Source organism: Oryx dammah, unplaced genomic scaffold (assembly GCF_014754425.2).
Source record: "Oryx dammah isolate SB20612 unplaced genomic scaffold, SCBI_Odam_1.1 HiC_scaffold_4, whole genome shotgun sequence".
In the NCBI taxonomy this organism is placed as follows: Eukaryota; Metazoa; Chordata; class Mammalia; order Artiodactyla; family Bovidae; genus Oryx; species Oryx dammah.
Genome location: NW_024070188.1, coordinates 70058003 through 70130091, shown reverse-complemented (window position 1 = coordinate 70130091; position 72089 = coordinate 70058003). Strand labels below are relative to the sequence as shown.

General features: G+C 38.9%; 1 protein-coding gene and 1 non-coding gene across 2 annotated transcripts; one reads left to right on the top strand and one right to left on the bottom strand.

Annotated features, from left to right (window-relative positions):
• Nucleotides 1-26623: 26623 nt before the first annotated feature.
• Nucleotides 26624-48465, top strand: FBXO30 (F-box protein 30). The gene is made up of 3 exons (XM_040238634.1): nt 26624-26798; nt 35403-37452; nt 40803-48465. The coding sequence occupies exons 2-3, from the start codon at nt 35419-35421 to the stop codon at nt 41004-41006; spliced, it is 2238 nt and encodes a 745-aa protein (XP_040094568.1). The 5' UTR covers nt 26624-26798; nt 35403-35418; the 3' UTR covers nt 41007-48465.
• A 12568-nt stretch (nt 48466-61033) lies between these two features.
• TRNAG-CCC lies at nt 61034-61106 on the bottom strand. The gene has a single exon. It is a non-coding gene; the product is annotated as a tRNA-Gly (tRNA).
• Between the last annotated feature and the right edge of the window lie 10983 nt (nt 61107-72089).

Here is a 72089-nt window from a genome sequence, read left to right as displayed (position 1 = left end):
GAGGAGGAAACTACTCCTGGTGAAGATGCTGAGAAGATCGTTGAAATGACAACAAAGGATTTAAAATATTACATGAAATCAGTTGACAAAGGAGCATGGGGTTTGAGTGTGTGTGTGCTAAGTTGCTTCAGTTGTGTCTGATTCTTTGTGACCCTATGGACTGTAGCCCCACCAGGCTCCTCTGTCCATGGGATTCTCCAGGCAAGAATACTGGAGAGGGTAGCCATTCCCTTCTCCAGGGGATCTTCCCAACCAAGGGATTGAAGCTGCATCTCTCCTGTCTCCTGCATTAGCAGGTAGGTTCTTGGAGAGGATTGAGTAATTATGAAAGAAACTCCACTATGGGAAAATGGTATCAAAGAACATTACCTTCTACAGAGAAATCGTTCATGAAAGCAGGAGTCAATGTAACCAACTTCATTTTTTTTCTTATTTTAAGAAATTCACATAGTCACTCCATGCTTCAACAACCACCGCCCTGATCAGAGGCCATCAACACGGAGGTGAGATTTTCCAACAGTGAAAAGAATACAACCCACCAAAGGCACAGATGATGGTTAGCAATAAAGTATTTTTAAGTTAAAGTATGTATATTGTATTTTTAGACATAATGCTATTGCACACTTAACAGTATAGTGTAAACATGACTTTTGTATACACTGGGAAACCAAAACATTCTTGTGACTCACTTCATTGCAATATTCAATTAATGGTCTGGAACCAAACCTGCAATATCTCTGGGGTGTGCCTGTTAGTGATCCATTATCTTGTTCAGTTCTAGATTTTCCACTGAACCTGCCTGTCAGTCCTGCTGAGCCCTGAACAATAGACAGTGAGCACACAGGTACGCAAAGAAGACAGGGCTGTCTGGGAAGCAGGGGAAAGGCTTGCACCAACCAGGGGCACTGGGAGAATATGAGCCCTGGGAAGGAACTCACATGTTTTTAAACATGGAAGTCATTACAAAATGATGAGTCTGGAGGGGAGGGAAGGGGTAATAGGAAATCATATGTTGCCTCTGCCTGGTTCTGCTCCTGTCTGTTTTATCTCAACTTGTGGCAAGAGGTGAGGAAGTTTAAAAAAAACACGCTTATATTAAGTTAAAAGTGCTTGTATTGCCACCATCAAGTTTAGAATATACTCTGCCCAACATCACACCAACTGTCCAGGATGAACTGCCCCTCATGGCCACCCCCCCATCCTCCCTGCATTTGTTTACTTCCAACTGTAAAAGGGAAGTTACGGTGCAAGCATGAAGAGGACAACCACTTGGGAAACAAGTTCCTGGTAGAAGGATGGCATCGTCAGTGGGTCTGTTCTATTATCTAAACTGCAGTTGGGACACTCATAGTTGCAACTCAAACTGCGAGAACGTTTACAACCATAATCATCGCTGGAACTGCAGGGAGGAAAGAAAAACTGCAGTGAATAAACACTAGTCAACTTAAAGAAAAGAATATTGGTCAGTATATGCGCAAATACTTGCTCCACAGCAGAAATGCCTAATTTTTAAATAAATAAATTGAAATTTATTCCTGGTTTTAAACAAACGGTTTCCCCTGGTGTTTGATATATTGTAGCACATTATGAAAACAGATCAGCAAAGCAAAGATGTCTGCTTTGCATTACTCCTTGAGACTATCCAGTTTTCACTGATGAAATAGGGGAAAGAGTCACTTGTATTAGGACTCTCCAGAGAAATCAAACCAATAAGAGATATATTAAAATTTTTGTATAAAAATATATTAAAAGTTTATCTAATATAGATCATTATGTATATAATTTACCATACAAATTAGATCTATATGTATATAGATATTTACACTATATATATTACCTCTTCTGTTTTTTATCTCTTCTGATCTATATAAGAGAACAAGAGAGAGAGATTCATTTAAAGGAATTGCCTCATGCTGTTGTGGAGGCTGGCAAGTCCAAAATCTGCAATGTAGGCCAGAAAATGCAGACCTAGGCAGGAACTGCAATTCAAGGCCACTGGCTCTCTGCTGGCTGAATTGCCTTTCTTCCTAAGACTTCATTCAGTCTTTTTCGATTAAAGCCTTCAACTTGTTGGATGAGGCCTACTTACATTAAAGAGAGTAATCTGCTTTACCCGAAGTCTACTGATTTAAATGTTATTCTCACTTAAAAAAAACACTCACAGAAATGTCTAGAATAATGTTTGACCAAGTGTCAGGATAGCGTATCCTCACCAAATGGATACATGAAATTAACCATCACAATCAGTGTCCCCAGTGTGATGCTACCTTAGTCTTGGTCACACCTTCAAAGCCCACTTAATAGTCAAAGGGATTATATTTGTAACATAAATAAAAATAAGACACCTAATAGAAAATTATTTGCAATTAGTAACATGGAGCAGAGTTCTTTCCTAATTTAGTACAAAATACAATAAAGAAATTAATTTCCTTGATTTTGTCCAGGTTTCCTGAACTATATTGTGAAGGATACCACCTCCAGGAAAATGATCATGCCGATTCAGTCTTTGCAACTGAGAAACACAATAATAAGATGTAGATAAATACAGAAGGTTACATTGATTCATTCAGACTTGCTGCTTCTGACCTAAATAAAAGAATATGCAGTTGATTTATCTTAGAACATTGTCAGGAAACTGTGTTTTTAACTTGGAAATGCAAAAGGTTTTTTTTAATAAAGCATACTTGAAATGATATGGAAATGTGTTTCACCACCAGAACAGCCCTTCTATTTTTAATCAAGGATAGTTTCTTAGTGTGTAGTAGTTACTCTGCACAGCCCCTAGGACAGTCTTGGAGTGGAATGGTGACCCAGCAGTGACTGTCCCAAGAGGTTCTCTAGATGCTGGAATACCTGAACCCCAAACAGAGGCCCCTGGGCTGACATGTGGGGCTGTCAATAGCACAGATACTTTAAATAGAAACTTGAAACCTACTGTCCCAGAAAACCATCCCAGTGTTTATTTTTCTTTCAGAGAAAAGTAGGCTGTGAAAGATATTTTTCAAAAATAGACTAAGACACTTACATAGTGAACTTAATATAAGTTATCTCCCCATAAATGTAAGACATCACCCTGAGATGAACTGTTCTTTATAAAAGAAGTAGCATTGACTCCTGGAAATGAGAACAAAATATTGTTTGTAGAGAATGATTTCTACTTGTGTTTTATCCCTGGTAGTAAATAATTATTTTTACCACTTAAGATTTAGGTCAATGAAAAGTGTGAAATATTCAATGATCTTTTCATCCTGTTATACTCTCTTGTTATAGAGAATATTCTCTATAAAGATAATTGTTCATTCATTTTGCTTCTTCAACATATTTTGAAAGCTGTGTGCTGGCATTGTGAGATATGCCGGAGATCAGTCAAGGAGTAAGACTCAGCTTGTAACCTCAAAGAACTCCAGTGCTAGCAGGCTAGGGGGAGCAGGCAGGTAAGCACCAAGGGTATGTGTCATGAAAATAGAGGAACAAAGACACAGGGGAGGAGGGATGAGCCTTATTCAGAGAGAAGAGGTTATGACAATGTCAGCCAATAAGAAATATGTAAATTCTCTAAATGTGTGCTGTGTGCCGAGCACTAGATGTCGTTACCTTCTTTTGCCTGGTGTTAATCCCTCAGCAATGGAGACCCTGAACCAAGTTAAAGATGTGTTGACCTCATGGCTCTTCAAGTGGGCCTCATGGAACATGGGATCTGAAAGAGGGCACTTCTCACAAAGCTTGATTACAAGTCAGAACCGAAGCTTCAATGAGAAGCTGCTGACTGAAGCACAATCTTTAGGAAACTCAGAGCACATCTTCCAACATCTGTCAAACATGAGGGCTATTACCCCCATTCTCCTGTCTCAACCATCCTCCATTTGAGAGGTGTGAAATAGTCTGTGTGCATTTACTTATCAACATTTATTGTTCATACTCTGCTGCCTACTTCCAGAAAGAATTTGGGTACACTTCCTTTTCATAAAGATATCCATATGATATGGTCATTGAAAAAATAATACATGTTAAGTAATTGAGGAGGTAGTGAGTATTTTAACCTAGTTTGCTGCAAGTGAGCATTAAATTTACCTCTATTCGTACACTGATAGTCAAGGGGGGAAAAGGAAAGAAAAAAAGAAGATGGGAAAGGGTGAGCAAGATGGCACTCACATTACTTTTATCATTAGATAGAAAAGAAAGTTAGCAATTCAGAAATGTCTTTACTCTTCCTCTAGGGCAGAATCCCTAAGAGAGGAATAGTGTAAAAATGTCTCTACAAAGGGAATTATGTAAGCAATATTTATGCAAAGGATGAGGATATATGCTCTGTGTATGTATGTGTATGTATGGTGTGTGTGTGTGTGTGTGTGTGTGTGTGTGTGTGGTATGGGTGTGGTATGGGTGTGTGTGTGTGTGTGTGTGTGTTATGAAAGCTAAAAGCAAATTGTGAAAGCTTCCAAAAGGTCCTTCCATAGGGAGCCAACATAATGATAATATCTCCCATTTATTATATGTTGATACTGTACTAGGGCTTTATGTGTATTTTCTCTGATAATGTTGTAAGATAGATGCTATTTCTCTGATAATGATATGAAATAGATGTTCTTCCACAAGTTACTTAGAAAGGAACTTAGAGACCAAGGAATTTGGCTAAGTTGTAAAGCTAAGATATGGATCTGTGTCTGCCTGATCTAAAGTCTATGTTCTTTCCCCTCTACCCACCAAAGCATGTAGAATTCTGTTGATTTGATGAGACAGAAGTAGAACAACCTGGAAAGTGCTAATCATCATGTCCTTATATCTCCAATAACTGTTGTCTAAATCCACTTTGACACAGTCAGAAGAGCAAACCATCTGAGTTTAAGATTGCTGACAAAAATCTGTAAAGCGGATATTTTGCAAAAGAAAATTTAAATGTTTTATACACTGGGTCTCTAAGAAGCATAGCAAAATTTCTTTTAAATGAAGGTTTAGCCAGGTATACACTTTTCAAGGTGAGGACTAAATCCTATCTTCCTGCAAGGCTAGACTGTGGGGCTGATTATGGTTAGGGCCAAAGCTTTTCTTCCTAAGCAGGTTAGCGCACCAGATTCTACACAATAAAGCTTAAAAGCAACATACATCAGTAAAGACTCTCACTTGAAAGTGACAGAAATCCAATTTAAATCAATATAGAAAAAGGATTAGTGATCTTACAAAATCAAGGGAAGGGTGAACATCCAAACCACCTGAAAGGTAGAGACTGTGCCCCATGAGTCAAAAGAATTTCCCACCAGATCTCTTTTCTCTCTCTCATTTGCTGTCTCTTTCTCTGTGCCAAGTTCTTGCACTGAGTTAGGCTTTCTCCATGTGGCAGGAAATATGATCACACACAGTTCCCGAGTTTTACATCTCAATTCCATCATAGGGTAGGGCTGTCTCATACAAACTACTTCTCCCTCCCCAAGAAACAAACAACCCAAGTAGAACATCTTGGTTTGGTTGCCCAACTGTGGAGTACTCAACACTTTCAGGAAGCAGAGTTGCTTAGAGAACTGCATGATTGTAGTAGAAAGAAGAGCAATTTCCAGAAGAGTTGCTTTTCCAGAAGTCAGAAGGTGATTGGTAAAACAAACAGTAAGTATATTCCATAAGATTGTCTTGTGTCAGTGACTTTTAAAAACAGAGATTAGCAACAGTGAAATATTTCTGTATAATAAAATAATAGTTTTTTAACTGATGGATTAAAAATTTCATTTGTTAATACTCTTATTGCAAAAGACATTCAAGATCGTTTATAAAATAAACCAGTTACCAATAATATATGACAGTAAGTCATAAGCTACAAATTATATGAGAGTCAAAAAGTTAAAACAAACATGGAGGCAAAAGTAGAAGTAGAAATTAATTAGTTGAAAAGTGCAATCATACTGTTTATTTTGAGCTACAAATTTTGCTCTATAAAAGGGAATGATAAGACAATTCATGGTACCCATAAAATAAAAACAAGTCTATTTCTCAAAATGACCAGGACTAGTCCTTATGGTAGGTCCAAAAAAGATATGTTCCTGAGCTGCTTCATAAAGTAGAGAAAGTGTATTCCAAGAACACAAGGTCCATAAGAGAATTAATAGAAAAACTCTCAATACAAACCCAGGGCTCCATACCTAGTACAATTCAAGAACAACAATTCTGCAGGGGATATAACAGTCTGTTCTAGATAGATTTCATGCATTTACTCAGTGAACAAGTATTGTGTACCTACTAATTGCCAAACATGGATGTTGGAAATATAATGGGAACAAAATATGAAGGAACAAATGGAATGTGCATCTTTCCTAAATCATTCTTGGACATTGCTTCTCTTGGTTGAGCTTTTAATAACAACAACAAAAAATAACATGAATAACAAAGAGTTAAAAAATATACTCTCAGACTTCCTGGGGTGGCACAGTGGATGAGAACCCATCTGCCAGCACACGGGACAGGGGTTCAATTCCTGGTCCAGGAAGATTTCACATTCTAGGGAGCAACAAAGCCCATGTACAGCAACTACTGAAGCCTGAGTGCCTAGAGCCTGCAATAAGAGAAGACGCCGGAGAGAGAGAAGCCATCCACCTCAGCTAGAGGGCAGGTCTCACTTGTAGCAACTAGAGAAAGCAGGCGCATAGCAACGAAGTTCCCTGCAACCAAAAATTAATAAATAAATAAAATTTTTTTAAAAAATGTAATCTCTGCCAAGTGGCTAGCAACATTCTATTTTGCCAATTAAGGACACAATCATATGGCTCCTGCAGGGAAGAGTTAGGATTAGAATAGATAACTTGTGAAGAACAAAGAATTTACCAAAGACATTTTCCCTGAAGCCATTCCACTTCCTCCTGGAGGTGAGGGAATTTTTGTAGGCAGAGCCAAGATCTTTCTTAGAAAATGATGACTGTTATAAAGGCTCCAACTTTCTCCACCAGATAATTTGACAATTATTTTAAAAAGTTGACCAAAAAAAAAAATTGTAAGGCAGTATAAGTATATTTGAACGCCAATCTCAACATACTAAGGTCCCTATAAAACACTCAAGAGCACCAAGTTTTTAACTACTCTCTGACACCTAGCCTCCAAGAGGGAATATTTGTCAAATATACATCCAGATAAACAGACAAGACATTGAATATTAATAATGAAGACTGAGAGTTAGCCACCAAAGAATAATTTTGAAGTTCTACTTTGGGGGGCTCCCCTCGTATCTCAGCTGATAAGGAATCCATCTGCAACGCAGGAGACCCCAGTTCAATTTCTAGGTTGAGAATATCCACTGGAGAAGGGAATGGCTACCCATTCCAATATTCAAGCCTGGTCCCAAAGAGTTAGAAACGACTGAACGACTTTTACTTTCACTTTATTTTTTTGGAAGGGAGGCAATAATTAAGTCAATTGCCTGTTAAAGGTCCTACATTATGTTTACAAAATTGTACCAGATATGTCTATAAAAGTACTTTCCAGAAATCTGTAGTACAGACTTGTGGACTAGCTCTCCCTTGTTAAAACTGAAGTATAGTTGATTAACAATATTGTGTTAGTTTCAGGTGTACAGCATAGTGATTCAATTAACAGATACAAATTACTATCCATAGGATAGATGTGCAACAAAGATTTACTGGACTAGCTCTTTTTTGAGCAGACTGTATCTAGATAGACCTGCCTGGTATCCACAAAACAGGTATCCCAGAGAACTCTCTATGTTGCTAATGTTAAATCATTCCTCAAAACAGAGTTCAATAGCACTGACTATATATTATTATTACTCTTATTACTATAATTTTAGCACTACCAGTCAATAGGTTAAGCTGATTTATGAAACTACTTGTAATTCTATAAGGGTATAACTCTTTTTACTTGACTTGTTGAGAGAGCATGCATCTAATTAATACAAGCATTGAGCCTATTTACTGGCTCTGTTTATGAATGAAATTAACCTACCAGTTCTTATCTACTCTTATTTTTACAGGTAGTCTTGTGGTAAAGTGTCTAAATCTACATTGAAAGTCTGTTATTTATATTGAAATGATCAAGCTTGGCCTGTGGATCTCTGTTAAATCAAAAGAAGACAATAAATGATACACAGGTCTGATTTTTCAAAAGACACAGTCAAAGACATTTAAATAATAAGGAGGCTACATTTTCTGATACAAAGGACATCATTTCCTGGCTACATACAATTTCTGAAGCATTTAGTCACTTAATATCTCAGAATGCCAGTTACCTCATGTGAAAAACAGATATAAGGATAATGCCTCCCAAATAAGTTGTCGGGAGAGTCCATCTAAAGGCGCTACTGAAAGTGTTCCTTGAACAGTAGGGCATTGTGATAAGTTTTCATGGTCAAGTTATAGTAACACATGAATAAAATTCTCAAGAACAAACTTGATATTTGATTGCAACTTCTGTTGCTTGATAAAAATATTAATAGCCACAATTCTCAGGGGTTGCTAATATTTTCCAAAGTCAGATTGCATATATTATGTGCCTTCTGGTCACAGTATACTTATTCTTGGCAAGTATTCTTGCCAAAAAATAGAACTTGACTCTCATCAAGTGTCTAGATATAGTGACTGATGTACAGGAAATATTTACAAAGCTGGAGGGCCATCAGTAAATTCTAGACTAAGGGAAACCCTCTAGGACAAATGACCTCATTTCTTTAATAAAGAAACTTCAAGGAATAAAATAAAGAGAGGGAAAAAAGATGGAGGAGGAAACTGGAGGTTTAAAGCAATTTAAGAGGTACACAAATCAATTGCAAATGTATGGCATAGACCCAGTTTATTCAATAAATCCTTTTTAGGAGTTAAAAAGAGACAGGGAGAGCCCAGCATTTACAATATTTGTTACTTAAAAGACATCTTAAGGGAAGGAAAAGACATCCGCAAAACACATGTAATAAAGGACTTTTATCTAGAATATAAAATGAATTCTCAACACTTAAGAAAGGAAATTAATTTGAAGGTGCCAGTTTAAAAAATGGACAAATGAACAGATACTTCATCAAAACGACATGGGTGGCAAATAAGCAGATGAAAAATGCTCAACATCCTAACTCACTAGGGAAATGTGAATTAGGACCTACGATTAGAATGGCTAAAACTAAAGGAGAAAAAAAAACCTGACAATATCAAATACTGGGGCAGATGCAAAGCAATTGAAACTCATACACTGCTGCTGAGCTTGCAAAATGGTTATCCTAGAAAATAGTTTGGCAGTTCCTTGCAAAGTTAAACTACACTTGTGAGTCAGCAGTCATACTCTTAGGTATTTAGCTAAATTTACTTAGAAATGTGTGTTCACACAAAAATCTATATGTGAATGCTTATAGAGGCTTTAATCATAATATATCAGAACTGAAAAAACCCACATATGGATGATTAAACAAACTGTGGTATATCCATACAATGGAATGCTGCTGCTGCTGCTAGGTCACTTCAGTTGTGTCTGACTCTGTGCAACCCCATAGACAGCAGTCCACCAAGGCTCCTCTGTCCACGGGATTCTCCAGGCAAGAATACTGGAGTAGGTTGCCATTTCCTTCTTCCATACAAGGGAATAGTACTCAGCAAAAAAAAGGGAGAAATTACTAATTACATAATCAACATAAATGAATCTCTCTACTTTAAATGTGTTTGCAATTTTCTCTAATACAGCATTTATTTATCTTTTTTTATCATGAAGCTTGTTTTATTATAGCAACTAACCTAATAATAATTCTTAATAGTGCAACACACTGTATATTGTTTAACATAAGTAAACATACTTATTTAAACACACTTTGGCCACCTGATGTGAAGAACGGACTCATTGGAAAAGACCCTGATGCTGGGAAAGATTGAAGGCTGGAGAAGAAGGGGACAACAGAGGTGGTTGGATGGCATCACCTATGAGATGGACATGAGTTTGAACAGGCTTTGGGAGCTGGTGATGGACAGGTAACCCTGGCATGCTGCAGTCCCTGGTGTCGCAGAGTTAGACATGACTGACTGACTGGACTGAACCAAACTGAAGTTGCACTACTTTTTGTAATGAAAAATTTTTACTAAATATTGAGTAACAATTTAATCCACCATCTTTATAGTTCTTACTATGGTCTTTTGGCCCAAACTCTGAGTACTGCTCCCTAAAGTGAGAAGATTTAAAAAATAAAAATTGTGTAATCTTTTACATGTAGAGCAGATTTCTAGAATTTATTCCTCCAGTATAACTGAAGCTTTATACATGGTAAATAACAGTACCCAATTCCCCCTCCCCCGACCCTGGCAGCCACTTCTGGGTTTACATATTATACATTCAAAATAGTTAGAATCAGGATATTAAAGAGATATCAACATTCCCATGTTCATTATTACATTATTCATAATAGCCAAGATCTGGAAACAACCTAATGTCCATTGACAGATGATTAGATTAAAAATGTGGTAGATATATACAATGGAATAATTTTCAGCTTTACAAAGAAGGAATTGTTGCCATGTGCAGCAACATGAATGACCCCAGAGGACATTATTTAAGTGAAATGAGCCTATTTCAGAGCAAGTACTGCACAATTTCACTTATATGAGATATCCAGTGACACTTTTAAAAGAATGGACAATAATTTAAAAAATAGGACTCTTCACTCTATAAATTTTTTTTAAATATATATATAGAGAGAAAAATAAATCTCTGCCAGGAAAGCCAAGGCAAATATAGAAATTTAAAGTGTGAGTTGCTTTTTAAATTCCCAGATGGTACCAATCTCCACTGGAAATCCATCATGCCTGGCATCAGTTCTTATTTCCAGATACTTACTCCACCTCTAAGCTAGTTCTAGTTTGATCCTAAGATATGTCTGCCTGCAATGTGGGAGACCTGGGTTCGATCCCTGGGTCGGGCAGATCCACTTGAGAAGGAAATAGCAATCCACTCCAGTATTCTTGCCTGGAGAATCCCATGGATGGAAGAGCTTGGTGGGCTACAGTCCCCAGGTCGCAAAGATTCGGACACGACTGAGCGACTTCACTTTCACTTTCACTTTCATGAAGTCCTGAGCTTCTGAGACATTATTATCACAGATTTGTCTTACATTAACCTAAAATATTTTAGTGTTCAGTACAAACCGTAGACCTCTGTATATTTCTCTCATTGTTGCTGTCTGTTCTTGGAAATGTTCTCTGCTTTCTGATTTTAGAGTGCTTTCTCTCCTAGTTAGAATGACTATAAGAGATGGGAAAGGCTACCCACTCCAGTGTTCTGGCGTAGAGAATTCCATGGACAGTCCATGGGGTCGCAAAGAGTCAGACATGACTGAGCAACTTTCACTTTCACTTTTCATACCAATTGTACAAATTTTACTTCATGGAACCCTGCTTCAGACTCTGGAAAATGCAAATGTATTCATAGGGGAAGATAACAGACAGATATATAGGGTCTTATTACAGAGTACTCAATAGTTGGAGTAGGTCCTCTTACGATGGAATCACTTCTGTTTTTAAAAAGTCCTCCCGGTGTATATAGTCTTCAGGTTTTTAGTACGCCTCTGTTCTTCATTCCTAATGAAGTCACAGACGACAAGAGTCGGAGCAGGAGAGTCAGGGCCACAGGCAGAAGAACACCATCAAACCCGTGGACCAAGGCCAGCCTGGCTTAGGCCACAGCAGGAAGCAGCCAGCAGCAGCCAGGCCAGCAAGAACTTGGCATGGGTGTCCGGATCATGCAGCCAGAGGTAAACAGGTTGGGGGAGGTCAGAGCCGAGCAAGGCCTCTCGGAGCTCACGGGACAGCAGGCATTTGTGAAGTGGTTGTATTTCAGGCACTGACTCCAGGTGCCTTGCTGTTCTCGCCTGTCTCCTGCATTTCTGAATGACAGTAAATTCCTTAGTTTTTGCCCCTTCAGCACCTCATTCTGAATCTAAGGTTGCAGTTAATATTAATCAAATATTTAACCAACGTTAATCAGGGCAAATTGCAGAAACTATCAGTAAGCAATTTGGACTCTGACTTCTATGAGATACGCGGGGTTTTTTTTGTTTTTGTTTTTGTTTTTTAAGTTTAAATGCTTCATTTCCAAACATGATTTGTTTCTTGTATTAAAACATAGTATTTTTTTTCCTGTGTGGTTTATAGTAGAACATTTTATGAAATACTTTATTTAAATGGAATTATGAATGAAATAAGACACTTAAATCTATGGTTCTCTAAATCACAAATATAACAAAACACTATTATGATATAGATGACTTTTTGAGGTGTCTTTTAGTCTAAAATTAGAAACTAAACTACCTTTTTAACTGACTTCAATCTGGGCATCACTAAAACAAAATATGAAGAAAGTGGTTTGTTTCCCTTCCAGGAACTACTGATCCCTACAATCATAGGTATCTTTCTTGTTCCACTGAACTCCCTGGTCATTAACCCACAAATCCTTAATGCCTATAGAATGGGTTCAGGACCTAGTTCCTAATCTTCTCACCACCAAAGCTTCCCAAATAGATAATTCCTTTTCCTCTTCTCTCCATGTATGAAGAAATAACATTATAAATGATAATTTCATTGCCACCCTGAGAAGGCATAATATCACTTACAAATAAAGAAGCTCAATCTTTCATTAGCCTCTGTAGTATATAATGTGTAGTGGCTATACCCAGATAGAGCATACTGGTGGCCTCATTAGGAAGTGCTGGTTGTGAGCTGTATAACTACAGAAAGAAACTCTTATAAACACTCTGAAAAAGGAGGCATCAGTTCCACACAATATGTTGCTCTTTTTAATGTGAAGTGGGGCCTCAAAGTGGTACAAGTGAACTTATTTACAAAACAGAAACAGAGTCACAGATATAGAAAGCAAACTTATGGTTACCAGAGGGGAAAGGGGAGGAGGGATAAATTGGGAGATTGGGACTGACATATACACACTGCAGTATATAGAATAGATAATTAATAAGGACCTACTATATAGCATAGATGGAGAAGGCAATGGCACCCCACTCCAGTACTCTTGCCTGGAAAATCCCGTGGATGGAGGAGCCTGGCGGGCTGCAGTTCATGGGGTCGCTGAGGGTTGGACACGACTGAGCGACTTCACTTTCACTTTTCACTTTCATGCATTGGAGAAAGAAATGGTAACCCACTCCAGTGTTCTTGCCTGGAGAGTCCCAGGGACGGGGGAGCCTGGTGGGCTGCCATCTATGGGGTCGCACAGAGTCAGACACGACTGAAGCGACTTAGCAGCAGCAGCAGCATATAGTATAGAGCTCTAATGGCCTCTATGGGAAAAAAATCTCAGAAGAGTAGGTATATGTATATGCATAACTGGCTCACTTTGCTGTATATCTGAAACTAACAAGACATTGTAAATCAATAACTCCAATAAATTTTTTTAAGTGTGTCAGACAATTAGTTTGCTGAGTTTCAGCTGTTCTGATTCTGCAGTTAACACCATGACCTTGTACAAGTATTCAGTGTCTGCATTTAGTGTCTTTATTTATAAAATGATGGGTTAATCATCTCTAAGGTCCAACTTATTTGCTCATCTTATTCCTGAAAGAAGGAAAATACAAAATCGGTGGACCCAAGCTCTGCTTTCTGTTCTGTGGTTCTGTGTTGTGAGACCTGGAGGTCAAACTCGCTTGCATGCTGCTTGCCCCTATTTCCTCAAGTGCTAAGTAGGGATAACTTGACTAACTTGTGAGATCAATAGTGAAGTTACGATAATTGGTTATATAAACAACTTGAAATAATTTATTATAATATAATGTATTATACAAATGTAAGGGACTCTCCACTTAAAATTGTGCTCAGTTGCTCAGCTGTGGCTGACTCTTTGCAACACCATGGACTGTAGCCCGCCAGGCTCCTCTGTCCATGGAATTCTCCAAGCAAGAATACTGGATGGAGCATGCACAGGGACCCATAGGGAATAAAGAGGACTTCTTTACCACTTCCCCCTTCAGTCAGTTTTTTTACCATCCACCACCTCTGATTCCTTATCCTGAGGTCCTTATCTTTTTAGGCCCACCTCATGTGAAGAGTTGACTCATTGGAAAAGACTCTGATGCTGGGAGGGATTGGGGGCAGGAGGAGAAGGGGACGACAGAGGATGAGATGGCTGGATGGCATCACTGACTTGATGGACGTGAGTCTGAGTGAACTCAGGGAGTTGGTGATGGACAGGGAGGCCTGGCGTGCTGCCATTCATGGGGTCACAAAGAGTCAGACACGACTGAGTGATTGAACTGAACTGAACTGAGGTCAAACTCAAGGGTGCTTTAATGTTGCTGTTTATATCATTCCAGGTCAGGGGCCTCGTAAACCATGAGTTTGTACAACAGTTAGATTAGGTGCATTTACTTTGATGTACTTTGCATCAAGGCCAATCTTGAAAAGTACTAGAGTAGTCCTTTGCTATCAGTGGGGCATTAGTTCCAGGACTCTCTGTGGATACCGAAAATTCGAGGATGCTCAAATTCTAGAGTTGGCATGCCATACCTGGTAGCTCTCCATCTGCCCTAGATTAAACCGACCGACCTCAGGTCCTATTCTACTGTATTTGTTGAAATAAAAATCTGCACACCAGTGGATCCATGCAATTTAAACCCATGTTGTGCAACAGTCAACTGTATTTTTCTTTTCTTTCCAAAGTCTGCTTTCCTCTATTTTACAAATGCATATGTTCTTTAACAAACATGAAAAGCATTTAACCAAATATGGGAAGCAATTGAAAGTTATTCTAGTGCTGAGGCATCAGTCAGTTCTATTTCTATAATGTCAAGGAACATTATTGTGTGACCTCACTAGGAAGGGAAGAGATAATGTTGTTTGTAATGTTTTCTCTGTATAAAGTATGCTGAGCAGTGAGTGAGCAGAATCAGGGTGTGACTGGCTGCTTTAACTCTGGACACAGATTAGGCCCCCCAAAAAGATGACGAGGCATTTGAATTGTGGTGACATAGGCTTTAATGAATGACCTAAGTGGGCTCACTCTAGACCTCTCCATTTCTGGTTGGAAATGAAATTAAGCTTCTGATAAGTAAACTGCAAGTCCATTTATGGTTAATTTAATTTTTTTATATGTGTTTGTTTTCAATATCTTGTTAATTAAATCACAGTGTATGGTAGTCAGGTCCTCGACTCGAATCCTGGATCACAAATTGATTTTGCTGTCCCTTCTACTCACAAATATGGATGATATGAAAATCTGTAATGCCTTGGGTAACATAAAATGACAGTAAAGTTAGTTCCAGGATTTCCATGAAAAGGATACTAAGGGGAATTCATGTTGGCCTTGCTTTGTGTCCAAAAATTTGGTAAAACTTCTACATGGATCAAAACTTGCCCAGCAGTATCAAGGAAAATTGACGATGAGGATGTCAGAATCATATCCCATGCAATTCTGATTATACTACACCTTAGTGTACAAATTGGGGCTTCCCTCGTGGCTCAAACTGTAAAGAATCTGCCTGCCAATGCAGGAGACCTGGGTCCAACCCTTAGGTTGGGAAGATCCCCTGGAGAAGAAAATGGCAACCTACTCCAGTATTCTTGCCTGGGAAATCCCAGGGACAGAGGAGCCTGGTGAGCTAGAGTCCAGGGAATTGCAAGCTTAGGACATGACTTAGCAACTAAACTACCATCAATGTGCAAATTGTATGAAAATAAATAGGTAGCTCTCCATCTGCCCTAGATTAAACCGACCGACCTCAGGTCCTATTCTACTGTATTTGTTGAAAGAAAAATCTGCACACCAGTGGATCCATGCAATTTAAACCATCCACCCCCTCTGATTCCTGGCAGACCCAGACCTGGGATCACTGAGACTCTCTCCAGAGTCCATAGGTGAAACAAATAAGATATGGATGTAAACTTCCAGAGCTAAATTTGGAAGCTTCCATTTCTCCTTTTAATCTTCTCACCATCCTGAGCCCTACATTTGAGATCTTCAGACTTTCAACTGTCCATAATCCTTCTAAATAAAGTACTGCGTCAAGGGTTATCTGTCTTTTAATAGGTGATCCTAGAAGACCTCACAGTCATCAAAGAAACACATTGATAAATTGGTGTCCCACCCAGAGGACTTGTCTTTCACATAGCTCTGTAGACCTCTGATTTCCCAACCTTGAAGAAGACAAGACACATTCTCTGCTAGAATGTTGTTTTCTTCAAGGAAAGTTGGTCCAGAGAGAAACCAGGAGGCCATTTCCCAGAGAGTAGCTTCAGCTGAATAAGCTGATAGGAATGGAGAAAGCTCTCACTCTTTAATCCTTTGAATTCTGAAGGAGAGAATTAGAAAGGCCCACTCTCATCTACACTCTGAAAGACACCTAATTTTTCTTTTACTGGGAAAACGCCCCTAAGTTCGCATTTTGGCTTTCAGTCCTGATGTGACAGAACGTTTCTATTGCAAGCCTTTCCTACATTCCTGCTGACCTGCTAGAATGATCGCTAGTATCAGCTCACACTTATTGGACCTCCCTAGTGGTCCAATGGTTAAGACTTTGTGTTTCCACTGCATGGGGCTTGGGTTCCACTCCTGGTTGGGGAAATAGGATCCCACATGCTACATGGCCAGCCAAAAAAACAAAAACAAACAAACTTCTTTCTTCCAGCCCCATCATCTATATTTTCCCTCCAGCCCCATCTTCTAAATTCTGAACACATACTGAACTGTTCGTCTACCTAGAAAGAAATGAAAGTGTGTGTGTATGCAAGCTAAGTTGCTTTGGTTGTGTCTGACTCTTTACAACCCCATGGACTATAGCCCACCAGGCTTCTCTGTCCATGGGATTCTCCAGGCAAGAATACTGCAGTGGGTTGCTCTGTCCTCCTCCAGGGGATCTTCCTGACCCAGGGATCAAACCCACCATCTCTTATGTCTCCTGCATTGGCAGGAGGGTTCTTTACCACTAGTGTCACCTAGGAAGCCCAAAAGAGAAATGAAAGTAATGCTGGTTAATTTATTTATTCAGGAAATGCTCTGTCTAAGCAAGACAAAGTAACCAAGCTTGTCACTTCAGATATTTCACTGAAGTGGGAAATAATCCATTGATCCTGAAGATCAGCTTGCCTCTGCTCCTAGAAATATGTCGAGGTAACTGTGGACAGGTGAAGGGCTAGCCTAATGTTATTATGCACTCTCTTTCCTTTATTCTCAGCGTGTAAGGTCTGGCAAGAGAAAAGTCTGTGAAAACTTGCTGCCATCTCAAAGTACAAAATAATAATAATTTACTATTATTGGGGCAACACAAATGTCTTTTAACAAACATTTATTTAACATCATCTATATCATAATTCCCTGTGTTCTAGGCAAATAAGCAAGGCAGACAATAAACCCTGACTCTAGGTCATTTGGGCTTATTAGATTGGTACTCCAAGGCTTAATAGAAGCATTAAGTTATAAATCTTGATGGTAGGACTCGCCACCTTTCACAGGCTCATCTCACAGGCTGGCTCAGTTGTTTCTGGGTTTTCCCAGGGAGTCTGACACATGTGCTCAAGAATAAACCCACTGATGATCTGCATTGGCTCTTCTTCAAGGCCCAGTGCCTTCTGTGAGGACACACTCTTACCCCTTGTTTCCATAGGTACCCCTGTCATTCTGTCAGGCTCTTCAGCAGTTTCTCCATGGTTGTACACAGTGGGAACAAATTTTCCTCTACTCAACACAATATCACAACTGGGCTGGAAGCAGCACAGAAATAGCTCTTCCAGCTTCTTCTACTACATCTTCCTGGCTAAGATGGCTGACTTCACTTCTAGAATCTGCCAGAGGATAAGATGCCCAACATTACTGAGTGCTCATATGTGCCAGGCAGTGTTCTAAGCACTTTATGTGGATGAACTCATTTAAACCTCACGCTAGCCTATGTTGGGAGTAGCTGTGGTCTGTGCTATTAGCTTTTCCATCTTAAAGATGGGGAAAATAAGGTATAGTATGTTAGTTATCTACTGGTACACAACTATTGACCACAAATTTAGCGGTTTAAAACAACAGATACGTATGTCACATTTTCTATGGGTCAGTGCATAACTTAACTGGTGCCTCTGCTTCAGGGTCTCTCATATGGCTGCAATCAAGGTGTTGGCTAAGGTTCAGGTCTCATCTGAAGTCTTCACTGGGAAAGGATCTGTTTCTGATCTCATGTACATAGCTATTGGCAAGATTCACTTCCTTTGGGACATTGAACTGAGGGCCTTAGTTCTTAGCTGGCTGTTGTCCTGTGGACACCCTCAGTTCCCTGCCATGTGGGCCTTCCCAACTGGGTGAATTATTTCATCAAAGCAAGCAAGGGAAAGTCTGCCAAGAAGATAAAAGTCACAGTATTTGTAGCCTAATTGTAGAAGTGATAGCCCAACTCCTTTGACATATTCCATTGGTTAGAAGCAAGTCACAGCTCCTGCCCACACTCATAGGAAGAAGATTACATAAGTGTCCATACATACAAGGAGACATGAGTCATTGGGGGCCATTTGGGGGCCATTGGGGGCCTCTATGTATGCCACACGCAGAGAGGTTAAGTAACTTACTCTCTTATCCCTTTGGGACAGCTATAACAAAATATCACAGATTAAAGTGACTTACAAATAACAGGCATTTATTTCTTCCGGTTCTGGAGACTGCAAAGTGCAAGACCATGGCACCAGCAGATTCAGTGCCTGGTAAGAGCCCTTCACTGTACCCTCACTTGGTGGAAGGAGCACAAAGACTGCTGTAGGGACTATTTTGTAAGAACACTGATTTTATTTATGACAGCTCTGCCCCCATGACTTAATCACATCTTACAGGCCCTACCACCTAATACCATCACCTTGGGGATTGGGTTTCAGGATATGAATTTGGGTAAAAGCCACAGACATTCCATCTACTGCACTTACCCAAGAATTAACAACTAATAGACAATTAAGTCAGCATTTGAGTACAGGAAAACCAGCTCCAAAGGATAGTGAAGTTCAAATGGACTGTAAATTAGGCTACACTCAGAACAAGGATGTATTATTTCTCTTTTATCATCCTTGGAATGAGTCACTAAAATAAAAGTTGCTGAAGATGGAAGCTTTTTTGTGATTATTGATTTTTTCCCCCTTACAGGTTTTCAAAAAACATGAAAACAACACTATATGACACTATATGACTTAAACACAATTATCTAGATTCCCATGGGTTCATGGGTGCTCAGTAGTGGCCGACTCTGAGTGCCCACTAGACTCCTCCATGGAATTTTCCAGGCAAGAATATTGTAGTGGGTTGCTATTTCCTCCTCCAGGGGATCTTCCTGACCTAGGGATCAAACCTATATATCCTGTATTGCAGGTAGATTCTTTACCACTGTGCTAGCTCAAAAACCTACCTAGACTGCCAGGAGCTTTAAAAAAATAATAATCAGAAGATGTGGTAAGTCTGTTTCCTTCATTTTCAGGTTGCAACAACTATTGTTTACAGCTAAGTAACAGTAACAATGTGTTTGTCTGATTCCAACTCCCTCTGAGCCCATTTCTTGTTACTAGCATGCCCTTTGACTGTAGGTGTTTGACTTTGCTACCATTAAAATTGAGTAGAGGGCACAGTAGGCCTGAACACTGAATAGTGAGCCTATTTATGGGGTAACTTAAAATTAGTTTCTCCCTTATATTTAACCTATATCAAGTTTCTTTGAACAATATGGTATTTATACATATAAATTAAATATCACCCTTAAGATGTGATGTCACCTTAACAAAGTTACACATATTTATTTGTAGACCATTGATATAAGACAATGTCATTATTACCCCCACCTGCGAGAAGGCTACCTGCTTATCTGCTCATGCACAAACTATTCTACCTAGTGGTAGCTACTGGAAATATAAATGCAACACCTTAGAGGCACTCAAAAACCTTTTGGGAAATAGAATTATTCATTTGTTCCTTTATTTGATCAGTAAACATATATTTTGTATGCTAAGGAGTGCTAAGTCACTTCAGTTATGTCCAACTCTTTGCGACCCTATGGTCTGTATGCTAGTAACTATACTAATAGGTCTAATTATAATAACTAAAATTGTGAAACACTGAAATGCAGCTGATTGATAATATCAACAGTGTCCTATACCAAGTCTGTGGTATGCAGAAACAATACGTGGGTCCTTGTTCAGTTGCTCAGTCATGTCTGACTCTTTGCGACTCCATGGACTGCAGCATACCAGGCTTCCCTGTTCTTCACTATCTCCCAGAGCTTGCTCAAATTCATGTCCATCAAGTCAGTGGTGCCATCCAACCGTCTCGTCCTCTGTCGTCCCCTTTTCCTCATGCCCTCAATTTTTCTCAGCATCAGGTAACCAAAGTATTGGAGCTTCAGCTTCAGCTTCAGCTTCAGCTTCAGCATCTGGTCTTCTACTTTCCCAAAATTCCAAGCTGCCTTGGTTCAAATTCCCTCAGTGGTAGTGGCTTAGTTGCCCAGTGGTGTCCAACTCTTGTGACCCCATGGACCCAGCCTTCTCTGTCCATGGGGTGTCCCAGGCAAGAGTACTGGAGTGGGTTGCCATTTTCCTCTCCAGGGAATCTTTCTGACCCAGGGATTGAACCCATGTGAAAAAGTGTCTCCCGCATTGCAGGCATATTCTTTACTACTGTGTCACCTGGGAAGACTCAAATTCCCTTGTTTATTTAAATAAAATTGCAAGGTTGATTTGGGGTTATGAACATTATCCTTGGCAAGCTGTTTCTAAATTACCATATAATTGTATGTTATTTGTCACATTCTCCGTACTTCAAATAAACTATATAAGAAATATAATTACAGCTATTAGGTTCTAAATTCTGGCAATTAGGTGATTCAAACTGGCTCTCTCTCTCTTATAATTCCTTAGGCACATATCATAAAAGAGGAATGGTATCCCCCACCGCAGCCCCAGCTGGCAATTCTGATTGTCCCATGATTTCACAGCTGCAATTCGGCCCCCACCCTTTCACACTTGTCTCAGGCCAGTGATGCTTTCTTTAATTAGTACATGACAAACTTGAGTCCTGATTTGTCTGTTGCTTTTGTCCCTGGGTTACCTGAGTGCAGGCTCATCTAATTGGGAAAGAAAACCTACTTTAACAGTGATGCTATTTGCCTGACACTGAAAAAGGGAGGGAGTAATTTTTCTGGTTGTTGAGTTTCTACTGCATTTGCATTTGCTGAGAACTTCTCTCTCTTACAATTTAGTCTCATGTCTAAGATTTGTACCTATATTTCTGCTGTTATTTCATTCTTATGGTTCTTAAACCTTCTCCAACTTGAAAATGGCCTCTTAAAAAAGCCACTAAGAGCTAAGCCTGTGAGAGACAGCCTGCAGAGTGTGATTTGAGGAGATGCAAGGCCCTCCTTTTTGAGGGCAGAAGTGAAGCAAACAAAATACTACCCTTTCTTCCTTTTTTTATTTTAAAATGTCAGGGTTGCTGTCACTTCTCTCAGTGGTTAAGTCATATAGATGATAGCTTTGTTCTAGAAGTCCAAGTTTCATACAGGTAGAGAAGAGAACTTACATAAGGAAATCTGTGATTCCTGGCATTCTCTCCACTTGAAACAAAAATTTAAGACCTATTTTCTTAAAAAGTTACCAAGAGAAAGTTTCCTGAGGAATGAGACCATAGGACAGAAAGTGGAAATGGGGATAGGATAAAATGAGAGAAGCATATGTTTTATTTGTTTTGGAAGTGACAAACAAACGTTAAGCATCTACATTATACAGGAGGTAGTCGAGGCTATGGTTTTTCCAGTAGTCATGTATGGATGTGAGAGTTGGACACTAAAGAAAGCTGAGCGCCGAAGAATTGATGTTTTTGAACTGTGGTGTTGGAGAAGACTCTTGAGAGTCCCTTGGACTGCAAGGAGATCCAACCAGCCCATCCTAAAGGAGATCAGTCCTGGGTGTTCATTGGAAGGACTGAGATTGAAGCTGAAACTCCAGTACTTTGGACACCTGATGTGAAGAGCTGACTTATTTGAAAAGACCTTGATACTGGAAAAGATTAGGGGCAGGAGGAGAAGGGGACAACAGAGGATGAGATGGTTGGATGGCATCACGACTCAATGGACATGAGTTTGGGTAGACTCCGGGAGTTGGTGATCGACAGAGAAGCCTGGCGTGCTGTGGTTCACAGGGTCGCAAAGAGTTAGACACGACTGAGCGACTGAACTGAATAGTAGATACTGAAGGGAGATAGGAAGACAATGCAAAACATGCTTCCTTGAGGCTGGAGATACTGTAGGCTGATACACACTGGTGAAGCAGGTGACAGTGGAGTGAGGCAGAGGTCAAAGTGCTGCACACAAGCAGGATGTACTACAGAAGCGCCTCACGGAGGACATGGGGTCAGAGCTTCAGAGCTAAGAGGGAAGAAGTTACTATTACTACATGAGCACAGATGACGTGGAATTGGACTTGGAATTGTGTCTGATGGAGACAAGAAGGAAACCGATCAGGCTAGAATGAAAGATTTACCTCAGGCAGTTGAAGATAGGAACTGAGACTTACCCCATGAGCATTAGATAGTCATCATAGACATCTGAACAGAGAAATGACAAAATGAAATGGATGTCATAGGAAGAATGAAGTTGGTGGTGGTTTTGAGGTGGGAAGCACTGGAGGAGGAAAGGCAGATCAGACAATAGCAGAAGTCGAATGTGCTTAGGATGGTAACAGGAAGAAATGAACAGGATGGGAAGAAAGGATTTTTTTTTTTAATGCCTGCATATAGGAAATTATTGAGATGGAGGGGGCAAAGAAGACTGTGAGGTCTACCCCCGAAATGACTCAGCTTGAGAGTGGTTGAGAGTGACCCCAGTGTCAGCTAGGTGATTTAGTAAAGAGGAAAACCCCAGATTTCAATAAATATAAACATGGAATCAAGAGATTTGAAAGCTACAAAGGGCTTCAGAGTTCATCTATTCTAGCCCCTTCATTTGATAGGAGGAGAGCTGAAGCACAGGGCAGACGTGTCACTCAATCCAGGGCAGTGAGCAAGTGTAGGAAAACCGAGGAGCAAAGGAGGGCCAGCGTAGCAGCCCATGTAGACGGCTGCCCACATCTTTTTCCACAGGGCCATCCTGCCTGCTTCACCATTCATTCTGTCTAGTTCTCACGACAATAGCTCTCAAACTCGGGACTGAGGACCAGGGCCCATCTACTGCCAAATTATTAATAGACAAAATAAAAATAGACTAAGTTTTTCAAAAAGCTAAATTCATTTATTTAAGGAACTAACCTTTATTAAGGGATTACGTCCTTGTTTAATAGGTGGTGTTACAACCCCCTTTCATTTAGGAAATGAGGCACTGATATGCATGTACAATTTTTCCCGTCTTTTTGAACACTAGCTTTTATATACTGTTAGTCATCATCTCTTTATCCTTCTCTTCCCTTAGGCCTGGGCAGGAGCCCTCAGGCTGGACACTGGGGTAGAGGTAAGGGGATGTGAAGTGAAAGTCACTCGGTCGTGTCCGACTCTTTGCAACCCTATGACTATACAGTCCATGGAACTCTCCAGGCCAGAATACTGGAGTGGGTAGCCTTTCCCTTCTTCAGGTTTCCTCCCAAACCAGGGATTGAACCCAGGTCTCCTGTATTGCAGGTGGATTCTCTACCAGCTGAGCCACAAGAGAAGCCCATGAGGGGATATGAGGGATAACTACTACCGGGCACTTTTACTCCCTGTCCCTTGGCCTTAGACCAAGGCATGGCAGTAGTCATAGGAAATGGACCCCAGTTCTTTGATATGGCTCTGTGATATTTCTTCATCACTTGAAGTGAAGTGAAGTGAAGTCGCTCAGTTGTATCGGACTCTTTGCGACCCCATGGACTATAGCCTATCAGGCTCCTCCGTCCATGGGATTTTCCAGGCAAGAGTGCTGGAGTGGATTGCCATTTCCTTCTCCAGGGGACTTTCCCGACCCAGGAATCAAATGCGGGTCTCCCGCATTGTGGGCAGACGCTTTACTGTGGGAGCCATCAGGGAAGCCCTGATGTCATTTGATGTCATCCCTTAGTCATTTGCAAAGTAACCTGCAAAAGCAGCTTCTAGCCGCCTTTTCATTAGATCACATTGTCTTTCCCACAAAGTCAACCTCACTGCTATGGTCTGTGTGGAGGATCACAGTCCCTCACAGAAGCAGACTTTGGTGGGCTGCTCCATCAGGGCTTTGCGACAGCTGCCTGAATCCTGCTGGGCTGATCTTGGTCCCAGGGGAAGCAGAACTTACAAGAATCTGGACACCCCAAGAAAAAGAAATGCAAAAAGTCAAAATAGTTGTCTGAGGAGGACTTCCAAATGACTGAGAGAAGAAGAAAAGTGAAAGGCAAAGGAGAAAAGGAAAGATAAACCCATTTGAATGCAGAGTTCCAAAGAATAGCAAGGAGAGATAAGAAAGACTTCCTAAGTGATCAATAGAAAGAAATAGAGGAAATCAATAGAATGGGAAAGACTAGAGATCTCTTCAAGAAAATTAGAGACACCAAGGGAACATTTCATGCAAATATGGGCACAATAAAGGTCAGAAATGGTATGGACCTAACAGAAGCAGAAGATATTAAAAAGAGGTAGCAAGAATACACAGAAGAACTGTACAAAAAAGACCTTCATGACCCAGATAACCATGACGGTATGATCACTCATCTGGAGCCAAAGTCAAGTGGGCCTTAGAAAGCTTCACTACAAACAAAGCTAGTAGAGGTGATGGAATTCCAGCTGAGCTATTTCAAGTCTTAAAAGATGATGCTGTTAAAGTGCTGCACTCAATATGCTGGCAAATTAGGAAAACTTAGCAGTGTCACAGGACTAGAAAAGGTGTTTTCATCCCAAACCCAAAGAAAGGCAATGCCAGAGAATGTTCAAATTATTGCACAATTGCACTCATCTCACATGCTAGCAAAGTAATCCTCAAAATTCTCCAAGCTAAGTTTCAACAGTATGTGAACCGAGAACTTTCAGATGTTCTAAGTCCAGATGTTCAAGCTGGATTTAGAAAAGGCAGAGGAACCAGGGATCAAATTGCCAACATCCGTTGGATTGTCAAAAAAGAAAGAGAATCCCAGAAAAACATCTATTTTTGCTTTATTGACTACACCAAAGCCTTTGTGTGGATCACAACAAACTGTGGAAAATTCTTTAAGAAATGGGAGTACCAGACCACCTTACCTGCTTCCTAAGAAATCTGTATGCAGGTCAAGAGGCAACAAACAGTTGGAACCTGACATGGAACAATGGACTGGTTCCAAATTGGGAAAGGCTGTATATTGTCATCCTTCTTATTTAACCTATATGCAGATTACATCATGTGAAATGCTGGGTTGGATGAAGCATAAGCCGGAATGAAGATTGCCAGGAGAAATATCAACCATCTCAGATATGCAGATGACGTCACCCTTATGGCAGAAAACAAAGAGGAACTAAAGAACCTCCCGATGAAAGTGAAACAGGAGAATGAAAAAGCTGGCTTAAAACTCAACATTTAAAGAATTAAGATCATAGCATCCGGTCCTATCACTTTATGGCAAATAGATGGGGAAAACAATGGAAAAAGTGAGAGACTATTTTCTTGGGCTCCAAAATCACTGCAGATGGTGACTGCAGCCATGAAATTAAAAGATGCTTGCTCCTCAGAAGAAAAGCTATGACCAACCTAGATAGCATATTAAAAAGCAAAGACATTACTTTGTCAACAAAGGTCTGTAGAGTCAAAGTTATGGCTTTTCCATTAGTCATATACAGATGTGAGAATCCCACTAAAAAGAAAGCAAAGCGCCAAAGAATTGATGCTTTTGAACTGTGGTGTTGGAAAAGACTCTTGAGAGTCCCTTGGACCGCCAGGAGATCCAACCAGTCCATCCTAAAGGAAATCAGTCCTGAATATTCACTGGAAGGACTGATGCTGAAGCTGAAGTAACAATACTTTAGCCACCTGATGCAAAGAACTGACATTTGAAAAGACCTTGATGCTAGGAAAGATTGAAAGCAGGAGAAGGTGCTGACAGGGGATGAGATGGTTGGATGGCCTCACCAACTCAATGGACATGAGTTGGAGTAAACTCTGGGAGTTAGTCATGGACAGGGAAGCCTCGCGTTCTGCAGTCCCTGGGGTCACAGAGTCGGGACACGACTGGGCGACTGAACTGAACTGGGCCCTATCAGCCGGCAGGAAGGCCTGCTCACCAGATTCAGTGACAGCTGCCCCATTTTCTAAATATGACCTAAGGGGAAGACTGCTGCACCCAGAATTAAGGGATCTGGGTTGCTTATCCTACAATTAAAGTAGTCACTTTAAATTGGGTCTGTTTCCTGAATTCCAAAACTGCGTGCCTAGGATTCCGTTCAGGAATACAAGTTTCTAAAATCGAACAGGATTTGGTAGACTTGCGGGGCAGAAGTCACGTGTAGCCCAGCTGGAACACCCCCAAACTGAACGCGCGGAACCCAGCGATTTCTGACTCCAGACCACACCCTCTTGCCACGTCCCTTCCGGGGAGGAGAGCGAGTGACGGTGGGAGCTCAGCGTGCGCGCCCCCGGCTGGCTCGGCGCGCGCGTCTCCGCCCGACTTGCCACAGATCCGGAGTCTGGGCCGGGTGGGCGGGGCACAGCGGAGAAGAGCGGAGCGGGGCGGGGCCCGCGGAGAGGACCGGCGCCGGGAGAGGACGCCGAGGGGGAGAGAAAAGCCGGCCGCCCGGTGGGGCAGAGGGGCGAGCAGGAGGCGGGTTGCACGGGGGTGTGGGGCGCCGAGCGGCGCCGGGACAGCGGGGAGCAGCTGAGCACGGCGGCCGCGGCAGCTGGGATTTGGGCCGCGGTTCGGCCGGGCCGGCCGGTGAGTGTCGGGGGCAGCCTGCCCGGGAGGCTGGCGCGGCCCGGGCTGTGCTGGGGGGCAGAGGCGGCGGCCGAGCCGGAGGCGCCGTTGCGGCGGGCGGGCCCGGCCGGGCCTGGGGCGGAGTAAACACGGCCTCGCGGGGACCCCGCGAGTCCCAGGCCGGGTCCTGGCGGCGAGAGGGCGGCGGCGGCGGCTTGGCCTCCGCGCCCAGCCCGCTGCCCGGCCGGCCCTGGAGGCTGCCGGCAAATGGCGCCTCAGACCCCGTGGGCCGATCCCTCGGTGCCACCCGGGCTCGCGGGTCTGTGGGTGAGGGTAGGTGGGGGAGAAGCCAGAGTTAAACTTAGGAAGCCCTGAGATCCTCGAAAACCCGGCTTCTCTTCCCTTTTGCAGATTAGAAACTTGCTTTGTTTGGGGACAGACGGGTTAAAGTAATACTGAGAGGCATCGCCGACTGTCTCCACGGGATGAGTGAACTTGGTAACTTTTCCATTCATGGAAGTGAGAGGATCTTAGTATTAGCCTCAGCCCTCGTTAAAGAGAAATATCCTGATTTTATAGGTCTGAGGGATATGACCATTTCCAAGTTGTTTGTGTCCTGTCTCCTGGAAGTGCCTTGCTGGGAAGGGAGCACAGCGTGCACGTTGAATTCAAAGTAATCTCATTTGAGCGCGTTTTTTTACGCGTGTATTTAGAGAATAGAGCCAGAACAACGTATTGTTTATCATGGTTCTAGTACTCCATTCCCCGCTCTGCCTGTGTCTTGTTTTTGTTTCTGAGCCATGTCGTAAGTTTTGGATAAAAGATGCTTGGGAAGGAATTGACCTTTTATTCCATAATTGCTTTGTTGACTCGGATCCAAGATGAAGTTATTTATGGGCATTCTGGTTTCAGTGTAGATTAACTTAAAACTTTACATACAAAACCCCAAGCTTTCTAAGCTTTTAAGTTCTGTCTGCTGCAGTTCAATCCATTTTTGTGTCCTTTAGAGTCCTAGAAATTCTATTAACACATTTTGCGTTTCCTCATATTTTTTAAGCTTTTCCAGAGTTGTTGACGGCCAAGAGGGAAGAGAGTAGCATAAAATATAAGATGAAGGTTTTCTTAAGGGTTGAGGTTTTCAGTTTACAGTTTTCGCTGAATCATGTTATTTATGCTTAGTCACTGTTTCTTACTACAGAAGTTTAATTGAGGATAACATGATGTTTTGCTAACTTTTTAAATTGCTAATTTCTTTTTATTTAGTATTTTAATGCGGTGACATAGCTCTTTGTGTATGTGTGATTCTGGAAATGTTAGTGGGTGGAGTTTTGAGAGTGTTATCAGAGAACTGAAGTTTCGGATATAGGCAAACTTTTATGCATTCCAAGTGTACTAGGTATTTAATTTCAATCCAGTACTTTTGTGTGGCTAGCATTGGAGATTTTTTTTTTAATAAAATGTCCTAATATGCTATTAAATATAATACATATTTTGAGATACTGTATATAGTTAGAGAGGTGCTTTAAGGTCACCGAAATAGGTCTTGTTTCATGTGTGTTTACTATTTGATAGACTATGTTACTAAAATGTGGCTTTTAATGGCATAAGCCTTATGCTATTGGGGTGGTTTTGGTAATTCTTGTAACTAAGTTACCATGACTGTTTGTTTCATTAAAAGAAGTTAGCACATGCTGTGAAATGACACGGTATTTGTAGAATTTATTAATATTCAAGTCTTCAGTCAAAAGGCTATAAAATATTATTTAATTTCAAATTTATTTTTGATGAAATAAGTGAGATTGGCTTTGGACTAGTGGTTTTTACACTATAGGTAGCTCAATAATTAAATACAAGATAAGCATGCCTCAAATACAACCCAGTCTTTGAAAATCTTTTTCCAAAAAGGTTTGTCTTATTTTTTAAGAGTGAATAATGTTAGCATTAGATCCTCATATGATTGTTTTTAAAAAACTTTATAAATGACCTGATACGGAAATATATAGATAGATAAAATTTTGTGCATGTGTGTGTGTCTGTTGTGTAAAGTGAAGTGCATCTGTCTTCTGAGCAATACATGTTTGTGTTTTACTGGACACGCTAATAATTATATCCAACCTTTGTAGAGTACTAGGTTGTTTCCACAGTAGAGTAATTGCATCACGGTCACAAAGCTGAGTCCTTGGAAGCCCGTCCCCTGTGCCATGCTGCCCGTTGTAATAAGTTGAGTTCCACCATTCTGGTGGATTATTTTTATCTGAGTATCAACTCAAATAGATTCTGGTATGAATATTAAATATTAATATTTCTTACTTTAATTTCTGATGTAAGTCTATAGTAATTTCTTTTGTTTATTTAGTGGAGAACAATTTCAAGTAGTTAGGACTTTCACTTTGAGATCAGTTACCTATGGCCGTGTTTAGAAATGCAAGATTTGTGTTTTGATTATATCATAACTAAAAGGGTAAAAACTTGAAAACAAAATTCCACATAATTAGGTCATCATTCTATTTTTTAAAAAAGTCAGAACCAAAATTTAATAAAAGAATGTATACTGCGTAACCAGTTGAGCCATTTTGAACTCATCAGTAGGCCAGGTAGTTTGAGATGGGAGTTTAATGATCTTGGATTTTTCAGTCTTGGCTAGTCATCCCAGCCCCCTTTTTTATACCAGTAAAATAAAATAACCAATTGAGGTTATATTTTTATTATGGCCTTTAAAACTGAGCGCACCTGATGAGTAAATCAGCAGCAGTGTTTGTATTTATTGTGCAGCAGCACCTCTGACTATGCAATAAGCATGAGACTCTCTCTGGAGGAGTCAGAACTGATTGCTAAATATGAAATTTCAGTCATAGGCCTACTGGTGAACTAATGAATAAGTCTGTCTATAGTTCTATTTCAGCCTTTCATTGAAGCAACATTTTATTGTCTCAGTGGAATTTTTTTAATCTAATATCATTCAGTTCAGTCACTCAGACATGTCCGACTCTTCGCAATCCCATGGACTGCAGCACGCCATTATTCCCTGCCCATCACTAACTCCCAGAGCTTGCTCAAACTCATGTCCATTGAGTTGGTGATGCCATCCAACCATCTCATCCTCTGTCATTCCCTTCTCCTCCTGCATTCAGTTTTTCCCAGCATCAGAGTCTTTTCCAATGAGTCAGTTCTTCACATCAGGTGGCCAGAGTATTGGAACTTCAGCATCAGACCTTCCAGTAAATATTCAGGACTGCTTTCCTTTAGGATGGACTGGTCGGATCTCCTTGCAGTCCAAGGGACTCTCAAGAGTCTTCTCCAACACCACAGTTCAAAAGCATCAATTCTTTGGTACTCAGCTTTCTTTATGGTCCAACTCTCGCATCCATACATGACTACTGGAAAAACCATAGCTTTAACTATACGGATCTTTGTCAGTAAAGGTCTAATATCATATTGATTGTAATATTAAGGAAGTAGACTGATGCCACTTCCTTTCCTCACCCTCTACGTACTCAGTCATCTGCACACATGTGGACACCTCAATCTCTGCTATTCTTTTTGAATTGCATCCCTCTGTAGTCAGTAACCTGTAACCAGACTGCAGGATTCATTAAAAAGTTAAAGAAAATATACAGTTAAACATTTCCTTCTGTGCCTTGTATTATTATTATTATTTTAAACAATGGAAGATTGAAATTAATTTTCTTTGATTTATTTTTCCCTTTGAATTGCTTTTTTTGATGGACAATTTAGCTTATTCCACATATAATGCCTGGAACATATGCCCTAGATACTCAGTAAATATTTGAATTCTTTTGACTTTTTATAGAAGGTACAATGAGGTAATTTTTAATTTTGACTCAATCTGGTTGACTAATAGTAGACTTATAAAGTATGTTTTTATGATGTATGTAGCTTTCCATGGATCAAGAATTGTTTTGGAATCCATTGGTTATTTCTTGTACTATAATTTTTTCACTCATATTAATAAACAAGGCTCTAAACAAGGCACAATCTTGAATACAAGGAACACTGGAGATCCCCTGGAGAAGGAAATGGAAACCCACTCCAGCATTCTTGCCTGGGAAATCCCATGGACAGTGGAGTGTGGCGGACTACAGTCCATGGGGTCACAAAAGAGTCAGGCATGACTTAGTGACTAAACAGCAAGCGCAGCATGACTAGTATTACCAAGGAAAAATGCAGTGTGTAATGAACACATGAGTATATGGAATCCGTGTCATACCTTGCCTTTGGTTATGTGGAAAAGTACCATTTAAGCTGATAAAGATTTGAGACAACAGGAAAGGGGGAAGAGAGAGAGAGAGAGAGAGAGAGAGAGAGAGAGTGTGTGTGTGTGTGTGTGTGTGTGTGTGTCTGTGTGTCTGTGTCTGTGTCTGTGTCTGTCTGTCTTTGAGTCAGAGGCAGACCTTAAGATCAGCCTGAGGCAGCATGTTGTGTTGAATATTTGGATGACTTGATTTAGCATATTTTAAAATAATGCTAATTTGCAGTTCTTTCTTTATCTATTGCCTTATGTATTGTCATGAATTTGGAAAAATAATTCTTTTTTGAAGGCAGTATCTTTATGTCTAGAAATAGCCTTAAATAACAAGATCTCATTTCATTGTATGGGCAAATGCCATGTCTTAAAATTGTTTTTATGGATTACTTGTCAGCCACTTGGATTATGAGTTGGCCTAGAATTTCTGTTGGAGAAAATTTGAAACTATTGTAAAGCATTTAATCATTTGCAATATTTTGCAATCTAATGAAACTTTTTTCAGTCATTCAACTTTAAGTGTAAATAGATATGTTATTTGGAAGATTAAAATTCTGTTTTAGAGTTTTTAAAAAACTTAATATTGAGGAGTTTTAAATTAAGCTCATCTTGAGCTTGAAGCTCGGTTGTAGCAATATGTTTTCTGCCGGACCTGCTGTGTCACTGTTCAACTGATAAATCAGGGATCGGCATTTTAAACTTGTTTCATAGAATTCCTGAGCAATTGTGAAATACTTTTAGGAGGCATATTTAATTTGATAATAGCGATTTTGAAAGAGGATGGATCTGAAAGTTTTAAATTCTGAAAGAATACCCGAGAATACTCTTTGGATATTGTCTAGTACATTCTTAAAAATCTTATTTCTTAATATATTTAATTGTAAAATGGACTCAAACTTGATTGCTTCTTTGTATAACTGTTTTGAGTAAACAGCTCAGTTTATAAACAGTAAATTTGTACTGTTTTGTACATTTATATTGAGCATTACATATGTAAGTTTTTTAAAAAATAATTTAGTAAAACACTAATGTTCAAAGCAAAGTAATGTGCTATTATAATTAGAAAGGACCAAAAAGACTTTCTTGACCACAAGAGTGATTAAGTGCTGGGATAAACTACAAGCAAAGCAAAGTTGTGTAACCTCCATTCCTCAAATAACATCTTAAAATTGCATCACTGGTTACTGAAGTGCTTGTTATTTTCTTAAACTTTTGTAAGTAAGCATATCTGTTTTTGTCCACATATATTGATCAGATACAGATTGCAGTCCTAGCTCTGCCACTTACTAGGTAGATGACCTTGGCTAAGTCACTTAGCCTTTCTGTACCTCAGTTTTCTCTGGGCTGTTACAAGGATTAAGTGACATTAACATGGTATATATTAATACCAAGAAGGATAGAGTACCTAGTTAATGTTCCTTTTTCCTTTAAGCCTACTTCAGTAAATAATAAATGTTAGGGACTTATTGCTGTGGATACTTTTATTTATTTATTTTTTAAACATTTGTCCAAAGGAGGAATAGTGTGGAGGAGTTTATTTATTTTGAGCCTTGAGAGCCTTCTACTTCTGCCTTTTAAAGTTGTTGCTATTATGCGTTAACTCAGTTGTTTGTAACAGTTGCTATTTTAAACACATCTGAATTAAGGGATGTTTTGAGATGTGTTCTGTCTGGTGTGGTCATGTGATGTGCGTGTAACATAAAGTGTTCCTGCGAGTTCTGAGAGCACTGGTCACTTCTGTTGGAACTGCTTGTATTTTTAGGTTTCTCTCTTAGTAACAGTCAAGTTTATAACCTTCAGCATGTGAGATGAACTCAGTCTAGTTGTTGCAAAATAAGAAAGCTGCAGCTGTTTTCACAATCTAATCACTCAGTAAAATTTGTCTTCTTAAAGTTTCTCTGCATAAGTTACAAATGTCATCATTAGCCTGTCATTTGTTCTATTTTGATCCCTTTAGCAGTATATCTTTAATTTATAGGTCATTTCCTTGGCTTTAAATTTTATAGGGATAAACATTCATAAGTATTCATACTTTGTAATTTTAAAAAACACTTTAAAATGCAGTTTTGTTGATAAATGTGTGCCTCGTTTTCTTCTGTCCCTGGCAGTAGTGCATACCGTAATATCACCTCAGAACTTTGCTGCTTAATCACCAAAACTCTGTCAATGGTAGACTTTTGCTATTTGAGTTTGAGGAAAATTAAGTCTGTCCTAGAGACAAATAGCAATCTGGGAAATAATTATTTTACATTAGCCACCTAGATGCAAGATTGAATTTATGGAAAACAATATTGAAAGAGCTAGCAATCTCTTATGCACTAAAGTGAAGAAAATAGGCTAAAAATTGGTTTCTTATCCAGAAAATTATTAATTTAATTTGGGGAATTTTGAGGTGAGTTACCTGTGCCATATGCAAGTGGAAGTATATAGTAAGTAAGTAGCTGTAGAGATCTGAAGTTTGGACGAGGGATCTGGGCAGGAGGTACAGATAAGTTTTCAGCATATAAGTGGCAATTGAAGCTTTTGAGAAATTGAGAGCTCCCTGGGAGAATGTATAGATTGAACCAGAAATAACATGGATCCTTGAAGAAGAGAAATATTTTAGAAGAAAAGATTAAGGAATAACTAGAGATAGGGGAAAAAGCAGGGAAATGTGAGATCATAGAACTAAAGAAAGATAGTAGTTCGGAAAGGAGGAGGAATTAGTCAACAAAATGATGTAATGGCTAAAAAGATGAGGTCTGGAAAAAATGCCCTTTGAATTTAGCACTGAGAATCTTCATGCAGCGGTTTTAGTGAGTGGTTGTAAAAATAAAGCCACATTAGAGGGCTGAAGAGTACATGGGACGTTAACAGGGTTTGTTTATTTGTTGTTTTTCTTTTGAAAGCTTGAGTGAATAGGAACAAAGTAGTAGCAAAAGGAAGATACTGCTTTATTACTTAGGGTTTAAAGATGAAATAGCCTTCTAAGTTTTTGCTGCTACTAGAAACAAGCCATTAAAGAAGTTGAAGATTTATAGAAAAGAAGACATTGAACAGGCTTAGTAATTATAATTTAAATTGGTGCATTGTGGCAGTGCTTTCTCTTCTTTGTGTATAAAACTTTTCTTGATAAAAGCAGGAAAGACCATTAGTTATCTGTAATCCTTTCATGTTATTTTATGGATGCTATTTCTTTGCTTAAAATCCTCAGTGATTTCTAACTACTTGAAGTCTGAACTCCTTAGAATAACATACAGTACACTTTCCATGATCTGTCTTATTCCTGTCTGGCCTCACCTCTCACAGGTACTTTGCATGTCACCTGTGAGCCAACAACACTGGGAAACCTGAGGGTCCCTCAGCGTGTTTGCCAGTTTTTGCGTTCTGTATTTGCCTATGCTGTTACTTCAGCATTGAATACCCTTCTTCCTTCCTAACCCTACCCTCCTATGATTAAGACTTCTCATCTTTCAAGACTGCTGTGAATTCTTCTCTACTCTCTTCCCATATTGATTATTTTCTCTGTCATATTAATCATATTAAAAAGTGGCATGATTTTACTTTCATCTCTGATCTTGTGCTGTAGCTCCTTGAGAAGCGGCACTGTGTCTCCTAATTATTGCCATACCAAACACAGAGTCTGGTACATGGCAGTTAAACAATAAATAAGTGTTGAATAAATGAATGGAAACCGTGGCCCTCAGAAGTAAGTGATTTGCCCACTGTCACAGAACTGGAGCTAGAACTTACATTTTTTGGTTAAGTGCCCTCTATGTTTTATTAATAATAAGGCTTACTCTCTTGATTTGTTATAGAATTTCTTAAGGCATATGTAGAAGGAGAGGTCAGTAGCTGAAATCTAAAGTGAATTGATGTATTTAGAAAGAATATAAAGAAAATTTCTACTCAGATTCTAGTTAACTATTTTCATGAAATTCAAATTATTCTGTTTCAGGAATATGATGAGGTCTGTGCAATGTGGGGGTACATCATAATCAGTTTAATTAAAGTATAAAAAGATACAAGTGCTCTCTGAAATCTCAAAGTTAAATATGCATTAACTTGTTTTTGGCATTAATTTATACACTACACAATATACTAGAATTTAAGTATTATATTTTGAAACATTTGGCCTTTTGAGCAGATTGTTCCATGTTATGTAAAAATGAATTTTTGACTTTTTGAATTGATGTTCTTAAGTTGGTTCAAGATGGATCAATTACATGTAAAATAAACCCTTTAAATATGTTTATTTTATATATTTCATTCTCATAGAAGCCAGTATACCTTCATGATTTGATTTTTATTCTTAAAACATTGTTTTAAAAATCAGCCACTTTTTGCCTAACATCTTATTTCTTTTCCATCTCAATAACCAGAGCGGGACTGGCCATCATGGAGGAAGAGCTGCAGCATGCGCACTGCGTTAACTGTGTCAGCAGACGGTGCATGACGAGGCCAGAGCCGGGGGTTTCCTGCGACCTGACTGGTTGTCCATTGGTTTGTGGGGCAGTTTTCCACGCCTGTAAGGCTGATGAGCATCGACTTCTGTGTCCATTTGAACGAGTGCCTTGCTTAAACAGTGACTTTGGATGTCCATTTACAATGGCTCGCAATAAAGTTGCTGAACATCTAGAAATGTGTCCTGCAAGTGTGGTGTGCTGCACTATGGAATGGAACCGATGGCCAGTTAGTTATGCAGACCGGAAATCATATGAAAATCTAAGCAGAGATGTTGATGAAGTGGCACAATTAGATATGGCCTTGGCCCTTCAAGACCAACGGATGCTCCTAGAATCTCTTAAAGTAGCCACCATGATGTCAAAAGCAACTGATAAAGTGTCAGAACCTAGAGAACAGATCTCAGTTAAACCAAGTGTCTCAGAAATCCCACATACTAATGGTTTGGTGTCTGTTGATGAGGAATCTTATGGTGCACTGTATCAAGCTACTGTTGAAACAACCCGAAGTTTGGCTGCTGCTTTAGATATTCTGAATACTGCTACAAGAGACATTGGCATGTTAAGTACGAGTCTCTGTGCTTCCCCAAATGAAATGAATGAAGAGCAAAATGCCAGAGAAAGCTTACAGAATAGAAACCCGAAAGACCAGGACCATCTTTATGAGGATGAGATGGGAGCAGTAGGTGGGATTGACCATAAGGACACGAGCCACAGTGCCCAGTTGGAACAAAATGGCTCAAGTGATTTATTGTGTGACTTGGATGCCAGTTCTTATGGCACTCCTGCTCTTTGTAATGGCCTTCCTTTGGAAGATATATGTGCACAGGTCATTGAGCAGAACCAGGATTTACGTACTGACTCAAAACAAAGTAACTTAACAAATGGAGGATGTGTAGCATCAGATGGCTCTTCAGAACCTTCTAGTTCACTTTTAGTAGCAGCACAAGTTAGGGAAGTAATACCACCTAATGCTTTGCCTAATGGCACAGTTCAGCATATCCTCCTGCCAGATGATGATGAAGACTTGTGTTGGAAAAAGGTAGACTTAGGGGACCTACGGAATGTGGATGTCTTATCTTTCAGTCACCCTCCTTCATTCAAATTTCTTTCGAATTCATGTTGGTCTAAACCAAAGGAAGATAAAGCAGTAGATACATCAGATTTGGAAGCTGCGGAAGATCCAATGGGTCTCCAAGGAATAGATCTAATCACAGCAGCATTACTGTTTTGTCTAGGAGATTCTCCAGGTGGGAGGGGTATATCTGATAGTCGCATGGCTGATGTTTATCACGTTGACTTTGGGACTCAGACTTTCTCACTTCCATCTGCCATTTTAGCTACAAATACTATGGTTGGGGAAATAGCTTCAGCTTCAGCTTGTGATCACGCCAACCCACAGCTTTCAAATCCAAGCCCTTTTCAGACACTGGGGCTGGACTTAGTATTGGAATGTGTCGCTAGATACCAGCCCAAGCAGCGTCCAATGTTTACATTTGTTTGTGGACAATTATTTAGAAGAAAAGAATTTTCATCGCATTTTAAGAATGTGCATGGTGACATTCATGCTGGACTCAACGGCTGGATGGAACAGAGGTGTCCTCTAGCATATTATGGTTGTACCTATTCACAGCGTAGATTTTGTCCGTCAACACAAGGAGCAAAGATTATACATGACCACCATTTGCGGTCATTTGGAGTTCAGCCGTCTGTATCTACAGTGTTAGTAGAGCCTGCTAGAAACTGTGTGCTGGGTTTACATAGTGACCATCTAAGTAGTCTTCCTTTTGAAGTCCTGCAACATATTGCAGGGTTTCTCGATGGCTTCAGCTTATGCCAGCTCTCATGTGTATCCAAGTTAATGAGGGATGTATGTGGCAGTCTTCTCCAGTCTCGTGGAATGGTCATACTTCAGTGGGGGAAAAAGAAGTATCCAGAAGGAAATTCGTCATGGCAGATAAAAGAAAAGGTTGGTGTCATTTAATTGTATCAACTCCTTATTTGACATATAATAGGCACTTAATAATGTTGTTGCTGTGAAATTGATCATCCTTGTTGTGAAATTGCGTGCGTGCATGCTAAGTTGCTTTAGTCATGTCCATCTCTTTGCAACCCTATGGACTATAGCCTGCCAGGCTCCTCTGTCCATGGGATTCTCCAAGCAAGAATACTGGAGTGGGTTGCTGTGACCTCCTCCAGGGGATCTTCCGACCCAGGGATCAAACCCATGTCTCTTAATGTTTCCTGCATTGACAGGTGGATTCTTTACCACTAATGCCACCTGGGAAGCCCATTGTGAAACTGACCATCCTTAAAAATAATTCATATGATGACAGACTTTTTTATAAAGATAATAAAAATGTGAGTACATTGTTAGAATTGTTAGTCATAATCACATATTTACTGCAGACATCCTAGAACTTTCCTAGAAAGTTCTAATCCTAGAACCTTCTAATGTTGTATGACAGGCCGCTTGTAGTTCTTCATTTGAGGGGTTCTGTACCTACTTACTTCTTCTGAAACAACTCCCTTTGCTCGAGTCCATATTAACTACCTTTCTAATTTGGGCTACATCTGAAACATTTGCACTGTAGGATGATGGAGGAATCAAGGAGGTTTCTTTTTAATTGCTTGCAGTTGGCAGCTTCTGTACATTCTTAGACCTTTCTTTCTTAGAACTTGGTTGTTACAAGTAAAACTTAAATAAGGAGACATGAAAAAAACGTTTACTACTAGCAAGTGACCAGTGGAGTATTTGGGGTATTGTTGTTCAGTCCCTAAGTTGCATCTGACACATTGTAGCCCCATGGACTGCAGCAGGCCAGGCTTCCCTGTCCTTGACTATCTCCCAGAGTTTGCCCAAATTCATGTCCATTGAGTCTGTGATGCCATCCAACCATCTCATCCTCTGCTGCCCCCTTCTCCTTTTGCCTTCAGTCTTTCCCAGCATCAGCATTTTTTCCAGTGAGTTGTCTCTTCACATCAAGTGGCCAAAGTATTGGGGCTTCGGTATCAGTCCTTCCAATGAGTATTCAGGGTTGATTCCCTTTAGGGTTGAATAGTTAGGTCGTCTTGCAGTCAAAGGGACTCTCAAGAGTCTTCTTCTGTATCACCGCAGTTTGACAGTATCAATTTGGGATATAGAAAACAAAATGGATGGATGTGGAGATGGCTTGAAGTGAAATAAGGGCAGTAGGATTTGTTGTTGGTGCAGACTGTGGGTTTAGCACGGAACAAGGGTGTGTTGCAGATTGGAAGTTTGACCAGGAGATTTAGGCAGGTCTGGGAACAAAGCCTAGCTCCACCATTTTCCTTGTGTGATATCTTATTTTTGCCAGCTTCTGTTGAGGCACTGTCCAGTAGAAACTAGAAGGCATTACTGTCTTTGATTGAAAGTGTTTTTTCATTTTAGAACATTTATAATATGAAACTTTCATAAAGTACAAAAAAATGTGATAACCTTCATATTGGTTGAACAGGGGTCATATTTCTGGGTACTTTGTTTTTACCACCCTTAGGTTTTCTCTTATTTTGACTCATTGCTCCAGTTTTTTTTTTTTCATTGCTCCAGTTTTTGAGAATTTTGCATCTGCTTCTGTGCTCTCCTGAAGCTTTGACCAGTAAATGCACACATTAATTATTTTATGTGGAAAATTTCCTACTTGCTGTGTATATGTGAGTATGTGTGTGGCTTCATTTACGACATGATTTTGTGTTTTTCTGCCATTGGGCTGGGACACTCAGAGCATGGTCCCTTTCTGTCCTTGCCCACTAGTATTGATCTATGAGGTGAATTATTTTCTGGGGATTCTGTCACTACAGAAAGTATCATCTACTTGTGGAGTTTAAATTGCCATCATTTATACAAATTACTTACATGTGTATATCCCTGGCCATTTTCTCCTCTGAATTCCAGGTCACTATATATAGGCACCTACGAGACATCTCCATTTGATTATCTTCAGTATATCCAGCCTACTCCATTTCTCTACCCCTCTTAATCTCAGAAAGTTGCATTATCATCTCTTAAGTTGCCTAAACTAGGAATTTGGGAGTTAAGGTTAGCCCCTTTTTTCCCCCTTTGTTTCCTTCTCCTGGTGTTCCCACAGTCCTGTTGCCCCCCTTCTTCATGCCTCGCAAGCTTTTCTACTGCTATTTCGCTGGCTGGTCCCGCCTGTGGCTCTCTTCTGGGTTACTGTAGCAGCCACTTCCTTACTGGGCTTCTCTTTCCAACTGAGTCCCTCTCCAACATATTGCCTGTAGAAGACGTAGAGTGGTAAATAGTTTCTTGAATACAGTTCTTATGCTGTAGTGCTTAAAAACTTTTAAAATGTCTGTCCATTGCCCTGGGTTAGGGGCAGATTCCTTAATGAAACATTTAAGAGTTTTCATAATTTTGTCCTTACTTGCCTCTTGAGTTTCCTCTATATTCCAGCCATGGAATTTACTAGTAATTGTTGAATGTTTTCTTCTTGCCTTAAGGTGTTTGAGTACACTGTCCCTGAAACCTCCATTTGAATGCTTGAAATGTGTAGACAGTGTGCACTTTTATTAATTTATTTAATCTACTGTCCCTATTTATGGATTAAAAAAACTGGTTAAATAACATGTCCTTGAATTCAGACCTGGGAACCTGTTTCTGGAGCTTGTGATCATCATCTCCTTGGTATATCCTGCTTATTCCTCAGATCTTATCTTGTCAAGAAAGCCTTCTCCTAAAGTTCTTAGGTGCATTTTTCCCCAGAAATGCATTGTTTATTGATAGGGAATAAGAACTGTTCATTTTACAAAAAGTTCTATAAAGATTTCCAGAAACATTCAACTTATATGCAGAAGTACTTGTATTCGTCAGTATTACTAAATGCCATTACTATTTATAAATAGTGAAAAGAAAAGTTTCCTCTGCACAGTATCCTAGAATGTTTTTTAGTATACTTCATATGGTGTAATGGAAATTTTTTTGGAGAAAAAAACACTTGTATTATCAATACCTCCTATATACATAGTCCTTTGGGTAGGATGAAAATCTAGTACAGTGTATATTATTTTAGGAAGTGACTCTAAATGTTCTATAGAAATTAAAAATTACTAAATAAGCCAGGTTGGATGTGATTTTTTAATGCTAAGTTTTTTCTTTTTTGTTATTAGATTTCTTAATAATGTCATAGAAGTTATCTTATAAATACTTAATAAAAAGATTTGTATCAAAATGAATTTTGTAGCAAGCCACTTGAAACTTATTTCTCACAACAGTCAGAAATGAATGTTTTAATTCTTATAAACTGACTGGTTTAAATCTGAAGTAGAGTTTTCTTCTAGGTATGGCGATTCAGTACCGCATTTTGTTCTGTCGATGAATGGAAGTTTGCTGACATCCTGAGCATGGCTGACCACCTGAAGAAGTGCAGTTACAACATTGTAGAGAAGCGGGAGGAAGCGATCCCACTGCCGTGTATGTGCGTGACGCGAGAACTCACTAAAGAGGGACGTTCACTTCGCTCAGTTTTAAAACCTGTACTTTAAAAAGTCAAATTCCACTTGCACATACATGCAAGCTCCTAGTATAATTTCTTTGTAATATGTGACACTTTATTAATGTATTAAAGATTACAACTAGCTAAATTTATTGTCACTATGTATATAATGTTTTGAAGTGACATATATTTTTATAAAGTACTGGTTAGTTGGGAAAAAGTTGCCTTAATATTTGAAGTGTGTGAATTTTTTGGAACTTGCTGGACAGGGTGATTTAATTTTTAGCTACATAATTTTCAGAATTAGTATTTTTAATGGTGTGCATATTTTGGTTCTTACATTTTTTGCTTCTTAAACTAACAAGATCCTGACCAAACAATTTATTTCTCATTTTCTGTGGGTTACAACCCATGCATTCAAAAAGCAAAACTTTGATTCTGATTTTTATATCATAAGCTCTTCAGATAAAGCATTCAGTTGCTTAAGCACTGCATAAAAGCATTATAAAATTTTTATTTTCTAGTGTTCCCCTTACATAACTGTTGATATGGAGATGATCTGTAATGTATACATAATATTTAAATCGTGAATGATGTGGATAATGCCATTTGTCTTGTTTTAACAATAGTCCACAAAAATGTTGTCTCCTTTTGTATTTACACCTCTCATACAGAGAGTTACCATTTGCAGCTTTTTTTGGTTAGATGCCACATCCAAAGACTCATGGCAATATGTTATGTGACAGGTTAAAGCAAAACCAAAAAAAAAGCCTGTGAATTTAATTTGAAATTGTATATATTTGCTAGGAATTTGATGTTTGGAGAGAAAAAAATACAGTCGACCCTTCATATCTGCATATCCATGGATTCAATCGAAGGATGGAAAATATTTTGAAAAAAAAATTTTCATGAAATTCCAAAAACCACAACTTGAATTTGCCACTCATCTTCAACTATTTACATAGCACTTACATTATATTTGGGCTTTCCTGGTGGCTCAGACAGTAAAGAATCTGCCTGCAATGCAGGAGACATGGTTTGATCCATGGATCGGGAAGATCCCCTGGAGAAGGAAATGGCCACCCACTCCAGTATTCTTGCTTGGAGAGGAGCATGGACAGAGGAGCCTGGCGGGCTACAGTCCATGGGGTCACAAAGAGTCAGACATGACTGAGCGACTAACATTACACTACTACTACATTATATTTACAATTGTTTACATGGTGGTTTCATTGCATTCAGTTCAGTCGCTCAGTCTTGTCTGATTCTATGCGACCCTATAGACTGCAGTGCATGCCAGGCTTCCCTGTCCATCACCAACTCCTGGAGCTTGCTAAAACTCAACGTCCATCGAGTCGGTGATGCCATCTAACCATCTCATGCTCTGTCATCCCCTTCTCCTGCCTTCAATCTTTGCATTAGGTACTATTAATAGTTTAGAGATGATATAAAGTGTATGGGAGGTGTGCATGGGTTATGTGCAGATGCTGTGCCATTTATATGAAGCAGTTGAAAATCTGTGAATTTTGGTACTGCAGGGATTCCTGGACCCAATCTTCTGCAGACGCTGAGGGACAACTGACTGTATGCCCCATTTTAAGTTTGAGTTGGGCATGTTTTGTGAATAAATTCCAGATATTCACAGTACAGAGGGCTTAAATTTTTTCAGAAGTGTTTAAAATTTTTGCCTTTTGGTGTTTATAAAAATCACAATTATGTTGTTTTAAGACATGTAAAAATGTGACATTTGCTGTCCTTTTAAGATGACAATCATGAACTGCAGAGAAGCCTGTCTTGGTTGACAATCTCTTTAAAACTTTTCCAGGTTAATATTCCATACACTTCTGCACCAAAAAAGTAAGAATTTTACCTTTATGTATAAATCAAAATTTAACAGAAATATCTTCAAAGACCTATTCTTGAGGTATTTTATTACAGTTTTCAAATTGATTTATGCTATCATTAACCTGATATGGTCAGTTTAAAAAATGAATATATCAGTATTAAGAAATAAATGGCAAAGATGGGGACATGTACTTAAATAATTTAGGTAACTTCTGGCATTTGGTAGTCTGAAATGGTTACAAATTACTTTGTTATATATAAAATTTCAAAACTCTGTTTTGTCTTCTCTTCCTACATTTGTCCCTAAGAGTGCTCTATTGTTAACTAGATTCTTGATTCCCATATATGGCAATCGGGCTGGGAAGAGGCATTCTTTGGGCATTAGAAAAGAATTCTGAATTGCTTAAAACCTGATTTGGTTGGATCAAGTCCTTATTACAGTTGAAAAATACAGCATTGCAGACTAATTAGTTGTTTTGCCTCACCTGTCATTTTAATTAGAAGAATACTTATTTCTCAGTGCTTAAACTATTGTTTTGAACTGTGAGATTTGAATTATATAAACAGTCTCTTTCTGTGAAAAAGTCAGAAGATATCAAATACTGTAAAGTATAATTCTGCCTCTTGAAGTTTTGCTGAAGAATATGTCTGGTTAGGATAGCACAAACATTAACTTTTTGTTTCATGGTTGTGCTTTTTAAAAATCCTTGTTCTTTTAAGTTTAGACTCCTTATTTTCACGTTAGATCATGAGATATTTACCATTTTTCACCTTTTATTTTCTTTTACACATCTTTGGCTGTTTTCTTTTTGTTTTTTATGCCACCATATTATTTTGTTAAAATGTTTTCTTTGTGTAGTATTTGTTCAAGTTCTAATAAAATTAATATTTTCCTTTATATGGCTCAGTAACTTGAAAAAAACCTTCATTTAAATAAAATATTTATCCTTGTTTGACAAAGTTGAGACACAGTCATGCTGTTTCTATAGTGTGATTTTCTGCATGTTATAGGAGTTCCTTGATGATTATCATTGCTCACCCATGTTTTACTGGTGAACATTATTACTATTTTTATTTAATACGGAAAACTCAATAGTTAGCTTTACTCTGCCCCTTCAGTGTCTTCTTGAAAGTAGTCCCACCTGGGGCTGTTGAACGGCTGAAGAGTTTCTGGCAATAGTATTTTTCTAAAACTTGTAGTGGGAACAATCTGTCTAGCTTTTTAAGCATGAAAAGGTTTGTGTGTTGGCCAAGTATGTCGTCATTTGAGAAGTCTTTATTGATTCCTTAGTCTTTGCTAGCCAGAAAGATAAAGGCAAGTATTAAGAAGGAGGGAAATACCTGAATTCACTTTTCTCCTCTGCCTTTGTCCCCAGAACTGCCTATTAGCTTAATCTCAACCTTTCTTTTCCCCTTTCTCCCTCCGTCCTTGCCTCTTTCTCTCTCTCTCTCTCTTTCCCCACTCTCTGTCCCTCTTTCTCTCTCCCTCACTCCAGCTTCTGAGGTTCACAGATCACTTAAGAGTAGTGTTTCCCAAAGTGTGGTCCCTTGACCGTCAGCATCACCTGGGAATTTGTTCAAAATGCAGATTTTTGGACCTCTTCACAGACTTACAGTATCTGAAACTCTGGTGTGGGAACTGGCAATCTTTTAACAAAGGCCTCCCCAGAGGATTCTGAAGCATGGTAATGTGTGAGAATGTAAGGAAAGCCTGGGATGTGCCCGGTCTTCTCGTGAATAATATGTTGTTAGATACATGTGTGTATGTACCTACGTGTATAATCTAAAATTAAGAGTAATAGTAATTTATTAGTATTACTTAAATGATTAAATTTAATGATATATGTTGTCTTGATCTTACAGCCGTATGACAAATATTAATACATTGGGTACCATGATTGTTGGACATTTTTTTAAAAAGCTAGTATTTACTAGTATTTTAAATTTACTCTTATTACTAGTGTTTCACTAGTGTGTCTTCTGGTCAAAGTAAATTGCAGATTGTTTATTAGCACTAACATTTAGCTTATCATCATTCATTCTCTTGTTTAGTGGTTGTAGAGTTATGTGAACATATTAGGTTTCTAGGATAAATGGGGTAGAAATAAAAAGATACTAGATTAAATTTGAAAAGAATTCTGTAGGAATTCTTTCAGTGCTATCAATAAGAGGTATTAAAGATTGGGTTTCTGATTTATCAGTAATACTGACTCTCTTTTGGTCTTTGACCCTGTGCTACATGTCCCAAGAATATTGTTACTATTTTTAACTATCCTTTAACATTGAAGATTGGGGTTCTTGCAGATTTGGTAGTTTATACAACTACACTGGTAATAGATTTTTAATTTCTGGCAATTTGTATGTAAGTGTTGGTGTTTAGAAGCAAAACATGATTTCATGTTTTGCGTCCCAGTCTAAAAAAATGGTTTATTTTTTAAATTTTCTAAGGGATAGTTTTGGAAACATTAAAAAATATTTCATGCATGACACATCACACTGGAAGGTGATTAATTGGAACCTGCAGAGGTGAGTGTCAAGAATTACAGTAGAAAGAAATCCCTCATTCTTTCAAAAGGCTGGGCAGAGCCTTCTGATGGAAATAATTTCTCTGATGTGTATTTAGCTGGTTATCTAAATGTAGCTCTTAGCAGTTTTGACAAGCCTGTGAGGCCTTGGAAGCAAGACTGTGTAAGTCAGGCCTTTAATTAGTTTATCAGTGACTCATCCATTGTGGTTAAAATAATTCAGTGATTTTTTTTGAGAATTTGATATAAATCTGATTTCCAAACAAAAAAGTTTAAGATGTACAAAGTAAAGGCCAACTAGTAAACTCCTTTTTAAGTAAAATGAAGGAAGAGGAAGAACGGTTTCCTTTAAAGTCATCTTTTACACTGTTTTTCCTTGATTTAAAAGAACTAAGTAAGTTCAAAAGTTAAGACCTTTCTTTTAAGTTACCATTGTATGGATTAAAAAAACTAGGTATTCAAAGTTTAGGTACTGATGAGTGTATTAGAGTGTTTGAGAGCAATGTGTTCTGACACAGTTGTTTACAAATGCATAAAGAGAAGGGTCATTCAGATGTAGGGAAATTATTTTGGAAAATATTGTTGCATAGAATATTTGATTCCTCACAAGTGTTTTAGAATGAGTTATTGGGTAATACCAAAAGGAAACAAAGTATTAATAGAAATCAAGTACAGAATGCTGTTCTGAAAATCCTTTGCAGAAATAGTCTTTTGCTGAGTTTTCAGTATTTTGCTGCATCTGTGATTTGTAAAATTCTGTAAATGTATTGTTTATACATATATTTATTTGTATATGAAATCTCCATAAATTGGCCAAGTAGATTTTAATAAACAACATGTTGAGATATGCTAATGGAGATACATCTTGAAGTGCTATTTTACCTTAGGACATTTTAAAACTGACATTTTGTATTCAGAATGTTCGACATTCCAGTGTGTTAAGTGGGGAGTGACTTTTCATTAATAAACTACATAGAAGTGAGTTACATACAAGGATGATGCATGAACATGCTCTATAGAAATACAATAAAATTCATTGATGAATCTCCTATTTTATAATTTTTTATTTTTGACATGCTGTACTGAAGCATCTATTATTTACTATGAAGAAAAGCATTTTGGAAGCAAACTGACAGCAGAAGCAAGGGAAATCTGTTTCTTTTTCAGTAACACCAGTAGAATTTGAAGCATCCCCCAAATCGTATTATTAACCTGTTCGCTTGTAAATATGATAGGAAATGATCCTCCAATACCTGAGTTGTAGTAGTGGTGTTTAATTGTTTGTTTGAAAGAAATAAAACTGCATTTCTGTTGAACTCTTTTAAGACTAACCGACTAACCAGGTCAAATTGTCCTTTCTTAGTAAAAGCAAATTTATCAGGTTTAATTTTTCCTTTTTTCTAATATAAATTATTAGAATTTTTTACTCAGATCTTCAAACAGGTAAATAGGTAGATATATGTGTTGTTTCATCCTTGTGGTGGAGGAACTGACTAGAGTTAGATAGCTTTCTATACCCCTTCCAGTCAGAGATTATTATCCAGTGGTCTAATACAAGAACAGGAGCAATAATTTGTTCTCGCTCAAAAGATTAAAGTGGAAAAAAGATCCTGCCTTTTGTTGTCCTACATTTTTTTTTTTTTCCATCGAAGTCCTCCTTTCCACATTAATTGTCATTGTTTCTTGTTTTATCATATGACTTCAATTTTCTGATCAGGTGATCAAAAAACCCAGATTAAGCACACACAGTTTTCAGAAACTTCTTTTGCTGATCAGCCTACATTTTGTCACTTGGTCAAGAAAGTTCAGATTTGATAAAGTAACTTAGTTTCTTTTAAAGTCTTTTAAAGCTCACAAGTTTGTAGGGTTGAAGAATTATCAGTATTCAAGTTTCATCACATTATTTGATTAAAAGAAGTCAAATCATAGAAATAGAAACAATAATGGGTTACTACATCTGTTCAAGAGTAAAATTACCAAGTGAATATGTCAACTGGGATGTCTTTTATATCAACCAATAACTTTAAAAAGCTGTTAACCTATATTAGAGATTTGAAATGAATAGTATTGATTGCCTACAACATTCCAGTACTTTTATGATTAAAAACTCTGACATATGAAATGTTGCTCTAAATGATTAATAAATCACTGGATATGAATTCTGAAGACTTTTATGCTGCATTTAAAATGTTAAAGATGTATTGTTTATCTGAGCGGTGTTTAACTACCAGTCAATCCTGAAAACTTGAATTGCATTCTGAGAGGTAATTGCACTGACTCATTAACTTACCTCAGATGTCATTTAGTTTCCAAAGTGTCTTCTTTTCTTCCTGATTTACATAATTTTCTTTATTTTAATTGCAAAAGGATATGGTATTTCTTGAAAAACATGCTAAGTGAAAGAAGCTATACACAAAAGGCCCCATGTTGTATGATTCAATTCCATTTATATGAAATAATCCAGAATAGGCAATTCCATTGAGATAAATCAGATTAAGGGTTGTGCAGAGGGAATAGTAGGAAGTGACTACCTAATTTGGTACTGGTTTCCTTTCAGTAGTAAAAATATTCTAGGACAAAACAGTGTGGATTGCACAATGCTGTGAATGTATTAAATGCCACTAAATTGTTCATTTTAAAATGGTAAATTTATGTGTATTTTACCCCAGTGTTTTTAAAAAAAGGGAGTGTTTGCAAGTCATTACTAAAGCCAAAACATAAAGTGTTCTCAAGTGTGCATGCTCAAGCTGTGGTTTAGAATTAAATAAGAGCGTTAGTAATGTAACATATTTATTCAGTTTAAAGTCCTGGTGAAATTCATGAATTCCATCACAGAAGTACTGCTGACAGCAGCAGAAATAAAATTGTAATTCATCTTAATTATTCTTGTATTTAAAGAACTGTTAACAGGGAGTATTGGTGTCCATGTTCATTTTTCACATTTCACATTTTCTATTGATTCTTTGTGGCACAAATCAATCACACTTTTTTAAAGATCCATATATAAAATCATGCTTTGAAAAAATGTATAATTTTCATGGTCATTTTTTACAGTTTTATATTTTGTTTTCCTTTTAAAGAGCAAATACACTGATGTATTAGATAAGACTAAATTAATAAATTGAACTGATGTGTATACATTTTGTATTTTGAATTGTCTTGTGGGAAAATACCTGAATCTTGGGATTAGTAGGGACTTTAATGATGATTTAATTTCTCACTTTGTGTTTGGAGAAATTGAAATGTTTGTCTGTGTTTGTTCATTAAACAAGAATTTCTTGAGTGCTGATGCCAGGCACTGTATAGGCTGAATTCTGGAAGGTTATGACATGCCTCATGAATTCGTACTACCTGCTTCCTCCTCCTCCTCCTATGATTACTGTGTATCTGGTAACTAAGCCAGATACACGGACAGATGGATAAGTTCCAGAAAAGGAAAGACTTCAGGCACTTTTAAGTGTTCTTCATATATATCTTCCTCAAATTTGAAAGACATATTCTTTAGTACAGTAAAATATACATGATTCCAAAGAGTCTACTACTTGAGGAATGCATTTATTAACAGATTTGTTTTCATGACTTTAGGAAGGAGGTATGTTTAGATTACCTTAAGCCAATTACTTTCCATTGTGTTCTAAAGAGCTGACTCTGAAAAAGTGTTGATTAAAATTGATATTAAAAAAGTTAAATTACTTAGCAAATAACTGCATCTCATATGATTGGGGGTATATATGCCAACTAAGGCACAGGGGTGCTCCAACTTGAGCAGTAAGTATAATTAAATGAGCTAAATAGACTGAGGCTGCCAGTATGATCTAAGCTGTTAAGATAAATGGGGTAGACAAAAGGAGACTTACACCACAATAGGTTCACTTACACCCTGCAGCGAGGCCCACAGTCAAAGACTAGGAGGAAGGGAAATAATTGTGATAATTCATACTCAATTTGTTGTGATTTTTTACTTTCATGATTTATCAATTTTGTGATATTTCTACAATAGCTAGGACTTCTTATCAAAGAGGTTATTTGACCCAGATTTCCTTAATCATTACTTAATCATCATAATCTGTCCTCTTGTAGGCTACATTTCTGCACCATTTCTCAAACACTTTATATCCTTTCACATCTCTGACCCTTTACATATGCTTCTTTTGCCTACAATGAAAAGGGAAATTGTTAGTTGCTCAGTGTGTCTGGCTCTCTGACTCTTTGTGACCCCATGGACTCTGTCCATAGAATTCTCCATTCCTTTCTCCAGAGGATCTTCCTGACCTAGGGACTGAACCCAGGTCTCCTGCACTGCAGGTAGATTACTATCTGAGACACCAAGCAAGTCTTGCCTAGGATGGCCTCCAAATTCTTTGGTAAACTTCAGATGCTTGGTGAGGATCCAGTTCTGGTATCACCTATTTTTTCCTAGACCATCCCAAGCCAATGAGTCGCCCTCATCTATGTCCTCATCCACTTAAAAAAAAATGATACCTTTTTCTCAGTATTCATCCCACAGCACTGTCATTTGCTGTTATCTGTACGCTCTAGGCAGAAACCATGTCTTAATTAGGTTTGAATCCCTGTCCCTAGCAGAAGGCCTTACACACAGAAGGCATTCAGTAGTTGTCTGCTGAACTAATCATGAAAAACAATTGAATATTTTTAATGCTATTTCAGTTAGCTGTTAGTGGTAAAGAATCTGCCCTCTAATGCAGGAGACTCAAGAGACACAGATTCAGTCCCCTGCTTTGGGAAGATCCCCTGGAGGAGGAAATGGCACCCTACTCCCAGTATTCTTGCCTGGAAAATCCCATGGACAGAGGGGCCTGACAGGGTTCATGAGGCGTCAGACACAACTGAGCACCTGCAGTTAGCTTTTGCTGCATAACATGCCACCCCAAAACTTCATGGCTTGAAACTAGTTTGATTAACTCATGATTAGTTGACTGGGTTTGGTCTGGTCTAACTTGGCTGATCTCTGTCTGGTTGGCATATGCATCCACGGTCAGCTGATGGGTCAGCTAGAGGTTAGGTGACCTAAGACAGCGTTACAGACATATCTGGCAGTTGCCAGGTTGTTGGCTGGAGTGGTAGGGATCATTAGGCCACATGTCTCTCATCATCCCTCGGGCTAGCCCAGGCTTATTTATGTGGCAGTAGCAAGAACACAAGAGAGTAAGCCCCAGTGTGCAAGCTGCTGCTTGTCATCTCTGTGAATGCCCCATTTCCCAAAGCAGCTACATGGCTAAGCCCAGATGCAACGGATGGAGAAACAGGTTCTGTGTCTGGGTGGGAGAAGAAGCAAAGGCATGTTGCAAATGAGTGTATGTATAGAAATGGGGAATCTGGCCATTTAAATCTACCACAAATGCCCAGGAAATTTCCAATTTGGTAGTCCTGCCTTTCCTCTTTAGATTTTTCTAGCAAAATCCCCTAAATATTACACACTATTCAAAAATTAAGAGCCAGTTCCAAAATGGAGGAGAGCATCATGATTTCTAAGGGCAGGGGGATAGCTCCACAGGTCAGAGAAGCAGCAGCAGGAGGGGAGCATTGTGGTAGAAAAGGGACTCCTTTTTATACTTTTAACGTTTACAGGATCTGTAGTCATCACCTATCTCTCATTGCTAATATTAGTAACTTGTAAGTTCTTTTTTGTTTTTCTTAACCACTTTTCATAGGCCTTTATCTCTGAACTTTCTATCCTGTTGCACTGGTCTATATGACCCCCCCATTCCTAGGCATATACCTGGAGAAAACCATAATTCAAAAGATACATGCAGCCTAATGTTCATTCCAGCACTGTTTACAGTAGGCAGGGCATGGAAGCAATCTAAATGCTGATCAATAGAGGAATGGATAAAGATGAGGTGGTACATATATACAATGGAATACTATTCAGTCATAAAAAAGAACAAGACAATGCCATTTGCAGCAATATGGATGGACCTAGAGATGGTCATACTGAGTGAACTAGAGAAAGACAAATATGATATCACATGAAATCTTAGAATGATGAGCTTTTTTACAAAACAGAAGTAGAGTCACATATATCAAAAACAAACTTATGGTTACCAGGGAATAAGTGGTGGGAGGAGAGATAAATTGGGAGATGGATTGACATAATGTACTGCTGCTGCTGCTGCTGCTACTAAGTCGCTTCAGTCGTGTCCGACTCTGTGCGACCCCATAGATGGCAGCCCACCAGGCTCCCCTGTCCCTGGGATTCTCCAGGCAAGAACACTGGAGTGGGTTGCCATTTCCTTCTCCAATGCATGAAAGTGAAAGGTGAAAGTGAAGTTGCTCAGTCGTGCCTGACTCTTCACAATCCCATGGACTGCAGCTCACCAGGCTCCTCCGTCCATGAGATTTTCCAGGCAAGAGTACTGGATTGGGGTGCCATTGCCTTCTCCGGATGTATGTACTACTACATATAAAATAGATGACTAATAAGGACCTACTGTATAGCACAGGGAACTCTACTTAATACTTTGTAATTGCCTTCATGGGAAAAAGAATAGATTATATGTATATGTATATGTATATGTAGGGAAAACCACTAGACCATTCAGGTATGACCTAAATCAAATCCCTTATGATTATACAGTGGAAGTGAGAAGTAGATTTAAGGGCCTAGATCTGATAGATAGAGTGCCTGATGAACTATGGAATGAGGTTCGTGACATTGTACAGGAGACAGGGATCAAGACCATCCCTATGGAAAAGAAATGCACAAAAGCAAAATGGCTGCCTGGGGAGGACTTACAAATAGCTGTGAAAAGGAGAGAGGCAAAAAGCAAAGGAGAAAAGGAAAGATATAAGCATCTGAATGCAGAGTTCCAAAGAACAGCAAGAAGAGATAAGAAAGCCTTCTTCAGCGATCAATGCAAAGAAATAGAGGAAAACAACAGAATGGGAAAGACTAGAGATCTCTTCAAGAAAATTAGAGATACCAAAGGAATATTTCATGCAAAGATGGGCTCGATAAAGGACAGAAATGGTATGGACCTAACAGAAGCAGAAGATATTAAGAAGAGGTGGCAAGAATACACGGAAGAACTATGCAAAAAAGATCTTCACGACCAAGATAATCATGATGATGTGATCACTGATCTAGAGCCAGACATCTTGGAATGTGAAGTCAAGTAGGCCTTAGAAAGCATCATTATGAACAAAGCTAGTGGAGGTGATGGAATTCCAGTTGAGCTGTTTCAAATCCTGAAAGATGATGCTGTGAAAGTGCTGCACTCACTATGCCAGCAAATTTGGAAAACTCAACAGTGGCCACAGGACTGGAAAAGGTCAGTTTTCGTTCCAATCCCAAAGAAAGGCAGTGCCAAAGAATGCTCAAACTACTGCACAATTGCACTCATCTCACATGCTAGTAAAGTAACGCTCAAAATTCTCCAAGCCAGGCTTCAGCAATACGTGAACCGTGAACTCCCTGATGTTCAAGCTGGTTTTAGAAAAGGCAGAGGAACCAGAGATCAAATTGCCAACATCTGCTGGATCGTGGAAAAAGCAAGAGAGTTCCAGAAAAACATCTATTTCTGCTTTATTGACTATGCCGAAGCCTTTGACTGTGTGGATCACAATAAACTGTGGAAAATTCTTCAAGAGATGGGCATTCCAGACCACCTGACCTGCCTCTTGAGAAATCTGTATGCAGATCAGGAAGCAACGGTTAGAACTGGACATGGAACAACAGACTGGTTCCAAATAGGAAAAGGAGTACATCAAGGCTGTATATTGTCACCCTGCTTATTTAACTTATATGCAGAGTACATCATGAGAAATGCTGAACTGGAAGAATCACAAGCTGGAATCAAGATTGCCGGGAGAAATATCAAAACCTCAGATATGCAGATGATACCACCCTTATGGCAGAAAGTGAAGAGGAACTAAAAAGCCTCTTGATGAAAGTGAAAGAGGAGAGTGAAAAAGTTTGCTTAAAGCTCAACATTCAGAAAAATAAGATCATGCTATCCAGTCCCATCACTTCATGGGAAATAGACAGGGAAACAGTGGAAAGAGTGTCAGACTTTATTTTTTGGGGCTCCAAAATCAGTGCAGATGGTGACTGCAGCCATGAAATTAAAAGACGCTTACTCCTTGGAAGGAAAGTTATGACCAACCTAGACAGCATATTCAAAAGCAGAGACATTACTTTGCCGACTAAGGTCCATCTAGTCAAGGCTATGGTTTTTCCTGTGGTCATGTATGGCTGTGAGAGTTGGACTGTGAAGAAGGCTGAGCACTGAGGAATTGATGCTTTTGAACTGTGGTGTTGGAGAAGACTCTTGAGAGTCCCTTGGACTGCAAGGAGATCCAACCAGTCCATTCTGAAGGAGATCAGCCCTGGGATTTCTTTGGAAGGGATGATGCTGAAGCTGAAACTCCAGTACTTTGGCCACCTCATGCAAAGAGTTGACTCATTGGAAAAGACTCTGATGCTGGGAGGGATTGGGGGCAGGAGGAGAGAGGGACGACCGAGGATGAGATGGCTGGATGGCATCAAGGACTCGATGGACATGAGTCTGAGTGAACTCCGGGAGATGGTGATGAACAGGGAGGCCTGGCATGCTTCGATTCATGGGGTCGCAAAGAGTCAGACACGACTGAGAGACTGACTGAACTGAACTAATATGTATATGTACAACTGATTCTCTTGCTGTATACCTGAAACTAACACAACATTAGAAATCAACTATACTCCAATAAAAATTTTAAATAAAAATTAAAAAGAATGCAAAAGATATATCCTGAAAGCAATAATCAGAAAAGAGTTGAGTGACTCTACTCATATCAGACAAAATAGACTTTAATAGAAATGTGTCACTAGATATGAAGAAAGATTTTATAATGATAAAATGAGCAACCCATCAAGAAGATATGACAAGTATAAACATATGTGCATCTAATAAGGGAAACATATAAAGCAAAACCTGTCAGAATTAAAAGGAAAACTAGACATTGAACAATAATAGTTAAACCTTCAATAATTCACATTCAATAATGGATAGAACAAGCATCCCAGAAAATCATCAACGATATAGAAAACTTGATTAAATACTATTAATCAATTAGACCTAATAGACACCTATGAAACATTTCATCTAACAATGGCAGAATAACAATTCTTAAGTGCCCATGGAGAATAATCCAAAGCAGATCATATTTTAGACATGAAACAATTTATTTAAAAGGATTAAAATCACACATAATCTCTGACCACAAGGAATAAAATTGGATGTCAATAATAGAAGGAAATTTGGGAAAGTCACAAATATGTGAAACTAAGCATCACACTCCTAAATAACCAATGCATCAAATAAGAAGTCACAAGGAAAATTAGGAAATAATTTGAGGTGAATGAAAAAAAAAAAATACTGAAATAGGATGAAGCTAAAGCAGTGCTACAAACACCTTTATAAATGTCTACATCAAAAAAGAAACATCTCAAAAATCTCAATCAATTAGCTAATCATCTACCTTAAGAATGTAAGAAAAAAAGAACAAACTAAACTCCAAGCGAATGGAGACAGGAAATAATAAACTCTAGTGAAAAAGTTGGCTTAAAGCTCAGCGTTCAGAAAACGAAGATCATGGCATCCGGTCCCATTACTTCATGGGAAATAGATGGGGAAACAGTGGAAACAGTGTCAGACTTTATTTTGGGGGGCTCCAAAATCACTGCCGATGGTGACTGCAGCCATGAAATTAAAAGACGCTTACTCCTTGGAAGGAAAGTTATGACCAACCTAGATAGTATATTCAAAAGCAGAGACATTACTTTGCCGACTAAGGTCCGTCTAGTCAAGGCTATGGTTTTTCCTGTGGTCATGTATGGATGTGAGAGTTGGACTGTGAAGAAAGCTGAGTGCCAAAGAATTGATGCTTTTGGACTGTGGTGTTGGAGAATACTCTTCAGAGTCCCTTGAACTGCAAGGAGATCCAACCAGTCCATTCTGAAGGAGATCAGCCCTGGGATTTCTTTGGAAGGAATGATGCTAAAGCTGAAACTCCAGTACTTTGGCCACCTCATGCGAAGAGTTGACTCATTGGAAAAGACTTTGATGGTGGGAGGGATTGGGGGCAGGAGAAGAAGGGGACAACAGAGGATGAGATGGCTGGATGGCATCATGGACTCGATGGATGTGAGTCTGGGTGAGCTCCGGGGGTTGGTGATGGACAGGGAGGCCTGGCGTGCTGCGATTCATGGGGTCGCAAAGAGTTGGACACGACTGAGCGACTGAACTTATAGGAGAAATAAAGGAAATGGAGAATAGAAAGTATCAACCAAACCATCAGTTAGTTTTTCAGAAAGATCAATAAAATTGCCAAACCTTTCCCCAGACTGACCAAGCAAAAAAGAAAAAGGACTTAAGTTACCAGAACAAGAGTTGAATGAGAGGACACTGCATCATTCCATTCATACGAAATGTCCAGAATAGGCCAACTCATAGAGAAGGGAGGTTGATTACCGGTTTCCCAGGACTGAGATAAAAGCGATATCTGGAATGACTCTTTATAAGTTGGGAATTCTTCTTCAGATAGTGCAAATATTTTGTAAAAATATACTTGAGGCTTCCCAGGTGGCTCAGTGATAAAAGAATCTGCCTGGCAGGCAGGTGACGTAGGAGATGCAGGTCTGATCCCTGGGTCAAAAAGATCCTCTGGAGGAGGAAATGGCAGCCCACTCCAGTATTCTTGCCTGGAAAATTCCATGGACTCTTAAGAGCAGCCTGGCAGGCTGCAGTCCATGGGGTTGCAAAGAGGTGGACATAACTGAGCATGCGCATGTACTAAAAAGCAGTGAATTTTGCACCTAAAAAGGGTAATTTTGTGGCATAAGCTCTATCTCAATTTAAAATATCCACACACAGGATTTATTATCATTAACCTACATAGGGTATTGAAATTTTCACCTGTGCTTTATTTTGTCTGCTCTTAATTTGATCATCAAAATTGTTGTTACAAACAGAAATGTTCAGAGCATTAATCTCATTTGTGTGCTGCAAAGTAGATCTAACACTCATAATTTCCTCATTTATCTTTGCTTCCTTCCCCATTAAATTTTATCCATGTGTAAAATAAAAAGTACAAAAAACTGATTACAACATCACAACTAATAGGCACTTTGAATAATTGATAATCCAGCAACAGTAAAAGGTTCAACAGTGATAATCACCCATTAATGAGGGCAGCACAGAAAGGGACTTCGGTTATTCACCATTCTCTTCATGTTGACTCTAACATCCTCTCCTTTTTTTGCTACTCAACCAAACACTTCTGGAAAGCCAGTGAGTGGAAATGATGTTTACATAGTGATGAACTTTAAACAGTGCACCATTGTCAAACTTTGGATCTTTGATACTAATAGCAAGTTAGTATGAGACACTGGAGTTGAGAACTTGAGGACAGTGCAAACCCTAGGTTACTGAAATATTTACCTCTTAAAATAGCCTCCTAAAAATAGTTACCTCTTTATTGTATCACTGCATTCACATTGCTGCTCTCTACCGTTATTCAGCTCCTTTTTCAACTTTGATCAATACTTTCTTAAGGAGGTATACTGTGAACCCTAGAAAATCCTGATATCAAAGGGTGTGTGGAAACTTTTGGTTCACTGTTCTCATTGAGGGTCAATGTCAAGAAAGTATTTTCTAAACCAAACACCAAAAGCCATACAGAGCTGCTCAGCCACTCTGCATTCCCTCAGGGTCTGGAATATCTCCATTCCTTCACTCTCAGTGGGGAAACTTGCTTGTAACATAACAGGAAACAGAAGACTCAATCAGACAGCCCAGCATGTTCCTCCCCATATTTATTCTATCTTTTTTTTTTGCATGTGTACTTATCTTTCTCTCCCCCCACCAACCTTTTTTCGTTAAAATACTCTTCCTAAGTGGTTTACAAGGTTAATCTCTTATATTAGTGCTCTGGATTTCATCTTTCTCTCCATCCAGGGAAATACGCTCCATCCATTAGCATTTATTGCCCTGTACATTCAAATTCCATCTCCATATTAAATATTCTCTCAGTTCATAAATATGATTGCATTCTTCATCTTAAGTGGAAACCTCCATATGTATTTCACTGCCCTCCTCCCCTTCCTCAGTCCCATCATATCTCATGGTTCGTAATATTTAAGCCCCTTCAAAGAGTAGTTTACCCTCACTGTGTATTTATTAGTTCATGTCTCATTTGCTAGCCACCTTAAGCAATTTGCTTTCCCCTGCAGCAATGGCAAAAAAAAAAACAAAAACATTTTTAGTAAAGACTTTTTAATTGCCAATTCCATGAGAGTATTTTTCTGTCTTTATCTTATTTAAACACTGTGACACTTGAAACTCTTGCTTCCCATGTCTCCTCTTAACTACTTCCTCCTATTTTCCTTTAATTTATTTTGGCTGCTCATAACTGGTATCCTAAAGGGCATGGACTTTGTCTTCTTCGTCTTTCCATTACCAAGCTCCTGCCAGGTAGAGCAGACACACAAGTAATTGTCAAATAAATGAGTAAGTGCTCCTTCTCTGTGTCAGGGCTCTTCTCTGACACTGGGGCACACCAGAACTTCACCCTTGGCCCTTTATCCACTCGTTGTAGCCAATTAACTGGGTAATTACCTCCACTTTTCACCTTCTGGCACTCCAGATTTGATACTTCCAAACAGACAAGACTGAGGGACTGAACAGCAACAGCAAAATCTAAACCCCCTTTAAACTCTATAGTGCTGACCTATTTATCTTTATCTCCTAAATGGCCTGCAAGCACCACAGTTCGACATGGACAAAGCTTTCCTCATCTTTCGTTTCAAAATAACTTATTTATATCTACATGAGCAAGCTCCGGGAAATAGGGAAGGACAGGGAAGCCTGGTGTGCTGCAGCCCAGGGGGTCTTAAAGAGTCGGACACGACTAAGCAACTGAACAGCAACAACGACTAAGCAACTGAACAGCAACAAATATCCACATGAGTAGCTGTTAACAGCATAGATGCTGTGAGCAGACTTCTGTTCTCAATTAGCTAATTTCTGAGTGCGGAGTGCTTTGATTCCTTTAGTGTTCAAAAAGAAATATTTGTGAGACAGACGGTTTTCTTACTAATAGACTGCTTTTATAGCACTCCAGTACTCTTGTCTGGAAAATCCCATGGACGGAGCAGCCTGGTAGGCTGCAGTCCATGGGGTTGTGAAGAGTTGGACAAGACTGAGCGACTTCACTTTCACTTTTCACTTTCATGCATTGGAGAAGGAAATGGCAACCCACTCCAGTGTTCTTGCTTGAAGAATCCCAGGGATGGGGGAGCCTGGTGGGCTGCCGTCTATGGGGTCGCACAGAGTCGGACATGACTGACGTGACTTAGCAGCAGCAGCAGCAGCAGCATTAGCATAACCTATATGGGTCTTGGTCTTCCCTTGTGGCTCAGCTGGTAAAGAATCTGCCAGCAATGTGGGAGACCTGGGTTCAATCCCTGGATTGGAAAGATCCCCTGGAGAAGGGAAAGGCTACCCACTCCAGTATTCTGGCCTGGAGAATTCCATGGACTGTATAGCTCATGGACTCGCAAAGAGTTGGACACAACTGAGCAACTTGCACTTTCATATGGGTCTCTGAATCTTTTCTATGTTTTGCCAAAGTCTAAAACTTCATTTTGGATTATTCTGTTTGGGGATGGACCAGAGCCTGAAGAGATCATTGGGAAAAGAGTGTGTGTGTGTGCACACATGTGCGAATGTGTGTGTATACCATTAAGTGAAAAAAATTGAGAAAAAAAAAATTCCATTTTGCCACATATATAATAAAATGTAAAAGTAAGTATCTTTTAAAATATTTTTCTATTTATCTAGAGATAACAGATAGATATTGAGCATCAAAAATTTTGACCTTTTTTTTAAGTCGCTTCAGTCATGTCTGACTCTTTGCGACCCCACAGATGGCAGCCCACCAGGCTCCCCCGTCCCTGGGATTCTCCAGGCAAGAACACTGCAGTGGGTTGCCATTTCCTTCTCCAATGCATGAAAGTGAAAGTGAAGTCTCTCAGTCCTGTCTGACTCTTAGCGACCCCATGGACTGCAGCCTACCAGGTTCCTCCGTCAATGGGATTTTCCAGGCAAGAGTACTGGAGTGGGGTGCCATTGCCTTCTCAGGCTATGAAGTCTTAAGTAACCTTAAAGAGGCTTTTATTCATCCCATTTATTGAATTAGTTTATTTAGGGGTAAAATAGACCATTTATAAGTCATGAAGTCCTTTAGACTTCACAAATTCCAATAAGGAAAGGTCTATTAACTAACTATAGTTTCCTGACTACAGTGCATTTAAAAGATACTTGAGCCAGAAAAGGGCTGAAAATGTTTTCCTGAAGGAATAGTAAAACCATGATAAACACTAGAGGCCCCAGAAGAAAACAAATTATTTCAAAGTTAACAAACATGACAGGTAAGAAAACACTGAAAAGAAGTAGAATCATTCATCTAGGACATACCATTAGCGAAGAACAAAATTGAGAAGTTTCTTTACTTTTGTGCATGAGATACAGTAATCATGTCTGTATGCCTAACAGAATGTAGGTCACCAAATACTTTCACATACATTTTAATTACATGATTATAAATCAGTTATCCCGTTGATTCTTACCAGAACATTGTGAAATTTCAAGAAGTATTATTACTCATTTTTCTCCATGAAGAAACTAAGGCTCAGACAAGATTAAGAATCTGCTCACGGTCACAAAGTAGAGCTGTGTTTAAGACCCACATGGGTTCTCAGCACTAAGATTGGAACTGTTTTTACCAAATAATGCTCACTAGAAAAAGGAGTCAAGGACAATGCCCAACCCAGTAAAATAAATCTGAAATTTCAGATAGTTAAAGGGTTGAGAAATGAACTGCTACAGGAAACTAAGGCTGGTTCCCTGCAAATATGTAAGATGCTAGTTTATAAGAGGCTATAGTTGAAGAGCAAGTAGATAATTCGGCTGACTTTTCAGAACTCTCCTGTTAATCTGTAACCTTAAAAAATTTCCAGAATATTATTTATTCTCTTTTTAAAGGCTCTTATTTATCCTCCTCTTGATATGAGGACTCCAAAAGAAAGGGTGAATAGAAAAACATCTGGCAACTGTTGGACCCCAAGTGTAAACACTGTTGCCGCCGCTGCTGCTAAGTCACTTCAGTCGTGTCCGACTCTGTGCAACCCCATAGATGGCAGCCCACCAGGCTCCACTGTCCCTGGGATTCTCCAGGCAAGAACACTGGAGTGGGTTGCCATTTCCTCCTCCAATATCACTTTCACTTTCACTTTGACCTTACCAAGCACAAATGTAACGCTTATTCCAATCACATTGCTAGCTACAGACAATTTGCTATGTAATTTCATCTTTTGAGTATATTTAACTATGTGTCATCAGCCCATCTGCTTGTCTATAGTTTCCTCAGATACTGATTATAAATAATAACCACTTGTTCAATACTAATAACTAAAGATTTTGCCACTTATGTGTTTAAGTAAAAAGCTAATTTATTCATAATTTATAGATTAAATACCCTCCTGTTATTTTTTTCCCCAGGTGAACTCCTAGTATCCCACTGTTGTTTTTTAAATATTATACTTCATTTTATTTTATTTATTTGGCTACACGAGGTCTTAGTTATGGCATGTGGATCTCTTTTTGTGTCACGTGAACTGTTCCTTGTTGCTTGTAGGACCTAGTTCCCTGACTAGGGATTGAACCTGGGCCCTTTGCATTGGGAGTGCAGAGTCTTAGCCACTGGACCATCAGGGAAGTCCTATAGCTACTGTTCTTATCCATGTCCTTGTGATTTGGAGCTGCTCAGGTCTCCTTCTTACTACAACTAGGAAGATCATTATTCTCCATCCCCAGGCCTATTAGTGCTCTTAAATACATACTCAGCCCCCACCCCGCCCCCACCACAGAGCCAAACTACACTGAAAGGTCATTATTTTTCTACCTCACTACTCTTATATTGGTTTCCTTTTCTTCTACTGTTGTTAGTCTGCACATGCACACACACATCCTAAATTTCTTAGGATTCGTGTTTAGGATTTTAGGATTGTGTTTTGGCCGTTTTATTAAAAAAAAGACTCACAAATTCTCTTTGGGATTTGTGAATCCCAAACCTTATGATATTATAATTTAACAAAATCTTTTATTTAAAATCAAATCTTCAGTGGTCAGGGATTTAAATGATATTCCTTTTGCAGAATCAGACAATTAAATTTATTTCTTTATAGTGTGCAGAAATTGAGAAAAATGCTACCTAACATCACTTTTTAAAATCATAAGAGTTTCTCAGAAATCTATCATTCTTGATTTTGAGATGCTAAGTTAGCAATATTGTCCAGAGTTAGTTTCATGTGTTATCTTTAGCTTTGCTAGCAATAAAAGAATCATATCTAGAAAGCTCACAAAAAAGTTATCTTGACATTTCTAATATTTTCTACTGAAGATGTGGCATGTATTACATTTGGGAAATTATATGTAATTTTACTATTGAAAACTTTTCCCCTTAACCATAATAATTTATTTTGTATTAATCCCCAGTAAGGCCAAAGTTTAAAACAAACATGGTTCTTTATGACCTTTTTTTCTAATAAAGGATCACTTTACTATGAAGAAAGAAACAGAATGTGGTTCCGACATTTCAAAAGAAGTTGCTAGAAGTTACAAAGTAAGATCAATAAAATAAAAAAATATGAGTCAGAGGGCAATAAGATTAGAGAAAAATAGTGATTGACTCATGGAAATTAGATGGAAAGAATAAAATGGGAGAGAAAAAAATTGTATGCCCAATAGGCCACAAGGAGAAGAACAATGAAAAAATATAATTTTCAAAGCTTCTATTTCAATTCATCTTGGAAAAGGTTATACAGGGGCATTATTCCAATGATTTCAAGTTTTTTGCTTTAGAATAATATCAAACTTTGATGTTATTGCCCATCATGCATAATAATGTTTTTCTTTTTCATTTTATTCTTTCCATCTAATTTCCATAAGTTAATCACCACTTTTCTCTAATCTTCTTACCTTCTGGCCTACCTTCTTTTATTTATCTTAGCTTTAAAGTAAATTAAAGTAAAAAAGTACAAGTGAGCTACACATTTATCCACCAGTGAATTTTTGTCATAACAAAAATTGGATAGACTTGAGAGGTGACCAGAAAACATATCTTATCTCTGTTAATTTGGGTATTAAATTCCTCCTATGTGATTATTTACATTATTCTGCTAATTAACACCTATTTTTCCTAAATGACATTGTTTGACTTCCCAAGAAAGAATATGAAATTCAGTATTTATTTTAAAATAGAATTCTTTTATATTTCCTAGATTACATCAACCTCTTTAATATATAAGTATTAAATAATTGATTTTTTTTTAGTTTAGAAACATGTTTTCAAGGAAAGTGTAGACTGCTTTTTAAAGTAGTCCTCCCAAATCTCTACTTACCTCAAGTCTCAGTAATATGTTTGATGTCTCTATTAACTTAGTGTCATTTGACTGTAGCATTTACATGGTAGCAAATAAAAGCAAAGCCTTACAAATATCTTATTAAAGAGGCCATGAGAGTCAAACAGTTTTGGGTTCAAATATTGGGTCAACCCTTTCTAAATTGTAACAGAAGAATAATTTACATAACTACTTGAGCTTCACTATCTTAGTCAACAAAATGGAATCATAATTTCTAGTTAAGAAAATTAAGGAGATTTTATTTTGTGATAAATAAAATTGTGAAAAGCAAAGGAGAAAAGGAAAGATATACCCATTCAAATGCAGAGTTCCAGAGAATAACAAGGAGAGATAAGAAATCCTTCCTCAGCAATCAATGCAAAGAAACAGAGGAAAACAATAGAATGGGAAAGACTAGAGATCTCTTCAAGAAAATTAGAGATACCAAGGCAACATTTCATGCAAAGATGGGCTCGATAAAGGAGAGAAATGGTACAGACCTAACAGAAGCAGAAGACATTAAGAAGAGGTGGCAAGAATACACAGAAGAACTGTACAAAAAAGATCTTCACGACCCAGATAATCACGATGTTATGATCACTCACCTAGAGCCAGACATCCTGGAATGTGAAGTCAAGTGGGCCTTAGAAAGCATCATTATGAACAAAGCTAGTGGAGGTGATGGAATTCCAGTTAAACTATTTCAAATCCTGAAAGATGATGCTGTGAAAGTGCTGCACTCACTATGCCAGCAAATTTGGAAAACTCAACAGTGGCCACAGGACTGGAAAAGGTCTGTTTTCATTCCAATCCCAAAGAAAAGCAATGCCAAAGAACGCTCAAACTACCGCACATTTGTACTCATCTCACATGCTAGTAAAGTAGTGCTCAAAATTCTCCAAGCCAGACGTCAACAGTGCGTGAACCATGAACTTCCAGATGCTCAAGCTGTATTTAGAAAAGGCAAAGGAACCAGAGGTCAAATTGCCAACATCTGCTGGATCATTGAAAAAGCAAGAGAGTTCCAGAAAAACACCTATTTCTGCTTTATTGACTATGCCAAAGCCTTTGACTGTGTAGATCACAATAAACTGTGGAAAATTCTGAAAGAGATGGGCATACCAGACCACCTGACCTGCCTCTTGAGAAACCGGTATGCAGGTCAGGAAGCAACAGTTAGAACTGGACATGGAACAACAGACTGGTTCCAAATAGGAAAAGGAGTACGTCAAGGCTGTATATTGTCCCCCTGCTTATTTAACTTATATGCAGAGTACATCATGAGAAACGCTGGACTGGAAGAAGCACAAGCTGGAATCAAGGTTTCTGGGAGAAATATCAATCACCTCAGATATGCAGATGACACCACCCTTATGGCAGAAAGTGAAGAAAAGAGCCTCTTGATGAAAGTGAAAGAGGAGAGTGAAAAAGTTGGCTTAAAGCTCAACATTCAGAAAACTAAGATCATGGCATCTGGTCACATTGTTTCCTGGCAAATAGATGGGGAAACAGTGGAAACAGTGTCAGACTTTATTTTTCTGGGCTCCAAAATCACTGTAGATGGTGACTGCAGCCATGAAATTAAAAGACGCTTACTCCTTGGAAGGAAAGTTATGAGCAACATAGACAGCACATTAAAAAGCAGAGACATTACTTTGCCAACAAAGGTCCATCTAGTCAAGGCTATAGTTTTTCCAGTGGTCATGTATGGATGTGAGGGTTGGACTATACAGAATGCTGAGCGCTGAAGATTTGATGCTTTTGAACTGTGGTGTTGGACAAGACTCTTGAGAGTCCCTTGGACTGCAAGGAGATCCAATCAGTCCATCCTAAAGGAGATCAGTCCTGGGAGTTCATTGGAAGGACTGATGTTGAAGCTGAAACTTCAATACTTTGGCCACCTGATGCGGAGAGCTGACTCATTTGAAAAGACCCTGATGCTGGGAAAGATTGAGGGCAGGAGGAGAAGGCGACGACAGAGGATGAGATGGTTGGATGGCATCACTGACGCAATGGATATGGGTTTGGGTGGACTCCAGGAGTTGGTGATGGACAGGGAGGCCTGGTGTACTGCAGTTCATGGGGTCACAAAGAGTCGGACACGACTGAGCGACTGAACTGAACTGAACTGAACTATTTTGTGATATAACTCAAGTTGTAGCTCAGTGACCACGACAGGGCAGCTCCTATTAAATGGCCACTTCTATTATTATTACCAAATTACTTGAGAAAATCCAAGTATTTCCGAAGCAATTTGACTTTTTCCCAAACATTTTACTTCTTTATTCGGATATTTCACTTATCTAAACAATGAGATGCATTACAGACTGTTCTATATAAACAAATACTAACCCTGTGAAATTTCTTTGTGCCTAAAATAGTTTTGTTTTGCATATTTCTTCTTGCAGAAAAATGTCACACTTTCAAATTTTCAAGTAGAAATTGTCAAACGGGCCCTATCCATAAAAGACCTGTTTTCTGAAGCCAGTAAATACAAGGGAATTTAGCAAAATTCCCCCCATTTCACCTTCTTTTCTATCGTTGCTCAGCAACCAGCTAATACTTTTGAAAAATCTCCTTTGAATACTAAATTACCATGAGATTTGTGTCTGTTGCCAAAGGGAAGATCAAATATGCAGTCACAATTTCCCTAAAGGACACAGTTGAAACCTAGTTAGTATATTCTTGTTGCCTCTAAGAGACTGATGTTCTGCTCTTTCTGTTTAGGAATACCATTATGTGCTGTTACTTAGGCATAATAACTTCAAAATAACATCCCTGAGACTGGGGTTGTAAATGGGAACGTGTCATGGAGCCAACCCCTCCTCTTTAACACTTAATATGAGCCAGTCCTCCAGAAGCATTCCTTATTTGGTTTGAGAACACTCCACATAAAGTGTGATATGAATAAAGTACATTCTGGTTTGCCTAAGATGGATCTTGTTTCGATCAGTTCTAAGTCGGTTAGCACAGTTCATTATTTTAATACTTCTTTCCATCCTCAAAATTGACCTGCTTTGGACAATAAATTTCATAGTCATCCTAGATTTGAAAAATCAGGGGGTGGCCCAGAAGAGTCATGAAAATAATCAGAGCCATAGGAAATAAATTCTATGAAGAAATAACTAAAGGAATTAGGTTTATTTATTTGTTGAAGAAAAGAGAAAACAGGGAGATTACACTCTTCAAGGAGAAAACACAGAAGTTACTCTAAGAAGAATCAGCAATCTGTGTCTTCTTTCCCACCCAGGGCTGCATAGAATTTAAGTTCTCTCACTGGAGATCTGCCGTGTAGAAAGCAGAGGTTAGGAAGATGCTGCACACACTGAGTTGAATCCTAGTAAAGGTTACTTTTTCCTATTTTGGGTATTCTTTAAAGAACAAATAGAATATCAACATACTTTATGGTTTAGCAATTTGACTTTTAGTTACATACTCCAGAGAAACTTGCGCATGTACATCAGGATGTAGATACCAGGCTGTTAACAGCGCCACTGTTTATAATAGGACCATACTAAAACTAATTTGCCTATCTATTGGCAACAAAATTTATAAAATATGAAATATTCAAGCAATAAAATATGCTGTATATAGACAAAAATTGCATTTCCATGACCCAATATGAATGTATCTTAAAAACATAATGTTGAACAAAAAGCTTAAGTTATAAAAGAATACATGTGGTATGGTTTCATGTATACAAAATTCAAAAAATAGGTGAAATAACTTTTTAGTATGTGTGTCTTCAGAATCCTAAATCAAGGATTCAGCACAAAAGTTAATTTGAAACTTATTAAACTACTGCTATCTAATAATTTATGACTTGCAAAAATGGCAAATATGGTTCAATCCAATAGTTTATTTTGGGAAAGAAAGAAAAATATTAGTTGCAGTGGGGAAATAGACAAGAAGTGGAAGCCGACAACATATGGTTCTTTTCAAACCAGCTATTACTGTGGATGACTACAGCTTAGCCCCATCAGGGAACTCAGGGGAGCCAGAATTAACTTATTTTAGGGACAAAGAAGTTAAGGTATTTATGCACCATTTCTTGTTAATTTTTATTGGAGAGCTGCTCCGGAGTTTGCAGAGATGCCAGACAGCACCGCTGACTACCTCAAACATCTCTAGTTTGATGGAGCAGCTGAGACATACGCTACTAAAGGCGTTGTCACTTGTTCCATATGCTGGAATTGCTGCAGAGACCTTTTTCTTCTGAGCTCGACCACAACTGGTAGTCTTCCAAGGGACCCACTGAATGGGCTGAGGTGATAGTCTCCTGAGGTATATATTCTTCAAAATCCAAAGAGGCATAACGAAGTCTGTGTCTTTTTCTTAGTTGTAGGAATTGCAAGATGGCAGTTCTTTACTTCCAAGGGAGTATGCTGGCACATCTCAGACTACTGACTCTCAAAACACTCTATTGTCTCCCCATGAAGCAAGGTCAGCTGACGGCTTCACTTACCCTGTATTCTAAATAAAATCTAGCCTGCTCACCCCATTGTCTTTTTATCCCTTCCTTAATATTCCGCCTTGGCTTCCCTGGTGGGTCAGTCAGTAAAGAGTCTGCCTGCAATGTGGGAGAACTGGGTTTGATCCCTGGGTCAGGAAGATCGCCTGGAGAAGGAAATGGCCACCCACTCCAGTATTCTTGCCTGGAGAATTCCATAGACAGAGGAGTCTGGTGGGCTACAGTCCATGGGGTCACAAAGAGTCAGACATGACTGAGTGACTAAATTTCTTAATACTCTGCCAAGGCAATTTCAACATTCACACCATTCACTATGCACTATCTTCCCCCCCTTCCACTCCGCCCACCCCCGCCCCACCCCAGATGTGAAGGAGCCATTCCTAGAATGTATTAGGACTGACTTCAGGAGTTCTTGTTAAAGATGATATATCCCGAAGTACAGAAGAGGGCCTTCAAATAGGTATAGCCTGTCAATATCTGCCTGTATGTTTTAGCCAGGCCCCGTAGCACATTTGATAAATGGTTTCCTCTCAGAGAAGAATAGTTCGTTTCCTATCAGACTACATTGAGACTTAACCCTAGCAATTGCTAGGGAATATTAGTGGGATACCAGTAACCTCTGCCATACTATATGATGGTTATATATGTAGGAAATAAAACTATAAAGAGAAATAAGGAAATGATTGTCGCAAAATGAAAGTTTTCAATGTTCTTTAGTAGATATGAATGATTTAACTAGTTCTAAGAATGGTCTGGATTTGCACAGGTAGTTTTTACCTTGGCATCTCAAACTGCTGAAGCATTAGTATTATTAAAGATTAATGGAGACACATTACTGAATATCCAGTTTACTAATGAACATATGCCAGCTAGATGATCTGTGTAACCTAGCTAAGAAATAAAGCAAAATGACTTTTAAGCCCTTGCATTTTAAACATAGACTTCAGTGCTTATTCTTAAGGTCATGACTGTTTAATTTAGCACATATTCCTGAATTCTGAAAATATCAGTCTTAAAATCCATATTGTTGACAGTTCCTTCCTTCCATTACCTTCATAACCTTTATTACAAAGGGAAAAATTAATGAGTTATTTTTGCCCAGGAGGTTTGCCTGTGTGAACTAATTATTCTTTCTTTTAATGAAAATGTAACATTCCAGATACATATTAAGTTCTTGCAAGCAACCAAATTCTTAACAATAGTGATGATGAGAATGATGGCAATAATATTTGCATAGTGTTTATTATCTGCCAAGCATTGTTCTAAGCATTTTCCCATATATGATATCTGTTAGGTAGGTAAAACAGGGAAAAGGAGTCCAAAATGAGCTGTAACACTGAGCTGTAACACTGATTTGTCTAAGAGCTATAACATGGTCCATTGGAGACCTGAGAGCTATAACACGGTCTATCCAAGACCTGAGAGCTGTGACACGCCCAGGGGGCTTTAATGTCCGTCACTCCAAATTTTTGTTGTGACAAGACAAAAAATTGAGGAACATACACTCACGTGACAGTATCTCATTTGGTTTCTTCATCAACCCAGTGAAGCAGGTTCATTTTTCTTCTCATTTTACAAGTGAAGAAAGTGAGGCAGAGTTTGAGAGCTTAAACAAGATTACATAGTCAGGGATAATGAACACAAGAAACACAAGTTGAATCAGCTGACACCAAAAAAAAGAGTAAAAAAGTACATAAAACTTAAGCACAGAAGGGCCGGAGAAATGCTGACCTGAAAAAAAGGACTCATAGCCTTGAATAATGAGATGATTCTGTCTCTTGTCTTTGCTCCTCTTCGTGTGTCAGCTCCCTTCTCAGACTGTGCCCTTGAGGCTAGAACCTTTGATGCAGGTAGCTCTCAGCTTTAGTCTTAGAATCTAATATTCAGACAGTTTGCCTTCTCCAGCTGGGGAAGAAATCTTAATGGACCAGCTTAGATCATGTGCCATTCCTTCAACAAGGGTCAATAAACTGTATCCTGTACCTAGTTTTGTAATAAAGCTTTATTGGAACCCAACCACACTCATCATCTTACACATTGCCCATGCTGTATTTGTGTCTCAAGTTGAGTTGTTGGGACAGAAACCAGGTAGTCTGCAAAGCCTAAAATATTTACTATCTGGCCCTTTACGGAAAAAGTTTGCTGACGTCTGCCTTGAGGCAACGTCTGCCTATGGCAGCTTGATCATAGCTCTTTATATTGTTGTCACTTCATTTCAACTGGTTTGCCCTCCAAAGTGTCTTCAAAAAGTTTACAATACGATCCAGTCTAGAATCTGAAAACGTCTTGTATACAAGAAAGGCAAGGAATCAGCAAAATGTAAGTTTTATACTACTGAAGAAAGAATTTATCATTAGTGAAAAGATCACAATTCCCTTTGCCTCAGTCGTGTCCGACTCTTTGAGACCCCATAGACTGTAGCCAGCCAGGCTCCTCTGTCCATGGGATTCTCCGAGCAAGAATACTGGAATGGGTTGCTATTTCCTCCTTCAGGGGATCTTCTCAATCCAGAGATCGAACCCCCTTCACCTATGTCTCCTGCACTGCTGGTGGACTCTTTACTGACTGAGCCACCTGGGAAACTCACTAAAAACTTCTAAATTTGTTTTATGCATATCTGGGTCAAAATTCTAGAGAGATTGTAATGTTAAACTTTTTCCTATTTTCGTGCAAAGCAATATCCCAAAGTGCTTTATGGGACCTGACAGAGATTGCCACAAGTAGATGAAGCAGAGTTGTTCTGTTACTAAGACACATGCAGAAGTCTTGTTTATCACAGGCCAAGTGATGCAACTAAAGGCAAGAGAGGTGTCATACCCCTTAGTATAATGGCACAGTATTTAAAACTGTGACAGGCTGATGTGAACAACTGTCACCAAGGTATCAAACTTCAAATTTCTGAAACTACTGCTTTAAACAAAAGGTGGCATAGGATTCCTTTGATAGAAAACAATGCAACTATCAGTTTAGTAAAACGGAAAGTACCAGTATCAAAGCTTGTAGATTCGATTATCAGTGGCTTGTAAAGACATCTCAGAGACAACAGTAGAGACTTTAAGGCAATTCCATTTGTATGAAATCTCCAGGGTACGCAAATCCATAGTGATGGAAAGATGAGTGGGGATTTCCAGAAGGTGGAGGAAGAGGGAAATTGAGACTGTTTAAGCATATGTAAAGAACCCACCTGCCAGCGCAGAAGATGCAAGACATACAGGTTCAATCCCGGGGTCGGGAAAATCCCCTGGAGAAAACTGGCAACCCACTCCAGTATTCTTGCCCAGAGAATCCCACGGACAGAGGAGCCTTGTGGGCTACAGTCCACGAGGTTGCAAAGAGTCGGACATGACTGAACATGCACGTGAACACACACATGAATATGCACGGGACCTTTTCCGGATTGATAAAAAGTTCTGGAATCAAGATTTTGGTGATAATTGTGCAACACAGTGAAAACATTATTATTCATCGTGGATTGGGAATGTTCTGGTGAATGTATCAGTGACACGAGGTTACCAAATAGTCAGCCCTTCAGGAAAGGGAGTGAGAATCAGGAGGATAGAAATAAGAGAAAGCGTGTCTCTAATCCTTCATATTTTAGGAACCTAGGTGTATAGGTGAAAACAAATGAATGGAAACTTAAAAAATGGTTTCATAAGTGCCTCAGTTTGCTTGTGTGTCACATAAAGAGGCTGGAATATGCAGGACCAGGAGGATCTTGAAAATCTGGAGTTCTAAATACAGTAGCTTGAATTTTTTAACTCAGGGCAAAATGGTAAACTAAGTATATTAAACTAATTAAATATTAAAGGCATTAATCTGGTGAAACAAAGGATGTTTTCTTTTATTCTATGGAGGAAATTCTAAACTGAATTATAGGATCAATTGCTGCTCCACCTGGAACATACAGATGTAGTTAAACCACAGATTCTTTTTTTTTTTTTTTTTTTCCCCCTGGTGAATTTAGTGGCCCTGCAGTGACTGTGTCAGAGCTGGACATTTATTGAAAATTAAAGACTCTGGAAAATCAATCCTTACCTCAAAGTGATAATAAATCACACGCTCTAAAAAGAGTGTTACTGCATCCCAAAAAGATTCACTTAAGAATGCACTATCTGCACCTAACCTCATACTGCAAAAAGTTTGATACCTAAATGAAATTATTGAATGTGTATATATCAGCCTTTCCATGATTAATATTGTTTGCCTGATAGGATTGAAGGTGATGCACTCACATATTCACCGCAGAAGGTAATCAGCAAATAGACTATCGAAATTTACCATGTGCTCATTCCTGCTGTTACAAAATAGAGTAAATGAACTCACGTCTTTATATTGAACTAAGGTGTGTGGGGAGTTTGAGTGAACTCCAGGAGTTGGTGATGGACAGGGAGGCCTGGCGTGCTGCTATTCATGGGTTTGCAAAGAGTCGGACAGAACTGAGAGACTGAACTGAACTGAACTGAACTGAAGGTGTGTGAAATGTTTCACCTCTTGATTTCAATAAATTTCTTATTCTCTCTTTAAACACCAGGACATTTTCTTTCTTTCTTTTTTTTTTTCATTTTCCACTTCTTTGCAATAGAATTTCCGTAACATACTTGTCTCTTTCAGAGAAGGCAATGGCAACCCACTCCAGTACTCTTGCCTGGAGAATCCCAGGGACAGAGGAGCCTGGTGGGCTGCCATCTATGGGGTCGCACAGAGTTGGACACGACTGACGCGACTTAGCAGCAGCAGCAGCAGCTTGTCTCTTTATCCATTGTTTTTTATTACAAATTGTGATATGTGGGGGCTTCCCTGGTGGTCCAGTGGTTGAGACTTCACCTT

Coding starts and splice junctions, on each gene's coding strand:
- FBXO30 (XM_040238634.1), top strand. CDS start 35,419: ATGGAGGAAGAGCTGCAGCATGCGCACTGCGTTAACTGTGTCAGCAGA. Junction 37,453..40,802: donor CATGGCAGATAAAAGAAAAG/GTTGGTGTCATT, acceptor GTTTTCTTCTAG/GTATGGCGATTCAGTACCGC.